Below are 72,089 nucleotides of genomic sequence, written 5' to 3'. Positions count from 1 at the left end.
ATTCTTCGTAAAAGCCCCCGTGTGCGTTGCACAAACTAGTTGTGACCTTGAGCTACCAAGTTGTGACCTTTATTGTCAAAATGGGAAGACTTTATAAGATGTTGTACGTTTTACTATAATGTCATGATTTTCGAATATCCTCGATTTGATTGTCTAAAACGACCAAGCCACTCTCACTATCACGATGACGCTCCTTCATCTCATCTATTTTATTCCTCAATAATGCTAAGTCTATAACCTTCTCTTATAACCCTTGACTTGGAAACTTGTTATTGGTTAGTTTGTAAATAAGCAGACGAGACCTATACAAGTAGGTGGGTCCCATTTTATGAGCTGACCAATGACAAGCTATCACGTTGGAGGCTATAAGAGAAGGTTGTAAGATTATATTGTGGACCTAGTATTACTCTTTATTCCTTTCACAAACTAGCTATAAGGTTAGAGGTGTAATTTACAAATTTAAATTGTCTCAAGACAAACAGTCAATATATAATTGCCAACACGTGGCAGACCACACTTGTTTGTCGTTTAGTGTTTTTAAAGAGCTTCACAGTACCCATGAATAATTTAGCTGGGCCTTGGCCTGCGGTGGAACGTGAATACAGATGGTGAGTCAGAGTCTCTATCACTCCATGCCAAAACGTGAAACATACATCAATACTCCCGTACAGAGTTTTGATATTTCATGTCTCCAACTCCACAGCTACTATGGATCATACCAACTTTTAGATTTAAATTTTTTGGCCGTAGATTCAAAATTTAAATTTTGGACTCCCTATCGAATTTTGATTAGTGTTGATTAAATTTAAGTTACATTAAATTATCAAAATCAAGAATAAAAAATACTGTATAAACATTTTTTTTTTCTTTCAATAGAGATGATAATAATAACTTATGCACATCACTGAATAAAAACTGAGCAATAATTACAGAATTCAAATTATAGAAGAAGCCAAGGCAAGTGAATTTTTTTTAACATAACAATCAAAAGATTTCATTACAAAGTTGAGGGTGGAGAGAGTGCTTTATATCTTGGCCAGAAATTAGCAATGAAAGTATGACACGTATACATTGGCCTCTTCCACACCATTAAAATCTCACAATAATTTTTTTTTTTGAAAAAGCATGGCCACGGAACGTTTGGTCCTCTATGAATAATTTTTTAGTAATGTTATATATGCAAACTGATGTTACAATTTTATATATTTATCATATAATCTTTTTTAATTATTTAATTTATTTTTATTTTAAAGTCTCACAATCATCTATCACTTTATACTAGAGAGTTTGTATAAAAAATATATTCCACGATTTTTAAATCCTGAAACTTGGTCATATATTCTACTTTACCCTTTGTAACATTAGTGAAAGACTAATAAATATTTATGTTTAGATTATGGTTAATATATATATATTGTTGAGTTGTTCAATGCTCACATGTCCTGTAGTACGTATGATGCATTTGTCCCTCTGGTCCCCAATTTCAGCTTTTTGTCTCGAGCTTGACCTGGGAGAGAGGTGACTTGGTCTTCGTATAGAGCACGACGTGGCTTTGTATCAACAGTCAACACAACTAGCTGTCCTTATATAATATTGAGCTACCTGTGTACTCTTTCTACAAGCGAAGACTTGGTGAAATAAGAGTGACATTAAGGGAAGATTTTCGATGCATTTTCTGTATCTGCTGTTCGATACAGAACGAGAAGATGATAAATCACGTTTACCGAGCAGTAGCAGGTCCTATGCAGGCCAGGGCGTAGCCATAAATAATGCATAGTGGAATCAAAGTTAAAACAACAATACATTTTAAATTAACATAAGCATAAATTTTGTATTTATAAAATTCTCATTACTAGTACATTATAATTGTTATTATTGACGGATTTCATCTTTTGAAAGTATTGTATAATGACTTTTTTTTTTTGGATAAGGTAGTATGTATAAAGACCAAAAATGTATAAATACGAGGGGCATACCCCAAGAGGATTGATTGATAACTCTCATCACAAGCCCATGGGAAAACCCACAAAGTCACAAACAGCATACAGAGAGCACGCAGGCTCCCACACAGCAAGAAGATGCCATAAAAACACAAGCCCAAACTGGCATAAAAAGCACGCAGCTCACCACAACACAAAGCCACAAACCGGCACAAAAGAGCACGCAGCTCCTTACACTAAACTATCAAATCACATCAATACTATCATTCAACCATTGATCACTTATTCTATTTCGCAAGCGATTCATCACAAAATTCATTGTTGAAAATACTCTCTCTACACTAGCAGTGACAACGGGTAGAATCATCTAATTGTATTAACAAATAACTAATGGAACACTCTATCCTTCTTAGTTTTCAACCATCATTTTTGCCGATCTCCAATCCCTTTCAATCCATAAATTTGATAGTTAGAGTGCATATCCAAATGTGTAAACATCAAGTTGAGAGTCAAGTGTCATGAGTTCTAAGTAAGAAAAATCATCAGGATAAAGTTCTGGCAAGACTGTATCAATTTCTGTTATCAAAAGCAACAAACGATCACATTTGGACATAACATGCCAAACAAATAAGCAATTCAGTGTTTACCCATTGAGACGATTATTCAACTCTTCAAGCTGCATATCTAGGACATTATAAAGTAACTCATGCAGCAAGATGCACACGTTTGTGATACCTTGAGCCTTACTTTGATCGCCCTTGAATAAAAACTTTCATCCTCATGATTGCACAAAAAGAATAAACTTTGCTTAATAGTCTCCCATCCATTATCCCTCATCAATTGTAAGCTTGCTTACATGCTTCAACCAAATTCATAGCATTTACAATATCTTGATCTTTTTTTTGTAGTGCTTGAGAAAGTTCATTTGTAAAGCCAAATATACCTTTCATCAAAAATAACTAAACCAAAGTCAACTGATTCCATGATTTAAATATTTTTTTGGCATGAAATCTTTGCTCAGAGTAGACCCATCTTTTGCCACAATTTCAAGAACATCGATAATGGATAAAAACATCAAGATTATGCTCATTAACGTACCATAGTGCGAGCCCCAACTGTATCACTAGCACTTGAATAATAGCCTTTTGATTGAGACTTTTTCCCACTTGAAAGTTCACCATTAGAAAGAGCTTCAATAACTTTACAGGCTTGCTTATCTCTAAGAAGATCGCAACGCTTTAGAAGCATGACAATATTAACCAAATCGCCACGATATTAAAAAGATCATTAACATCATCATGGTTTTTTTTGTTAAAGCCACAAGAGCCAACTGGAGTTGATGGAAAACAATAATAATATAGCACATCCATTCTCTTTCAAAACCAAATGCCTTCAAACCATTAAATTCTGCTTGCTATTACTAGCTCCATCATAACCTTGTCCTCGCAGTCTAAAAAAAACTCAACCCATGCCTTGAAAAAATTATCTAGTGTTGCCTTGATGAGAGAGTTTGTGGTAGAGTAACGTGTTCACACACCTAGAAAACCACTCCACAACAAGTCCATTCTTGTTAACATAACGTAAGACAATACCATTGTTCATTCCTAGAGATATCACGAGATTCATCAATCATCATAGCGAATAATGAATCTGCTAAATCTCTAATGATAGCACTTACAATGTCATTTTGAATCTCAGGTGATTGTCAATTTGAGATTATCAAGACATTGTTCAAAAGCAACAACATTGTATCTTCATTATGATTAGCAAGAAATTGTAGAAGCTCGAGAAAATTCCCTTGGTTGTTTTGAATCATAGGATTCATCATGACCACGAAATGTAGCCTTGCCTTAGAAAACGAATACAGTCACTGTATCATTTAAACAGTTCGATACTCCCATTCCTGTTTAGAAGAATGTCGATCAAAATGTCTAAATATGTTGGTCTTGATTCAATAATGTTTCACACATTCTTCGAGCTTGGTTATGAGCACTATTAGAACCTCCACATGATATTCAATTTTCTTTCTTTTTCCAATTTGAAAACCCTTGACCACAAAGCGATCACCATCCCCTTTATCACCATCTTGGCTTAAAGGTAGCAATAAGACAAAACGTGCATTCTTTGGCTGTATTATATTCCAATCATTGTTCAAATTCACCAACCAAGAAACAACAAAACGTCTTGAAATCCACCAAAATACCTAAAGGAAACTCATGACCCTTATGTTGACAGGACCCCTTTCAAAATATATTCTTCGAATTTGATCTTGAATATTAGGATCATAATCTGAAATTCGGGTCTTAAGCTTGGATCTGTAGGAAGATCTCGCAAATCAACTCCACATTTTTACTTGAATCACCAATATTTTCCTTTTGTTCAAATGTAGATTATTGTTGACTTTCTTTTGAATTCTCATCCATACTATTTCAAAACAATAATATATTATTACTTTAGAGGAAAAATGCAACAAAATAAGCTACGTACTCAAAAAACCAAACAATAATAATAATCTATGTTACAAATATTATAAGATAAGTGAATTACAACTACTACAAAAATTTATAAAGCTAATAAGTTAAAGTATTCTAACATACTACATACACATCACAACTCACTAGTATATCTCTTTCTTTTTCTAATTTGTAAGTACTTTAACAAAAATTAAATTAAAGTAATAGAAATTGAAATTGAAATGATCTTAATTGCAATTTTTTTTTTAAATGTATCTTCATTATATACATGGTTAAAATTCAATGATATGTGTAAAAATCTATTCAAATAACCAAACACTTGTACATTAAATCATTTTTTTCATAACACTTGTAAACAATTAAAATTAACTCTCATTTGATCAAACGCTTTTTATAACAAATATAAAAATGGGTAAAATAATGTGTCCCAGAATGAGAACCATCTTCTCCATAAAAAAAACAATACAAAATTGCTATTGGCCACCTCCAAATCCATTTGAATCATAGGGTTTAGGGTTTAGGGTAAAACAATATGGTCCAAGAACTCGTCTTCTCCTATAAAAAAAACACAAGTTCGCTATAATGGTAAAACAATGTGGTCCCAAAGCCACTCCAAAATTCATTTGAATCAACACTTTTATATAATAAAGATAAAATTAGTAAACAATGTGGTCCCAAGAATCTCATCTTCTCCATATAAAAAACAAAACTGGCAATATGGATGGTAAAACAATGTGGTCCCAAGGCCAACTCCAAATTTTTAAAAACTATCTTCTTACTTCCTCTAACTTCAATATATCATTACAAATAAATAAAAATGGATGCAATTTGTGGTCCCAATACAATTTCATCTCTTCATAAATCCTAATCTATAATTTAATCTTAAACTTTAAAATAAATAATACAAATATAAAATGTATTACTTGAAAAATTGAAGAAAAAAGGGACTTGTTGCTTGATAGGAGAGAAAATTACACTTGTGTTGATAAAGCCATAAAGGAAAAGAATTGACTTTATAGTTTATTGAAGAGGAAGAAGACGTATGAGGAAGGAATGATGGGTTTACTTTTAGAGCAAGAACAAGGGTTTACTTTAGTTTCACAGCCCCCAAACAAAAAAGTGTAATTTATTAGGTATAAATATAAATGCAGCACTTTTTGGTATTTTAATTATATAGGGTTATTTGTAAAATATAGCAAATTTTTAAAAGTCCCTCCGCCCCTGGGTAGAATGATTATACCAAAGTATAAATTTATTTCTAAAGAAACTGGTACGTGCCGAATGCACCAAATTATTAACCTTACTAACCTAACTACTGCATTGTATAAGGGCACAGCAATGTCAATCCACAGGGAATGACTCGATTAATTTCTATATTGTAAAACAATAAAACAACAGAAATGCAAATTAAACTCAAACAGTAAACCTGATAAAGTAATGAAGGGGTTTGTAATCAAGGCAAACTAAGTAAAAAGAGAATAAAATATCAGGTTAAACAAACATTCTCGTTCATATCCACCTAAACATGCATTGACAAAGTAACCGGTAACACTGTTCTATCTCGTCTTATTGAACTACTGACCCTGGTAAACAACAACTCTGTTTACCCGAATTTCTCCTTAGTTTGTCACTACTGAAACAAGCTCTTCAGTAATACTAACCCTTGAACAACCTAGAACAGCCTCCTAAATTTAATTCAATGGCAGACGTTAAGAATTAGGAGAATAGATCATCTAAGCACAATCACGCAAGCTCGGATTATTTACTTAGTTATTGTATGCAAGACATAGACCGAAAACTTGTCCATAATCAACTATCATCATGCGTCCCGTTGAATAGAAAAAGGATGATTACGTATCTCAATTCCTAGTCCTAACAGGTAAATTCTGATTAAACCATTTAGCAGGCCAAAACTAAATTACTCAAACAAGAATCACAAGAACATTAAATCATCAAATAATAACATAAACATTCTTATAAAAACGATTGAGAACAACGTTCTGAAGTTAAGTTACACCAATGACATGAAATTAGCTTCAAATCCCCTTGAACTGAAGAAGAAATTAGCCGACATCTTACTAGAAACGCAAAAACTCCTCCAAATTAAAACTCTACTTCCTCCCCCATTTAACCTAAAACTTCTAATTAAATAACATTTGCTTTCCTCTTCTTCCCCAAAATCACGAATTTCTTTCCTAGACGTTTCTAAGATAACTTCCATATTTGATAAAATCTGATCAGAATATGATTCCAGAATTCGTCTCCAGCTTGCACCAGGATTCTCGCAATGTAAAAGATCTTTTCAGGGCTCTATCACTTCATGAACATTGTAGTCCAGGATGTGGTAGATGAATCTAGGCTTTTGAATCACCCGTTTTTGATATCTGACCTCCATTAGGCCCATTCGAAAATTCAATACTCAGCTAGGAATCCTTCTCGACTAGATTCCAGGTTCGTTTTGCAAAAACTACTGAGAACCCAAACGAACTCGATTCTCACCCATAATACCTTCCTGAAAAGCTTGATTCATCTACTTTAATTTCTCTGAAGAACACTTTTGCAATTGAGGAATCTAGCTCCCTGAAATGTAGCCTGGTCCAGAATAACGAAAAGTCTGGAAAATCTGGAATTTCCTAATCTTTTCTCAATTATTTCCTAAAGTCTATCCAAATTGCCAAACTTACAAAATAAGCTCTAATCAGCTCAACTAGGCTAAACTAACAAAAAAATATATGGAAGGAATAAAATATATAATTACACTCTTATCAATAACATTAATTAATATTTTTGTGCATATATCTTACCTTGTTTTTTTACAGCTTCTAAAGGAAACATTTGAGAATCATCCTGAAATTTTAAGGACAAAAATTGAACTCAATAGAGTTCAGGAGCAGCTGGAACATTATCAGAATTCTTACTTATTTTTTTACCAGCCTGTGAAGGAAAAATTTGAGAATCATCCTAAATTTTAAGGACAAAATTTAACTCAATAGTTTCAGGAGCAGCTAGACATTATCAGAATTTTCTGTTATTTGGGTGAAAAGGAAGTTTGTTGGAAGAGATTCCATATTTAAGAGCCAGTTACAATATTATATAGACCTTTTTCATTATCTAATCTGTTGGAAATAACACAGAATAACACATATCCTAAAGTAATCCCAAGATCATAGTCCCCATTGCAATCACATTTGTATATAACAACTACAATGAATTTACACACAAAATAACCTTCTTCCTTATTTCTGAGCAATAAATTAAATTTGGAAGAACACCACGAAGAGTATTTTTCTTTCCAATTTTAGAGAGAGAGCAGCATATTTTTTTCCTTTGTGATTTTGAGTAACAGTGAGTAACCCTTACTAAAAGGAAAAACTTCTTTTTATATGGAGCGGTTCGTGAGAACTCCCTTTGGCAGTTTCCATTTCTCACGCCCCTTCATCGGGTGTACTTATCCAATATCTCCCACTCACACATGATGGGACTATCTCTCTCTGTGCTTCTTTAAGGTTCATGACTTTATAAATATGTTGTGTGACCATGCATACTTCGAGAGCATGTAGTCATTATATGTTAGGATATAATAACTTCTCGCTTGTGAAACTCGATTGTATGTTTGTATGCAATACCTAGATTAATTCTGACATTTTTTCAACAATCTCATTTATAATAAATATCTTTATATTCATAATTATTTTTGGTCTTTACATACAAGTAAAACATAATTGGTCGACCAATGAATACACATGACTTATAGTGTGGATAATTCAAAACTTAATCTTCCCGCTTTCCTCTCGTCGATTCTTGTAACTTTCATCTACTTGCTTTTCTAGAATGTCCCATCAAATTGACATTTACTTAATCCTTTGGTAACCCTCTAAATAGCAATCATTTAAATGATGTTTTCAAGAAACACATATAGTAATAAAGGTATTGTATGAGATTTATCTTAAAAAATCTGGTCTCACACAATGTTAAAGTTGAGATTTTGACTTTCATTACCCCTTTGGTCAATGTTTTGCAACATGTGGTATGAATCACATGCTACAACATTTCCTCCTTTCCCGGATTGCATTTTCTTTTCTTGTAAATGCTGTACAGATTTCAGTTCAGACATACCTAATGTCTACCTTGAGTCACTTTTACCATACTTTTAATTCATACAAACCTAATCTGGCAATTAGACAGAAAAGTGATCATTTATCACTTATGGTCACATTTCATTATGACATTATTTTAATTCTATTTTTTTTAGGCGACGTTAAACATTTTAAGCTTGACTCTCTATTATCACCTAGATAATAGCTTAAATCTCTCATCTCCATCCTAACGAAGTAATGGAGGTGATTGCCTTGTGTGAGAAGGCCAATCTTTTAACTGTCCCGACATGCTTTTCAAAATGGACATATATAATATTTACATAACTATATGTTATTATGCTCCTTCATGTATGTTCCATAATAATTGAAATTGAGCATTGAGCATATTGTTATTTAATATTGATAACAAATGTGAACAATTTTTGGAAATCTCAAGTATGGACATTTAACACCTACGTAAGCCTAGAGATCTAACATGTCTATTGAAAATATCTCTTTGGTATAGGGTTTGTAAATGGATCCGCACCATTCATGCGTAGATATGTACTTCATGTTCACCTCCTTTTGTGCCACAATCTTGCACAATTATATTTGATATCTATGGTTTCATTTTACCATGATATTTTGGATCCTTAGTGTATGCTATTGCTGCTTGACTATCACAGTTTATTCTTACGGTTCAATAGCAACATAATTATTCCCAGATGATTCACGACCGTCTTAACCAAACAGCTTCTTCACTGCAGCTGAAAATGCTACAAACTCAGCCTCCATTGTAGATAAGGCCATGCTATTGTTTCTATCGCTCCAAGATATGCCCCACCATTTAGTAAGAAACATATCCGAAGTAATCTTTCAATCTAAATCTCCTCCCCAATCAGCATCGGTGTAGCCTCTCAAGTGTAAATCATTCCTTGATACTAATGATAATCAACTCTTCCTTTTAGATATCTTAAGATTCTCTCACTGCTTTCCAAGTGCTTGTCCTGGGTCAACTGATATCTACCTGTCAACCCAACGTCATAACATATGTCGGCTCTAGTGCATCATGGCGTACATGAACTTCCAACACACTTGTATAAGGAACATTCTCTTCATTTGTTTCCTTTTCTTGTGAAGTCATCGACACATTTTAACGACTTAAAGTCTCACATTTCGCGTAGGGTTGTTTATTGGGTTTACATCTTGCATATGAAATCGTTCACAGAATTTCCTTAATTTATGGTTCTTGTGAAAGAGATACTAATTTTTTTTGAGCGATCTCTTGAATCTTGACTCCAAAAATATATGCAGCTTCACCCATATCTTTCATCTGAAAATGAGATGATAACCATCCTCTTGATTTCATTGACAAATCCCCTTATCATTTCTAGCTATAAGTATATCCATCAACATAAATGATAATTAACAAATTTTAATTGTATCTCTTTGTATACATAGTGATCTTCATCTATCATTTTGAAATCATATGACATTATCGCATTATGAAATCGAATATACCACTGTCTCGAGGACTTTTAGGCCATAAATTGACTTTAAAAGTCACACACTTTGTGTTCTTGACCTTCTCTAATAAAACCTATTGTTGGTCCATATAATTTCTTCTTGTACTTCTCCATTGAGAAAAGCAGCCTTTACATCCATTTGATGCAATTCGATCCATGCTAGCACTATAGCGTAGAATAAGTAGAGATTTAAGGTAAACCGCACAACAGGTGAAAAAGTTTCTTCATAATCTATTCCTTTTTTGTTATTTATACCCCTTCGCCACTAGTAGCTTTGTATCTTTCAATACTGCCATCAGCTTTACGCTTGGATTTTGAGAACCATTTGTTCCCAATGGCTTTGCGTCCTTTTGGTAAATCACCAATTCCCATACTTGGTTTAATTTCATAGACTCCAATTCTTCTTCCACTGCTTTCATCCATTTTTCCTTCCATAAAGGCCAATTGATAGCCTCATTTACATCCTTTGGCTCTTCGTCATCTTGTGGAGTACTAGAAAAATTTCCCCCTAATCTCAAATCGTCGACGTGGAACTTGTTTCCTGTTTGATTGACGTATTAGAGATTGATTGGTGTTACTCCCACTTGGACCAGCTATCATAGTTGGATCGCCAATAGGGATGATGGAGGGACTGAAACTGTTCATCAACTTCCATATTGCTCCCACTGGATGTGGTATACCAACTATTTGTGGTATTAGAATTGCCCTTGGTCTTGTTTCATAGTGATGAAACAAGTCTTTACCTATCTCGCCCTTCTTAGGAAAATTGGTTTCTAAGAATGTGACATCTCGTGATTCAAACTCATGATGCTACCACTTTCTTGTTCTCCTATGAAGACGTATCCCTTTGAATGTTCTGAGTATCTTATGAAGATACATTTCTTCCCCTTGGACCTAATTTTCATATTTATGGGAGGATAATGACACATAGACAGCACATCCCATGGCTTTAGGAGACTCAAATCGGGTTTCCAATTTGTCTATAATTCATTGTGTAGTAGTAATAGATTTGGATGTTACTCGATTGAGGATATATGTGGCATCAATAGGCATCACCCCAAAAGGTGATGTGCAGTTTGCTTGTGCCATCAAGACCTCACCATCTCAGTAGGTTTATGTTTTCTTCGTTCTGCACACCGTTTTGTTACGAAGTTCTGGAATAGTTAATTGATGTTCGTATTCCCCATTTCATCACAAAAATTTCTGAACTGATCAGTAAATATCCATGTCCTCGATCGGTTCGTACAACTTTTATCCTTTTATCTAATGGATTCTTACTAAGTTTTTAACTTCTGAAAGCCTTCTAAAGTCTTTTTTGAAAATAATAACCATACCATAAATCGAGTGAATCATCTATAATGTGATGAAATAAACAGCCCCATGTCTAGCCCTCACATTCATTGGACCACATATGTCCAGAATGATAGTTCAATGGAACTTCAGCTCTTATCACTTTCCAAATGGTTTTCTTGCTGTTTTTTCCAGCTAGGCAATGTTCACACTAGTCAAGTCTACTTTGTTAAGGATCCTAACAATCCTTCTCTTACTAGTATATTCATTTTTTGTTGGCCATATGGCCAGCCGTGCATGTCCATATATTTCACATCATCATTATTAAAGATTGCAACTAAAGGAAAAACAAACATTACTATAATTATAAGCAACGTCAAGTACTATAAAACCATCCGAAATATAACCACAACCATAGTAGTTGTGTCCAAAATATGGACCACCGTACTGAAAGTTAAATTAAAACCAAGTTAACAAGTTCTAACATAAAAATCAAATTTCGACGAATACGGGTGCTATAACACGTCATGTAGGTATCAGGATTCGACCTCCCAACGCATGATCATTTGCATGTGCCGATCCCTTTAACTTCCACTTTTAAATTGTTACCTACATATATCCATTTGTTTCCTGTGGCATTCGTTGAAATTCCACGACAAACACTCCTGTCTTTTCGCTTGTGGTCGTGTTGCTGGCTTGAATCTACAGTCCACAGAGGATGAGATTCAATTAGAAAAACAGAACTGGAAACATTTATATAACTTACTTGTGCAAACAAGTAATTTACCTTCTTCAGCTCGCTACAATCGCAAGCAAAATGTCCCTTGTTACCACAGTTATAACATTTCACCTTCGCCATATTTCTCTTCTTGGTAGGATGCTTTCCTTTTTCGTGTTTAAAAAACTTTCTCTTCTTCCCTAGAGCCTTATCAGTATTTCTTTTTCTTTGGGTTCCACCTTGGAATTTACTTTTAAATCCCTTCCCACCATGTGAACTGGAACCAGCCATATACACATCAGTATTTGCCTTACTCGCATTAAGGCGATCTTCTTCAAGTTCCAAATGGCATATGACATCTTCTAAATTTATGATGCCCTCATTGTGGGTAAGGTGTATTTTCATATGTTCCCAATTTTGAGGCAATGATCTTATAACAGCTTGAACCTGTTGTTCATCAGTTAGGACATGACCTGCATCTATCAACTCACTTATCATGTTTGACAAATGCCGTAAATGTACTCTCATATTATGTTCAGGCTTCTTTTTATATGTGTCAAACTTGATAGTGAGTGACCGGAGTTTGGTAATGGACATACCACCAAACTTTGTAGCAAAGGTAGACCACATGTCCTTTGCTAACTTGTAATCCCAGTACTTTTTCATGAGATCATTGTCCATGCTGCTCAACAAAGTAATGCGAGCAGTGGAATTCTTCTTCTTCCATATGTCATAAGCTGCACGGTCTCGTCTATGTTGAGCCGTGACTCCTTCTTCAGGCTCTTCTATGGTTGTAGTAAGAGCTTCAAGAACCTCTTGTTCTTCCAAAACATATTGGATTTTCATGCTCCATATCTCATAATTGTCGCCGTTAAAATTTCTCCTTTATTAACTTCGGTGACAATGTTCTTAGATGCAGATGCCATTTCTAAAAAAAATTATACATTGGATAATGCATGTTATTCAATGCTCAGAACATACATATATATTTAATTAATTATATCAATAATAATTGTATATTAGATTTGGAATCAAAAGTTAACAATGTCAACAATCATCATCCAAAATTCCAATTTCTAATTATCATAGATATAATTAATTGCAATTCTAAAATTATATTTAGACACAATCATATAAATATAATTCAACATAAATTCACATAAAATTTTAAAAAAANATCAAAGTTAAAACAACAATACAATTTTAAATTAACATAAGCATAAATTTTGTATTTATAAAATTCTCATTAACTAGTACATTTATAATTGTTATTGACGGGATTTCATCTTTTGAAAGTATTGTATAATGACTTTTTTTTTTTGGATAAGGTAAGTATGTATAAAAGACCAAAAAATGTATAAATACGAGGGGCATACCCCAAGAGGATGATTGATAACTCTCAGTCAAAAGCCCATGGGAAAACCCACAAAGTCACAAACAGCATAAAGAGAGCACGCAGGCTCCCCACAAAGCAAGAAGATGCCATAAAAAACAAAGCCACAAACTGGCATAAAAGAGCACGCAGGCTCACCACAAACACAAAGCCACAAACCGGCACAAAAGAGCACGCAGGCTCCTTACAACTAAACTATCAAATACATCAATACTATCATTCAACCATTGATCACTTATTCTATTTCGCAAGCGATTCATCACAAAATTCATTGTTGAAAATACTCTCTCTACACTAGCAGTGACAACGGGTAGAATCAATGCTAATTTTATTAACAAATAAACTAATGGAAACACTCTATCCTTCTTAGTTTCAACCATCATTTTTGCCGGATCTCCAATCCCTTTCAATCCAATAAATTTGATATTAGAGTGCATATCCAAAATGTAAACATCAAGTTGAGAGTCAAGTGTCATGAGTTCTAAGTAAGAAAAATCATCAGGATAAAGTTCGGCAAGACGTATCAATTTCTGTTTATCAAAAGCAACAAACGATTCATTTGGACATAAACATGCCAAACAAATAAGCAATTCAGTGTTTACCTCATTGAGACGATTATTCAACTCTTCAAGCTGCATATCTAGGACATTATAAAGTAACTCAATGCAGCAAGATGCACGTTTGTGATACCTTGAGCCTTACGTTGTGATCGCCCTTGAATAAAAAACTTGTCATCCATATTAGGAACATCAATATCATGATTGGCACAAAAAGAATAAACTTTGCTTAATAAAGTCTCCCATCCATTATCCCTCATCAATTGTAAAGCTTGCTTACATGCTTCAACCAAATTCATAGCATTTACAATATCTTGATCTTTTTTTTGTAGTGCTTGAGAAAGTTCATTTGTAAAGCCAAATATACCTTTCATCAAAAATAAACTAAACACAAAGTCAAATGATTCCATGAATTTAAATATGTTTTTTTGCATGAAATCTTTGCTCAGAGTATGACCCATCTTTTGCCACAATTTCAAGAACATCGATAATGGATAAAAACATCAAGATTATGCTCATTAACGTACCATAGTGCGAGCCCCAACGTGTATCACTAGCACGTTGAATAATAGCCTTTTGATTGAGACTTTTTCCACTTGAAAGTTCACCATTAGAAAGAGCTTCAATAACTTTACAGGCTTGCTTATCTCTAAGAAGATCGCAACGCTTTGACGAAGCACTGACAATATTAACCAAAATCGCCACGATATTAAAAAGATCATTAACATCATCATGGTTTTTTTGTTAAAGCCACAAGAGCCAACTGGAGTTGATGGGCAAAACAATGAATATAATAAGCACATCCATTCTCTTTCAAAACCAATGTCTTCAAACCATTAAATTCTGCTTGCATATTACTAGCTCCATCATAACCTTGTCCTCGCAGTCTAAAAAAACTCAACCCATGCCTTGAAAAGAAATTATCTAGTGTTGCCTTGAGTGAGAGAGTTGTGGTACTAGTAACGTGTTCAACACCTAGAAAACACTCCACAACAAGTCCATTCTTGTTAACATAACGTAAGACAATAGCCATTTGTTCATTCCTAGAGATATCACGAGATTCATCAATCATCATAGCGAATAATGAATCTGCTAAATCTCTAATGATAGCACTTACAATGTCATTTTGAATCTCAGGTGATGTCAATTTGAGATTATCAAGAGCATTGTTCAAAGCAACAACATTGTAATCTTCATTATGATTAGCAAGAAATTGTAGAAGCTCGAGAAAATTCCCTTGGTTGTTTGAATCATAGGATTCATCATGACCACGAAATGTAAGTCCTTGCCTTAGAAGAAAACGAATACAGTCAACTGTAGCATTTAAACGAGTTCGATACTCCATTCATGCTTGAGAAGAATGTCGATCAAAAATGTCTAAATATGTTGGTCTTGATTCAATAATGTTTCACACATTCTTCGAGCTTGGTTATGAGCACTATTAGAACCTCCAACATGAATATTCAATTTTTCTTTCTTTTTCCAATTTGAAAACCCTTGACCAACAAAGCGATCACCATCCCCTTTATCACCATCTGGCTTAAAAAGGTAGCAATAAAGACAAAACGTAGCATCTTTGGCTGTATTATATTCCAATCATTGTTCAAATTCACCAGACCAAGAAACAACAAAACGTCTTGAAAATCCACCAAAATACCTAGAAGGAAACTCATGACCCTTAGGTTGACAAGGACCCCTTTCAAAATATATTCTTCGAATTTGATCTTGAATATTAGGATCATAATCTGAAATTCGGGGTCTTAAGCTTGGATCTGTAGGAAGATCTCGCAAATCAACATCCACATTTTTACTTGAATCACCAATATTTTCCTTTTGTTCAAATGATGAGATTATTGTTGACTTTCTTTTGAAATATCTCTCCATACTATTTCAAAACAATAATATATTATTACTTGATAGAGAAAAATACAACAAAATAAGCTACGTACTCAATAAAACCAAACAATAATAATAATCTATGTATACAATAATAATTATTAAGATAAGTGGAATTACAACTACTACAAAAATTTATAAAGCTAATAAGTTAAAGTATTCTAACAATACATACACATCACAACTCACTAGTATATCTCTTTCTTTTTCTAATTTGTAAGTACTTTAACAAAAATTAAATTAAAGTAATAGAAATTGAATTGAAATAGATCTTAATGCAATATTTTTTTTAAATATATCTTACATTATATACAGTGGCTAAAATTCAATTGATATGTGTAAAAAATCTATTCAAATAACCAAACACTTGTACAATTAAATCCATTTTTTCATAACACTTGTAAAACAATTAAAATTAACTCTCATTTGAATCAAACGCTTTTTTATAACAAATATAAAAATGGGTAAAATAATGTGGTCCCAAGAATGAAGAACCCATCTTCTCCATAAAAAAAACAATACAAAATTGCTATNGTAATCTTCATTATGATTAGCAAGAAATTGTAGAAGCTCGAGAAAATTCCCTTGGTTGCTTGAATCATAGGATTCATCATGACCACGAAATGCAAATCCTTGCCTTAGAAGAAAACGAATACAGTAAACTGTAGCATTTAAACGAGTTCGATACTCTGTTCGTGCTTGAGAAGAATGTCGATAAAAAAATGTTTGAATATGTTGGTCTTGATTCAATAATGTTTCACACATTCTTCGAGCTTGGTTATAAGCACTATTAGAACCTTCAACATGAATATTCAATTTTTCTTTCTTTTTCTAATTTGAAAACCCTTGACTAACAAAGCGATCACCACCCCCTTTATCACCATCTGGCTTAAAAAGATAGCAACAAAGACAAAACGCAGCATTTTTGGTTATACTATATTCCAACCATTGTTCAAATTCACTAAACCAAGAAACAACAAAACGTCTTGAAAATCCACCAAAATACCTAGAAGGAAACTCATCGCCCTTAGGTTGACAAGGACCCATTTCCAAATATATTCTTTGAATTTGATCTTAAATATTAGGATCATAATCTGAAATTCGAGGTCTTAAGCCTGGATCTGTAGGAAGATCTCGCAAATCAACATCCACATTTTTACTTGAATCACCAATATTTTCCTCTTGTTCAAATGATAAGATCATTGTTGACTTTATTTTGAAATACCTCTCCATACTATTTCAAAACAATAATACATTATTACTTGATAGAGAAAAATGCAATAAAATAAGCTATGTACTCAGTAAAACCTAATAATAACAATAATCTATGTATACAATAATAATTATTAAGATAAGTGAAATTACAACTACTATAAAAATTGATAAAGCTAATAAGTTAACGTATTCTAACAATTCATACACATCACAACTCACAAGTATATCTCTTTCTTTTTCTAATTTGTAAGTACTTTAACAAAAATTAAATTAAAGTAATAGAAATGAATTGAAATAGATCTTAATGCAATAATTTTTTTAAATATATCTTACATTATATACATTGGCTAAAATTCAATTGATATATGTAAAAAATCTATTGAAGAAAAAAGGGACTTGTTGGCTTGATAGGAGGAGAAAATTACGTTTGTGTGGATAAAGCCTTAAAGGAAAAGAATTGACTTTATAGGTTATTGAAGAGGAAGAAGACGTTTGAGGGAGGGAGAATGATGGGTTACTTTTAGCAGGAGAAGGAAGGGTTTGCTTGTAGTTTCACAGCCCCTAAAACAAAAAAGTGTAATTTATTGGGTATAAATATATAATGCAACTCTTTGGTATTTTAATTTTATATAGGGGTTAATTTGTAAAAACATAGCAAAAAATTTTAAAAGTCAAGGATGGTCAACTGACCCTCCTTGATACCCCCTACCCGAGTAAAACCCATTATTGAACAAACAAACCTATTATAAATTGATTAATTACAAGTTATCATATTGTGATTATGAAAAAAAATGTATGAAATTGGATTGTAAATATAATATTGCTCTCAAACTCTATAATTTAGGATAATAATCCTCATTATAGTAATATCTTGCATACTTAACGTTAAAACAATTGGTCAATCCGTAAATGTAGTGGCATGTCTTCTTCCTCATATTGATATCTTCTGTTCACTAGACCTTGCACTCACGTCACGCAATGAAAATCATATCTTCAAACTTAACAACTGGGAGGAATGACTGGTTATTGCTTTTCTGTCATCTCTATCAACTTGACTTTCTTCTCCAATAATTATTCCCCAAGTCCTCGTAACCGTTTCTCACGCTTCTCACTCACCATCACCAACCACTCTTCTTCACATCATTTTTCTGCTTCTCAGCAACAGTGAACTTATATGGTCAAATGCACAAATAGATTAGAAATTTCAAATTCTATCTGATCTGAAAATTCAAGAAAATCGTTTTATTCATTTTGGTGAGACACTTAATTAATAAAAAAGAAGTAGATTAACGTTAAAAAAAAGTTAAACTATACAGTACAAAACATCAAAACAGTCACGAAAACTGAAAAGGCCTTTAACTGTTTGAAAACTCGTTTATGTTACCATTCAAAAAACAAAAAGCACCGTTAGGTACAGGTGCACCTCACGCAAATTTATTTATATTTCAAGAGTCATCGTCACTTATGTTGACTTTGACAGAGTGTTTATCATAACGTTAAAACATGATTCACATCAAACCGTGTCTCATTAAAAAATTTAATTCCGATTAAAATAATACTAAACCACCAATCATCTTTTCCAACCTTAACGTAACAGTTTATAATTTATCAGTTTATAACGGGTCTTACATAGATCCCACTAATTAATTAAGAACTCACTAATTACGAGTTGTCACATGAAGGTTGTGAGAGAAAACTTGTGAGAAAGAGTTATTGCTGTGATATTACTCTTAAGTTTATGGATTAATATTATTTTATATGAATATCCAACCTTTTTTACAGCTAATAATTACATTACATTATCTTATCTTTTATATATATATATATAGTTATGAATTATTATTTATTTATTTTTGATAATCAGGATATTCGGACAAGCTTGTATACACTTCAACTAATTCTTGTGATCTATTAAATACCATACAAACCCAAAAGATTAAATAAATCACTATGTTATTATGGTAGGTGACTTTAAGATTTGAAAAATTTAAGAAAAATAGCAAACCTTTTTAATCGCAGACTCGATCTGTGAAGGTAGATTTGAAAAATTTAAGAAAAATAGCAAACCTTTTTAATCGCAGACTCGATCTGTGAAGGTTAAGTAATAAATTGCTGTTTATGATCAAGTATAACAACATTCATATAAATACAAAATGATCCACCAAATTTTGCCTAATAATCGAAACAAATAATAATATTCAAACATATAAATCTTATCCACACTTCTAAACTTTAAATATATTGGACCATACACTCAATACTTTACCAAAAATCTCGTAATTTAATCCAAGAAATCCTTCTTAGGCATAAAGCTGTGGTCGTTGACAATTTTGAACAAATGTCAACCATCGATCAGGGGCGGCTCTCATATCAGCCCTCCGATCTCTTCTTCCAAATAAAAACGCGTCCCTCTGTCTTCTCGCGCGCGTTTTCCTTCTACCTTCCTCGCATTTACTTCGAAGCCAATAATTTATTTATTTATTCAATTATTCATTTTCTGTATATTTAGATACACATATAAATCAACACATAAACCCTTACGCTTCACCAACTGATCCTTGAATTTTTAGGGAAGAGAGAAACGAAAACAGGGTAGAAATGGCTGATATGACTCAGGTTAACGGCGGAGGTCAAACATCAGATTTCCCGGCCGTCCAGACGCACGGCGGTCAATTCATACAGTACAATATATTCGGGAACTTGTTTGAAATCACGGCCAAGTATCGCCCTCCGATCACGCCAATTGGTCGTGGCGCATACGGCATCGTTTGGTACTTAATTCAATTTATTTTTTATTTTTATTTTTGTATGAGATGTTCTTAAAGCGTTCCGGTTTTCTAATTTAAAATTTAATTTATTTTAATTTTGAAGCTCGGTGCTGAATTCGGAGACGAATGAAATGATTGCGATGAAGAAAATAGCGAACGCGTTTGATAACCACATGGATGCAAAGCGTACGCTTCGTGAGATTAAGCTTTTACGTCATTTGAATCATGAAAACGTGAGTAATTTTTTTCGATTCTGTTGAACTGATTGTCGTTTAATTTGTTTGTTTAATTTAGTGTAATTACTTGTATAATCTCATCATCATTTACAGTTTATGAGAAAGTTGTTAGGAGATCTTAAGAAACTGAAATTTAGTTACGTACATGGAATTTTTCTTTTCCAAAAAGCCTTCAACTGCTCTTTCTTTTTTCTTTCTTTAATTTCTTTTATTCTAAAAAGTGAAACAATTACTCACTGTAAATATAAAAAGCTTGAATATTTCAAAGAACTTTTGGCTTTATTTGAAGTACTAAAGTATTTTTTATTTTCTTCTAAGCGTCCTGAGAGTAAGGATGCAAAATAATTTGATTGGTGAATTTTATTTCTTTTAAGAGTAATTATTACAGTTATAGGACTAATAATAATTTGAATTTCTTAGTTTGAATAATCTTAACGACCCATCTAACTTGATTTTTGATCTTTTTGGAGATGACTGAGAAAAAAATTTTTTTAGCTGATTTATATGGGTAGAAAAACCTCATTCTTTTTCTTGAATCTTATTTGATTTTGCCTATATTTCTGGTTAGAAAAAAAAAAAAAAAATTTATCTGGGGAGTAGTAGCTAAAAGCTATTAAAGGTAATTAGGATTCCTAATATTTATCTTGAAGTTGTTTTGGTACTTCTATAAAGCTGAAACTTAGTGCTAGAATGTTGAATTATATACTATTTGATAAGTTATGTAAATGCATCTTGAAGCTAATTTGATAATTTGTGTTCGATTCTAACTTGTAGAACTTTATGCGTCTAATTTTAAACAGGTCATAGCAATAAGAGATGTGGTTCCTCCACCTGTACGGAGAGAATTCTCTGACGTCTATATTGCCACAGAACTCATGGATACTGACCTTCACCAAATAACTCGCTCCAATCAAGCTTTATCTGAGGAGCATTGTCAGGTGTGTTAATTCGTTCTTTTGAGTTTTTGAAGCCTACAAATTGCTCAATTGTCTGATTTATGAGATTGACATTTCCTTTTTATCTATACTTTACAGTACTTCTTGTATCAGATTCTTCGAGGACTTAAGTATATACACTCAGCTAATGTCATCCATCGCGATTTGAAGCCCAGCAATCTTTTGCTGAATGCAAATTGTGATTTGAAAATTTGTGATTTTGGTCTTGCTCGGCCAACTTCGGAGAGTGAGTTTATGACAGAATATGTTGTCACAAGATGGTACAGAGCTCCCGAGCTATTGCTAAACTCTTCAGATTACACTGCCGCAATTGATGTATGGTCTGTGGGTTGTATATTTATGGAGCTTATGAACAGAAAACCTCTGTTTCCAGGCAAAGATCATGTGCATCAGATGCGCTTGTTAACAGAGGTAACTTGAAATTAAGCAATGGGAGCTAGCTTTTTAAGAATTAAGCAAGCAGATTTAGTGATTTCTAATTTGGAATGTCTTTATGTTAAGGCTTTTAAAATTTAAAGTTAGAATAATAACCTACTTGTTTATAAATTTTTATTTATTCTTGGTGCAAATTGATGACATAATATTAGAACCAGTACAAGAGATTTTTAGGATTCTCAAGTTGCCAAGTTTACCTCTTAAAGTTTTGAAGTTGGAGGCTAATAGGGAGATTGACATTCGTAAAACCCTTTGTTATTTTGGCTTCTCGTCTTCATATTCTGGCCTTGTATTCAACTACTGAAGTTGATTCAATATTATATGACTGGATGCATGATAATAATTGTGATGTAAATTCCAAAATTTTGCAATGTCTAATATAGGATTTAATTTTGAATTTATAGGATTAAATTTTGAATTTATGTCCTGAATGCTTTTCACTAGCAGAATGCTTATGCATGATTTTATGCTTTATAGCTTCTTGGCACACCAATGGAGTCTGATCTGGGGTTTGTCAGAAATGAGGATGCTAAAAGATATATCCAGCAACTTCAACAACATCCTCACCAGCCATTAGCCCAAATTTTTCCACATGTTCATCCATTGGCTATGGATCTTGTAGATAGAATGTTGACATTTGATCCTGCAAAAAGAATTACTGGTAAGTCTATGTTCTAAATCAGCTATTTTGAAGCTTTTGTGGACATGATCAGGATTATTCAACCATGAATGTCTTATTTCCTGTAATTGCCATAAAATTAAAAGCTTCACTGTATTATGGATTTTAATATGATTAAAACTTATTTCTAGACCAAATTAGGCAATGAAGGGAACTCTTTATGTAGATATATAGTGTCCTTTTTTTGACATGCTCTTTCTATAGCTATAGATTATCTTGTGCACAATGAATATGAACATGTTTGTAGAATTTATTGTCATGTAATGAATCCAAAATAACACAGAAGTGTTAAGACTTCGTGGGTCATTGTTTAGTGGATTGCCATAAGAAACTTCCTTTATGTTTTTCAACATTAGTCTTCTTGTAAAGAGATAAAGATTGGACAAAATATTAGGTTGGCTCTCTCCAAGGTTTCATCTGTGAACTTTCATTGGACTTACATTTATATAAGTTGAACTAGAATTAATGTCCAATTTATCATTGACGTCCATATCCTTTGTTTCACTCTAATGCAAATTTGTGTTGGTGCAGTTGAAGAAGCATTAGCCCATCCTTATCTTGCAAGATTACATGACATAGCAGACGAACCTGTCTGCCCAGAACCATTTTCCTTTGATTTTGAGCAACAATCCTTGGGGGAAGAGCAAATGAAGGATCTGGTCTATAAGGAAGCCTTAGCACTCAATCCAGAGTATGCTTAATAAGAAAATAGCTTTTATGCTCAGTTTTAATACGTTTAATTGCTTTGTAACTATCCGTTTGATTGCCGTTTGGCGAAAAGATGACTTTAAACAAGAGATCAGAAAACCATATCCAACAACAGTATGTTGGCTTGTAGAGATAAACCGTTTCTGGTTCCAGGGCTGGCCAGCTGTTTTATAAATCATGAGGTCAGTCCCCTTGACAGCTCCCTTAGCTGCCCTTTACCTTAATCTATTACAGAGGGTTGTTTTTTTTTTTTTTTGTTAAATCTCCTCTACTATGTATTTTCAGCTCTGTATTTGTAATTTGAATTTTTCTTCATGTACTGTAGATTGAATTAAACCCAGTGTAACTCTGTTGTAAAATCATCAATAAGATTTAATTGAATTTTTTTTTACTGAATTAAATTTCCAGCTGCTTATGTATTCAGAACCTTATGATTTAGCACTCTGGGAGGCCAATTAATTTTAACAAAATTCGGTAAACTATTTGTATAAATTAAAAAAAAAAAAAAAAAAAGTGAACAAGAGGCCAGTACCAAGAAATGCAAATAGATGAATTTTACTTGAACCCATCTCCTGTGGCACAAAATGTGTTTTCGCATTTAAATTATTTCCAATGTCTGCCCTCCCTGTAAGTAGCTCATTGCTCTACCGCCTCTACATTCTTAGTTAAAACAGTACGTTTTATCAGAAAAAATCAATCCCATCAAAATACTATTCTACCACTTATTGATTTGCAACTTGAATTGAAAAAAATAATGTTCACTTAAAGGAACTCTAATTTATCATGTCTAGGCTTCGCTTAGTTTCTACAACTTGCTTTAGATAATGGTAAAACCAAAACAATCAGTTTTCTGATTTCCATCTAGCTCTGTTTTTAGTAATTTCATTTCTTTATTTTCAGCAACTTTCGTTCACAGAGAGCCAGAACGGCTATCCTCTCCAGTGTCAACATTTCGATATTTGTACAACCTTGAGCAAACTGAATAATAACCAAAGTTTAGCAACCCAATTAAAAATAAACTCCAATACACAAAATCTAACCTCCCAGTATTTATATTATCTAGTAACCAAGGTGTGGCCCTCCGGACTACATCTATCAAAGCAGTGCTCAAATAGTAACTAGCTCCGATAACCAAAGCAATCATTGCAGTTGCTGTGCTTTTCATCGATGCAGGAAATTCTTGATAATACAATCTAACTTGTCCTGGAAAATGAAATGCTTCTCCAATGCCAATCAATATTAGTTGCGGAAATAGCCAATAGGCCATCATTGGCACCATGGAACCATTTGGTTGGTCTTCAAGGTTGTGAGTATGAACTATTTTAAGCCTCTTGGACTCAACTAGTGCTGCTACAACCATGGCAATCACGTTGAACACGTGGCCTAGTCCTGTTTGTTGAAGTGGAGTTGGTGATTGTCGAGTCAGCTAAGGAAGAAGCAAACGATCAATTAAAGTGAGAAAAATTGATGTTGATATAAAGACTATGACTACAAAAGATCCAGCTGGGATTTTGAAATGTGAACTTAAATGACTGTCCATGGTTAGAGCTTGTAGAATTTCCATGCTAAGTTGAATTCCTATTGGGGTGCTTAAGAATATGACGGATGACCATAGTGGGAATATTTTTATTAGAGTTTTGAAATCTTCTACTTGTTGAACTGTGCATAGCCTCCATGGCTTTGCTATTGAGCCATCTGCTCCAATATCTCCTTCAGTTTTTATTGCTGCGCGGTTCAGAATCCTGAAATACAATAAATGTTATATAACATTGGATATATCACGTAATCTGTATATTAATAATAATTATGTTTTTTATAATATAATTATTATTAATATACATAAGTAGTTAGTTTGTACCTGAAGTTAATTATGGTTAGGTGTTACAATTAAGATATTGGTCCTTCCATTTTGGCCTTGGTAATAATCCTCACGTCTGGACGAGAGTTCTGCTTTTCTTTTTCTTACAGAAGCAACAACAACACGAAGTAAACTCATAAATGGGCTCCCTTGTGGCTTGTCACACCAATAGAGACATTTACCCAACAAGAAAATAACAAGTCCAACTAAATTAGCAGCAACAGAAATCCCAAATCCCAATTTCCAACTAATATTATCCTCCATATACACAATAGCTGTGGCACCAATTACAGAGGAAACGTATATAGCAAAGAAAGTACCAGTTGAAGAAAGTCACACGATGTTGAGGTTTATCAAATTGGTTGGCTCCCATTGTAGCTATTTGTTGGTGCATGGCAAGAGAGAAATTTAAGACCTGTAATGAAGGGGAAGGTGACCCAACCTCCACGTCTGCCATGACTATAGACAACTGAATCCATAGCTTGTTTCTCAACCCAAATATTAAGATCGTTTAATTATAAGTTACTATCATGTATATATAGAATTTTTTCGTTGTGCTTGTCAATTGTCATCGCACTAATCCACTAAACTTGTTTATTTTCTTTTAAAAAGGGTGGCATTAATCAAAAGAAGAAAAGCAAGAAAGAACCCAAGTTAAAATGTTACAACGCTACAAAAATGGGACGCATGGCTCATGGCATTTAAAATGGTGGCACTGAAAAGGTGTGTGTGTGGCTGTTGCAAAGTTGGGGAATGGTTTTGACAGAACTTAGTTCCAAGTGCACAATTTTTTTTTATTGGTAACCCGGGTGTTTGGGCCAGCTTGCATGCACCTCAACTAATCTTCAGGATCCATTGAACACCATACAAACCAAAAGGACCAGGTAAACTACAATGTTATTATGGGCCACTCAAAGGACAAAGTAAGTCACTTTGTGATAGGTGGTCGTCAGGTTTGAACTCAAAGAATAGAGCAAACTTTCTTGATTGTCAGGTCAACCCCTTGAGGTTTCAAGTGCATAATACCTATAACGAATTCTAGTTCATCGAGTTAAGCTCGCTATAATGAATGTAAGTTTGTAAAATGAAGTTGTTACTCTTGTTTTTATGATTTTAACCCTCAATCACTATATAAGTATAGTTTTAAATGAGGCAAGTGTGACAGTTAAAAGGATAAAATAGTATCCGTTTCCACAGGAAAAATTAACGATCCAGATTTTCTCCATTTTGAAAAATATGATTAACTTTATTCCACTTGGTAAAAGGCTAGGCAATGCCAAAAATTTAACCACCCCACCATTATATAACTCCAAAACGCCTCCCATTGTCCATAAAAATATGCCAACAAGTGCGGAAGAGGAGACTGAGGTCATTCTGATTTCGATAGCCTTTTAAAGTCAATACATATAGTTGAATTGAAGTAATTTGGCTGAATTCTTCCACTAATGGGGATATCCATGGCAACAATTCGACTACTCCTTATCACTATATGACCAGAGTCTATCCATTAATAATATATTTACAATCTATTCAAAATATCATAACTCTATTTAATAGGATTTGATCTTTTAGATACGACTTAAGAGTGATACTATATATATACACATCAGTGGTGGACTCAGGATTCTTGCTAGGGGGGCTTCTACGGTTCCGTCATTGTTTGTCAAATAACTAGTGAAAACTTAAAAAAAATCATCAAACCTTAAGCAAAAGAAATAATACAATATCAATAATCTGAAAGAAAATAATGCAATAACACAATATTTTACTACTTGAATAAATCTATGAGAAACAAAACCTTGAGCAAATTATATTGAAAATAACATCAAATTCACGAGGAAATATAAGAAAATTTTTACGTGGAAAAATCTCTTCAATTAAAGAGAGCAAAAGACCACGAGAATCTAACGATCCACTTAAATTCAATATAATTAAAAGAGTTTACAACAATCACAATCCGCAAAAATGTTCTGCACAAATTTCTTATTTCTCCTTTTTTTTTTTTTTTTTGTTGGCTTTCAGATATTATAATATAAATTTTCATGACTTTGATTAGGCCTAACCTAAGCTAAAGTCAATCAAAACTTAAATTAAGTCAATGTTGCCTTGACTTTTAATATGAATTAATAAAAAAAAGGGAAAATTTTCTTAGTATAAACATAGATAATAACTCAAACTTCTTAAATAATTTTGAGCAGTTAGACCGTGACGTTTGAAATATAGAAAATTGATAGGTGAAAGATGAAGAATAATACTTAGTAAAATATAGTTAAGGTTTAATTTGGGGAAATATGAACATTCTTAAACACAAAACACAAAATAAACTCACAAGATCCATATATTTTTCCATCAAATTAGAATACAAAACCTTCAAAAAATAAGCATGATTTAACTCTAAAATAAACTAAAATGAAATGAACAATACACATACCTAAACTGATAAAACAGAAAACGAAGCTAATTGAGACACCTTGATTAGTGAAAGCTTCAACAATTTCAGTCTTTAAAAGTTTTAAGAACGAATAACATAGAGAAAGTGAAAGAGAGAATGAGAGAGTAAAGAATTTAAGAATAAAATCATAAAAAATAGGTGGACGCAGACAAGAAGTGGAGAGAGTTTTAAACTTTTAATATGATGTAGGCGTTTTTTATGGCCTATATAAACAATTTTTTTTTTTTTTTTTTTCAAATGTGAGGATAGGGCTGGGCGTATAAAAATATGTAGTAGCCCAATTCCGTACGTGTTCTGTAATTTGAAGTAAAACCTACCCATAGATTTCTGGTGGTGGTGGTGGTGGTGGCCCTCTAGGGATAAAGCGTCTTATTCTTACATCTTTTCCATGGATATTGGACTGAACTATCTCTGTCTCTCCAAGAATCCTTTTAATATATTGAGGTGAAGTTACCACCACGCGAGCAAACAATTCACTCATATATATATTCTCAATACAGTCTCCTCCATATCTCCTGCATTAAATCAAACCCAAACCCCCATTGTTAATAATCATAACATAACCCACATCACTAATTTTAATTAATCATTGAGACATGGAAATTACCTGGTGAAAAACTCTTCAAGTTCTTGATGTGTAATGGGATGACCCTTAGAGAAAGTTACAAAAAGAGTTTTATTATCAAAATTGTGACTGCCATTATTAGCTTGTTGATCTTGCCTAGGTTGGCTTTCATTAACCACCGAGTGTGAATGATTTCCATTATCTTCCCATAATTGATCAAACACCATCTGGGGCAAATAATTTGACCCAGTATTATCTTGCACTCGAACAATTTCACCATTCGGGATTGCCCCATTAACCCCATTACCTGAACTTCTTGTTCCTGGAGTTATGTCATCAAAAATCCTCTTGCACACGTTCCACTTAAACACCTTCATGTGTCTTTCTGCATGCACTTTGTTTGCATAAACAACTCCAAAAGAGAGAGTCTTCCCAGCAAGACTACAAATCTGTGGAAGCAATTTCTCATCATCAACCGAAAAAGACTCTCTCTTTAAAAAATCCAGGCACGCTTCAGACTCCTGTGATAATTCAAGAAATAATGGAGGAGGCAAGTCTAGTGAATTTTTGACAAAGTTAACGTAACCAATACGTTCAAGCCAATTCCAGAAGGCCACAATTTCGGAGCCGATTTTAGGAGACAAATGCAAGTCGAACACTAAACAAGCATACGCTAGGCGGTCAATATTGTGAAAAATTTTAAGTTCTTCTTGAAGATTGCGAGCCATTCTTGATGTTTGATTTGATTGGAAGAGCGGGAAAGAAATCAAGAGAGTAGAGATAAAATCAAGAGAGTGATTTCAATGGTATTTTAATTTTGGAGAGTAAGTGGTGGGTATTTATAGAGTTAGGTTAAATAAGTCCGAATGAAGCAAGGACTTTAATTTCTTGTTGGTGTTTATTGTTTTCCTGATTGAGACTGGAATATTGTGAAAGAGATCAAATTTTCCTAATTTGTATTTGTATTAAACACTTCTTCATTTTTTAATGAATAATCCATCTTTTTCCTATTTATTGATTTTATAAATTTTAAAATTATAATCCTAAATTTAAAGGAGAGATTTTTTTTTTCTTTTTTATAAAACATATTACAATACAACCAACCAATGAAAAGATGCCACATTTACTCTGTCATTGGTTTGTTGCATTTCATCTTATATGCAAGATTTTTTTTTCTTTTTAGAGTTACAAATTGAGTTGCCCAAGTATTCATTGTACTGGCAATATTAGTCTCAATCTCCACCCTTGAATCACCTCCATATCCTATATCCTATATTTATGGAATTATCATGAGCCGAAATAAAAATGAATAAAGATTGACTCACAACTCAATTTTACAAACTTTTTCTAACAACCTCGACGTGGTAGCTCGCAAATGGGCAAGCGAGACCCATTTGCAAGCTGCCACATCAAGATTGTGAGATTGGATTGTAAGTATAATAGTATTCAATAAAAATATGGTTTAATCTTTGATATGTCTTAAACATATACTAGATATTTTTTGGATTTTTGGGTAGTTGGCATTTAAAATAAGATTTTTTTTTTCAATTTTTGCTAATTTATTGGATTAACCAGTGTTCTGAAAACTGGACCAGACAGCCCGGTCAGACCGGTTCGATCGGCAACCGGCGACAAATCCGGTCCGGTATATATAAAAAACCGCTATTTGAAGTTAAACCGGATTGGATTGCGGTTGGACCGTCGGAATAGTGCCAAATCGAGGTCCAATCACCGTCGGATTCCGGCATCTTTCGACGGAGAAAACGCCCTCATTCGACGGACGACATCTCCATGACCAAACCCATCCATTTTCAGTTGCCATCGTCCAGCCTTCGTCGATCGCCGTCCACCTAAAGTTTACGACTTTAAGCGATGTCAGATTTCTTTCGCTGATTCCGGCGAGTTCTGACGCCGATGAAACTCCGTTGCACCACCATCAGAGTCGCCGGCACCTACAGATCAAAAGCCCCAAGATTCCAGCTTCGATTGGCCGTCGATCGTCGCTGCCGCCACAATCACCAGAATCTTCGCGTGACATGGGTGTTTTAGATAGATTTCAAACCTTAAGGGAGTATTATAGGGGTGTTTTTGATGAATTTCAAACCTTTAGGGACTAAAAATAATTTTATAAATTACGGTCCAACTGATCGATCCAACCGAAAATCGGACCCTTGAACGAGTCATTGTCTGGTCCGATTTTCAGAACATTGGGATTAACGACTATTCGATCAATTTATTTGCAATAAAAAATGGTGATCAAATTCATCAATTGGATTAAACATATATAATTACATTAATGTTTGATCATCTAGAAAAATCTAAAAACATTGATCAATTACTTTAAGTAACATTAAAATTAAACATTGGTATGTAAAATCTCATACAGAATCTTAGACACTGTCATTAACATTTAAATGCAACTCTTATTACGAACAAATCTACACTTTTGTCTCCTCTGTGCGACCATGCAATTATTTAATCCTATACTAATACATACAAGTTTGTACATACGTTTCTTGTTATGTATTCTTTTTTAATTTGACTTGAGTTATATCCATACTCGTCAATCAAACACTTCCAACAGACATTCAATTCTTGATAAACTAGATATACTCTACATTTCGCAGCAATGTTTTAATAACCAACCTGGAGTGAAACCCGACAAAGTTGTCAGGTCCTAGGTTGACCGGTTTAACCGATCGGTCAAACCAGGTGACAATTTTTAAAATCTAGCAAATACACACCTAAACATTTGTTAAGTCCCTACAGGTTTGGAATTTAGCAAACACACCCCAAATACAAATTGACAGTAGATTGGTTGGCGACGACGACACACCAAATGCAATCCTAATCATCTCTTGAACCCATTCCCCAGAAAATCTACCCAATATCTGACTGAAATCGGTTCGATTTCTGCCAGATCTCACCAACACCAATGTTGACCTTCTAGGCCAGATCTCACTGATGCTGATGTCGACAACCCTCCCCATCACCACAAAAATACTCCCCTTAGCCTCCTGACCAAAACCCACCTCACCCTACCCTTGTTAGCCTCGTCGATCACCGACAAAAGCTGGCTATTGCTACCGCCTATTTTTTTTTGATTTCTGATCGATTCACTTATCAAAAATCAACTTTGTCACCACCATTGCACTCACCAACACCTTCTCTTCAATAGCCCTAACATCCTGACCTTTAATTGTTCGCCGATCATCATCCTAATTTCTAGGGTTTTTAGTGAATAGTAAAACGGATAATCAAGTTCAAACATTGTTTGGACTTGATTGGCATTTACACCACGTAAATCCTCCAAGAAATTTGGAGAAGATAATCGAAGAAGTTAAATATGAAGTTTTTCCCTATCCAAGCCAAGGTGGAGATTCGTAGAAAAAGTGGCTTAAATAGTGCAAAGGTGAGTTCACATGGTTTTGGTCTATAGCTTATAAATACCATGAACATTTTTGTCTCGCATTCACACATGTTCAAAGACTTGAAATTGAATTTTATTGAGACATTTAATGCCACCGAATTGGAAGCAAAATTTAGCTTCATGTCTCTCAAATAAAGTCAACATTCCCAAGCTAAGATGGCGGCTACAAGTCTTTGTAAATCCCTTATTTGGTCCTGTAAATTTTGACGTGAAATGACTTCCCTCCACTATAAATATGGGTGCATTTTCAGGGGAAGGTCAACACACACACATTCTCAAGCAATACAATCACTAGAGACGAAGAGATTGAGTTAGAGAGATTAGAGTGTGTGAGAGATATTGGGTGTATTTGGGATTTGAGATTGAGAGTTTCACCAAATGTTGTATACTCGATTTTATTAGTGAAATTCTTCTTCTATCTTCGCCTGTGGATGTAGGCTAAATGAAAATCCATGAAGAGGTGGCGGAAAAATGATGGAAAGCATGTGAACAAGACATGCAAGGTAAGATATGGATTATAGGATTCAAAACTTTAAATAAAGCATAAATTAACATTATTGTTGTAAGAATTATAAGCAGAGGAAGTAAAATAGAGACGAGAGAGTTTGAACTGATTGGCTTACTTTTTGTTTGTATTTCATTTCATTGTATTTATAACAGATTACATATAACAAACTACAGAAAATTAAGGAGTTCAAAATACATTTTACAGCTAACTTTATCCTATTGTTTGAATCAAAACAGAATGAGGAAAGTCTGGAGATGGATTGTTTGCTGCACCACTTCTGATCTGATCCGACCCCTTGATTCTCTTAACTGCTCTTCAGCTGCAGCACAATTGCTTGAGTGATCTGAGTTCCTTGATTCTCTCAACTGATCATCAAATGCTCTAATACCCCCCGACAAACTCATGGGAAGTTGGCAAATCATGAGTTTGGTCCTTAAAAATTGGAATTGAGTTGCTGTTTGGCCCTTTGTAAACATGTCGGTTATTTGATCTTTGGTGGAGATATGCTTCACCAAAATATCTTTGTTAACCATTTTTTCTCTAATGAAATGATAGTCAATTTCCACGTGTTTTGTCCGAGCATGAAAGACGGGATTTGAAGCTAAGGCCAATGCTCCTATGCTGTCACACCAGATAATTGGAGGTGATGAAAGATATAACTTGAACTCTTTTATCAACATTCGGATCCAATAAGCTTCAGCTATAGCCAAAGCCATGCTTCGGTATTCCGCTTCTGTGCTTGAACGCGAGACAACTCCTTGTTTCTTGGCACACCAGGATATTAAATTTTTCCCAAGAAAAATACTAAATCCACTTGTGCTTCTTCTGTCATCTGGGTTACCAGCCCAATCCGAGTCACAATAAACATGAATGTCAATTGTTGAAGGTGAATAAAAAAGTCCATAGTCCACTGTTCCTTTTAAATATCGAAGCACCCTTTTTGCCGCTATCCAATGTGAGTCTCTCGGGTTATGCATAAATTGGCACAACTGATTTACTACATATGAAATATCATGATGTGTAATGGTGCAATATTGGAGAGCTCCCACTACATGCCTATATTCCGTTGGATCTGATAGAAGTGTGCCAACATTAGAAGATAATTTCATACCTGAAGTAGTTGGACAAGCTAGTGGCTTTGCTCCTTGCATTTTGATGCTTTCAAGAAGGTCGGATATATATTTAGCTTGCCGAAGATGAAGACCTTCATTGCTACATTTTGCTTCAACGCCAAGGAAATAATTTAGCTGTCAAAGATCTCTAATATGGAAATTTTCCTTCAAGCTATCAATGAAAGATATAATAGCCGAACTGCTTGATCCAGTTATGATAATGTCATCTACGTAGACCAACACAAAAAGTTTGTATGTATTAGTACAAAGAGTAAACAATGAATAATCAACTTTTGATTCCTCAAATCCAAGTTCTAGCAATTGTTCAGAGAGCCTTCGAAACCAAGCTCTTGGGGCTTGTTTAAGGCCATAAAGAGATTTATGTAGTCGACACATGAAATTTGGTTGGTTCTCATCAATGAAGCATTGAGGTTGTTCCATATACACTTCTTCATCAAGAATGTCATGTAAGAATGCATTGGACACATCCAATTATTTGATAGGTCAATTAAATTGAACAACAATAGATAAAACCAATCTAATCGTAGTCAGTTTAACTACTGGAGAGAAGGTATCAAAATAATCAATTCCAGATTTTTGATCAAATCCCTTTGCCACAAGCCTTGCTTTGCAGCGCTCGATGCTACCATCTGGGTGTCTTTTAATTTTGAATACCCATTTATTTCTGACTATATGTTTGTTGTGTGACCTTGGACAAAGAGACCATGTCCCATTTTCCATCAAAGCATCAAATTCACGTCCCATAGCTTGTCTCCACTCTGGTTTTGCTACTGCTTGTGTATAGCAAGGTGGCTTAGATTAAATTAAAATACTAGTTAAACAACGAAAAGGATGATGAGTGGAATAAAACATTTTGAATCCAGGAAATTCTTTTGGTTTCGAATTTCCTGTTTTGGACCGAGTGATGATGATATTTTCTGGTGGGTCTTGAGGTGTTGTTTGAGCTGGTTGAGGGTCAGGAATGGTCTGCTCATGTGAAGAGAGTGGTTCTGTATGTAGGTTGATTAGGTTCTCAAACATTAGAATTGGCGGGGACTCATTATCAGGTAATAAGGTTTCAGATTGAATTTCGGGTGTTGCATTGTTTTCACAAGCAGTGTTGGAGGTGTTCAATCTTGGGATATCATGAAGTGTAATTGAACATGAGATAGGAAACAAACCTGTCGACATCTTGCTTTCATGGTCTGGTGAAGTGCAGCCTTTATCCCTTGCTGGAAATGAGTTCTCATCAAACACTACATGCCTGGAAATATATATTTTTCCTGAGTCCAGATCTAAGCATCTATACCCCTTGTGTTGAGCGGCATACCTAAGAAAAATACATTTTTTGCTTCTAAATGAAAGCTTGCTGTTCTCATATGGTCTTAGATATAGGTAGCATGCACATCCAAATGTTCTTAGTGAAGTATAGGAGGGCATGGTTTTATGGAGCAGGAAGTAAGGAGATAGATTTTTGAGGACTTTTGTCGGAAGCCGATTTATGAGAAAAACTGCTGTAAGAAAGGCATCAGTCCAATATTTATTTGGTAGTTGTACTTTAGCTAATAATGTTAAACCAGTTTCTTGAATGTGTTGATGTTTTCTTTCGGTAATTCCATTTTGCTGGGAAGTGTAGGGGCACGTTAATCTATGGTATATCCCATGTTTTGTTAAAAAAGATTTGAAATCATTGGAAATATATTCTCCTCCATTTTCAGATTGTAGTTGTTGAATTTTAGAAGAGAACAAATTTTCCACAAGAGCTTTATATTGCTGAAAAATGATAAAGACTTCAGATTTAAAACACATGGGATACATCCATGTAAACCGACTAAAATCATTGACAAAAATAACATAATAGCGATAACCACTAGTTGAAGTTATTGGAGATACCCATACATCGGTATGAATGAGTTGTAAAGGCTTGGTAGAGACTCGGGTAGAATCAACAAAAGGCAATTTAGTGGCTTTTCCTAGTTGACAAGAATTGCAAAAATCTAACATATTTAAGGACTCAGAGAGAGGCAAATACTTGCGCAAACAATCTAAGGTGGACTTGGTAGAGTGCCCTAGGCAATTATACCAATGTTCCAAGGATGTTGTTATTCCTAATTTTGCGGTGAAACAACGCATTTTATTTGAGGAGCTCTTGTGACCAGCAAAAGGATAAAGTCCGTTTTCAACCAGTCCTTAAAGCAGGATGCGATCCGTCTTGTCGTCCTTCACACAAAAATTAGTTCCAGTTAGCACAAAATAATAGTCATTATCTAAGCATAACTGATTAATGGATAAAAGATTGGCTGAGGCGCTGGGCAATGAAGAATATCGTTGAGTTTGAAAGAACTATGAGTAAATTTTAGAGTTGTATTTCCAGTATTTTTAATAACCAAGCCTGAGCCATTGCCAACTTGGACAGTATCAACACCCTCGTAGGAAGCTTGGTTCGTTAAATTTGCTCCATTGGCGGTGATATGAGCATTGGTGCCACTATCCGCATACCAGACATTTTGGTCATAGGAATTATTGGCTTCGACAACCATGGCAGCAAAATCAGCAAGTGGCAAGCGTCCCTGAAAAGAGAAGTCAAAGCGATGATAGCAATCAAGGGCAACATGTCCTTTCTTACCACAAATTTGACAAGTTAGCCTGTCATAAGCTTGTTGATTGGGACGAGTTGTAGGAGAATCCTGATGACCCTTGTGCGGAAGTAGTGGCTTTGGAGTTGTGCTTTGCTATTTTGGCTTCCTTGGGAAGAAGGGTGCTTTTCCTTTTGGTTTGCTGCAAATGCATAGTGTTGATCAGGTGCCGAGTTGTGTTGTGCTTCAATGAAAGTTTCAAAGCTGAGGAGTTCAACTTAGAAGTCATCGAAGGAAAGAGTTTTGTCTCGGCATGCAAAGTTGAACGTAGTGATGAACAGAGTAAATGCTGGCTGAAGTCCTCCTAAGAGAAAGCTAATCAGATCTTGATCATCGGTAGTCTTCCCTGCAGCTGCAAGTTGATCAACGAGATTCTTGGCTTCCTCCATAAATTCACTACAAGACCGATTGCCTTGCGTAATGGTCTGAAGTTGTCTTCTTAAAAGAGCAATCCTTGACCGAGAAGGAGATGAGAATCTAGTGTGAAGGGCATCCCATACTTGTTTGGAAGTCTGCATTCCATAAACAGTAGAGATTAGCTTCTCAGTAATAGAAGCTAATAGCCAACTTAGAACACATGTGTCTTTCTTTAACCACACTATGTAAGCTGGGTTAGTGGTGCCATCGGAAAGAGTTTTGGAGGGAGGAGGAACAATGCCATCCACAAGATCAACAAGATCATGACTCTTGAGAAAGACCATAAATTGGACATTCAATGGCAAATAGTTGGAACCAACCAATTTTTGGGACACGGGTTAAGCATTGGCTTGGATAGTGGGTTGAGGAAGTGGGGTATTGGTATTTGAGTTGGAAGCCATTGTGGTGAATGCGGAAGCTATATTAGGATCAGGCGTGTGCCTTTGTACCCTCTGATACCATGTAAGAATTATAAGCAGAGGAAGTAAAATAGAGACGAGAGAGTTTGAACTGATTGGCTTACTTTTTGTTTGTATTTCATTTCATTGTATTTATAATAGATTACATATAACAAACTACAGAAAATTAAGGAGTTCAAAATAAATTTTACAGCTAACTTTATCCTATTGTTTGAATCAAAATAGAATAAGGAAAGTCTGGAGATGGATCGTTTGCTGCACCACTTCTGATCTGATCTGATCTTTTCTCCCTTGATTCTCTTAACTGCTCTTTAGTTGTAGCACAATTGCTTGAGTGATCTAAGTTCCTTGATTCTCTCAACTGATCATCAAATGCTCTAACATTTGTTAGGGCCAAAAATCGTCTTGAGCTTGACGAGGCCCAATAGCGAAATAAACATGTCACGGCCTAAGGCCTCAACCCAATCCCGATTGGGTCTACGCTTAAAATCACCTTGTGAACTACCCACTCTATGAGTTGGGCTATCCTATAAGTTAAGCTAAACTGGGTTTTAGCCAATTAGCCTACAACAGTCCATAAATAGGAAATCAGAATCCCATTCCATTTCCTCTTCTACTAAGATTCGAAATCTTACTCAAACTATTAAACTTAACCTGATGAAGTAGAGAAATCATATTTCTTTCCTAATAGGGATTATCTCCCAAAATAGGACTTAGTGTCCTACTAGGATTCCAACCCCTTGGGTTCACTTTATAAACAAAGGTTTGCCCTCTCATAAAAGAGGAATCTCCAATATTCAATCTACATTACTGAAAACCATCTATTTGCTCCTAAAGTTCTTGCTCTCAAGAATATGACCCCCCCACCATAGTCCTAGCCTCTGACAAGACTCCTGGTAATCATTCCTCCCCTTAATTCTTATTAAATCATCTCTTTCAGCGTTGCTGACTTGAGCGTCAGAGTGCCTACAGCAAACACCACCCCGGTGTTTTTCGTAAGCTTCACGCTTGCCCTTTCATGTGTGCAGGTCCAACGGATTGTTAGTGACCTCAACCTTACGGGATCATACCCTATTTTCATGACGGTAGATTTTTTGCATCTACAGTTTGACGCCTACTGTGGGGCCCTGATAATCATCTGTCAACAATGACTTGCAACATGAGAGGAGACACAGAACTCCCTCTGACTGACATCGTTAATCAGAAAGTTTCATCACAATAAGAAAAGTTTTTCTTTACTATTCTTCATTTGTTTTATCTATTCACATGTCATATCTATCTATTCAACATATCGTAATTTATTTTATGCAAATTTATTCCGCATGTAATACGATACCTTGAAACATCAAAACACATCTCCCATGTTCATAATTTGTTTTATGCATTAGTTGGAATATTGCTTAGTTTTTATATATGTTTAATTTCTTTTTGGAAGCTATTCCGTGTTCTAAAAACTCTCACATCTCTTGGGCATGTTTTAGAGTATTTAAGAATTTTTTCCAAAAAACCGATTTTTAACCCAAAAAAAACAAAAAAACAAAAAAAAAAAAAATATATACACAAAATATGACCTGACGCCAAAAAGAAATTAAAAAAAAGGGGAGGCAATGGTGATTTCAAACTTCCAAGACTAAAGCACCTTTTTATGCTATTTAAAGCACCTTTGTTCCAAAAACGCCAAGTGGCAAAACTTTGGAAAAGTAATCTCTTTTTCCTACCTCCTCCATAGAGTCTATACTCCATGTGTTGTTCTCACATACTATGGTACTCTTTGATTAAAAAGAGCCAAATAGATAAGTTTAATTTGAAAGTCTTTTGCTTGCCAAATTGACAGTAAATGGCTTCACTCGGCTTGGTCTACCGAGTGGGCATCAAGTAAGAGACACACATCTACCGAATACTCAACAGCTGATGGAAGCAATACCTTTAACTGATTCGGCTCAGCTTTGTCCTGCAAAACCAACAGACAAAAGGAGCATCATCATCATGCGGATCCAAGATTCCAAGAGACGTTATCCACAAGACACCTTCAAAGGCCGCATCCTCTAGGATGAACCGAGGGGATCTCTAGGACCTCTCATTCAATCATCCATACACACTTAGACTGAATCAGTTTCAGTGACCCTCTCTTTCCCTTCTGCTCGCACCAGCTACACTTATGTTCCCATTGTAGAACCTTGGCCCTTACTTAACATTCATTTAGTAACCTGAAAAACTCTCTTCTCAAAAGCAAACAAAGCCTGCTTAAGTGATGCCACCCCACTCTCGCCTAATCTCCTTACCCCACTGTATTCCAAAACTCCAAACTTGAACCATCGCCCCTATCTAACCTGACTCAACTCTGAACCAATTGAACAAATATCTAATTCAACATGCTTTAGGCATTGCAACAAGACAAGTCACCAAACATGTCATTCGATAAGTGCCCTCATTACACTCAATCACCTTCATTTGACTTAATGCTCAACACATGCATCCCATGCATTCTTCTTCATTCGGTCATGAGTTGGTTTGGCTTATTATTCCCCCCTTTTGTTTATTCTTTCTCCATTTGGTTTATTGCTTGACACCTGCACCGCATGCATCCATTTGACTCATTACTTCTCCATTTAGCATGCTCTTGATTTGGTCTTGCACTTGCATGCCATAAATCACTTCTCCATTCGGCTCAATCACCTACAAACGAACATTGACCAGCAGAGCCTGCTTTCAAGCATTTTACTCCATTCGGCCCTTTGTTTCTCTGTTTGGTTGTTTCCCTACCACATGCACCCCATGCATTTTTATTACATTTGGCTTGGTGATTCTTCGTTCGGTTTGTTGCTCAAAACATGCATGTCACTTCTCCAGGTAAAATTATTCTTCCCTTGGTCTTGCATCACTTCTCCATACGGCTTGTTACTTGATACATGCATGACCTTTTCCATTTAAAGTTTTATCTTTCCTTTGGTCTTGTACATGCACACCATTACTTCTCTTATTCAATTTATTATGGATAACTATACACCATGCGGGATATCATACGAAATTATTTTAAATAGTCTACTGTGATCACCTTCAATCAGCCTAGACTGATTTATTGATTTACACCTTCAATCGGCCTAGACCGATTTATATATTTACACCTTCACTCGGCCCGGACCAATTTATATATTTACACCTTCAATCGGCTCAGACCGATTTATATATTTACACCTTCAATCGGCCCGGACCGTCATAAGAGCTTGAAAGTATACATTTTATTAGTGATTCAATTGGATTATTTGTGGAAAAAGGTGTTTAATTGTTGGAATTTGAATTTATTATTTCATAAATATGTTTTACGGGATCACGGGTGTATTTTGAGTATTTTTAGGTTCAAACCGATATTTGAAGGAAAAAGAATGATGTCGATGGAATTCGTGACAAGTAGGAACAAACGGTGCAAGAATCGGAGTTGAAACGAGAAAGTTGTGACTAGTCGGAAACTACAACGTAAAATCTAGAAATCCTTTAGATGAGCATGCTTCGATGTTTTGATAAACTGAGCTGTGGTAATCTGAAATTGACGATTCTGGTGGCGTTGGAGCTTATTCAAAGAGCTACAAAGTTTATGTTGATGACTTACCAAATTTGAAGTTCACGGACTCTGGGGACAGAAAGAACGATCGCCGCAGCGATCATTCTCATCGCCGCAGCGATGGGTCTGGGCCTATTTGGGTTATTGCATTCTCTAATCCGAATTTGGTGGGTTAAGGATTTTAATTATTTTCCTAAGAACCTGAAAACCCTAGACTATAAATAAGGATTTTAATTGTTTTAAAGGGGATTTGAAGAAGGAAAAGGACGGCCACTACTTTGGAGATCGGATTCTTGCGATTCTCGTTCACAAATTGAGAAGTGTTACTATTTTCCGTTCTGAACTCATGTTATTCAATATAATGATTGTTATTACTGTATTTATGAACTAATTCTCTTTCTAGGGCTAAAGATGTAGCCCAATTTAGAATATGTGTTGACTTTATTGTTGTTAATCTTATTGAGCATTAATTCTAAGTTTTATTATTGTGTGTAATGCTTTCAATTCTTAGGATCCGAGAGTGAGATGATATCATGGGTTGGGTTGAGATCGAGAGATGAAACCTAATTTGTCTAAGGTAATAAAACCATAGATTGAACGAACGCTAGAGATAGGTTACCGCGATCTGTGAGGCTCCGGGAAATTCCATAGATCTTAAGATCTCTTAGCTCCTAAATCCATTTTAGAGATAACTTGGGTTGTTGCTTAAGGTTAATTTGCTAATTGCTCGAGAGAGAGTTAGTGGAATATTAGGGGTTTGGCTTTTAGAATAGGCTTAATTAGGTAACAAAAAATATCAATACATAGGATAAATTGGTGCGGAATCTATGCCCTAGATTTAGTCATATTGATTTTTATCAAGTGTTTATAAGTTCTACTTTTATTCAGTACTTAATTTTTGTTGTTAGTTTATTTACTTTTTCATTAAATTCATTCTTAAACTTCCAGTTTAATCAAATAGCAATAGAATATAATAGTTTGGTACTTGGTAGGTAGTTCCCTTGGGATTCGACACTCGTTACTCGAGTTTAATTTGCACGATTTCGTACACTTGCGAATAGCTGTTAAGTTTTTGGCGCCGTTGTCGGGGAACTATTTTGTTTTACCAATATCAATACGAAATATTTGTAATTTGATTTTTTTTTTTTTTTTTTTTTTGTCTACTGAAATTTTTACTTGTGTTTGCTTGTGGTTGTTTTTTTCGCTAGATCTGGAGAGTTTATGTTCGAAGGTAGGGGTGATCTTAATCACTAGATTTTGAGATCGAACGAACCGTAGACAGTTGAGAAAGAAAAGAGGCAAAGAATCTGAACAGCAATGGCTAACACAGGAGTTGTCAATCCTAATATGCACAAATCAAGAGAATGAGAATGAGGATAATTTAGGAGGAAATGCAATGGGTGGGCAGCAGAGCAGTGTTCAGAGAGCATTGAAGGACTATTCTAGTCCTACTATGATGGGTGTTATTCAGCTCAGGAGACCACCCGTTCAAGCGAACAATTTCGAGATTAAGCAGCAATTATTGGAATGATTCAGCAGTCCATCCAATTTGCTGGGTTATCGAATGAGATCCCAACCTGCATATCGCAAATTTCCGAGTTGTGCGACACATTCAAGCATAATGGGGTTCGAGGATGCAATCAGACTAAGGCTTTTCCCATTCTCTCTACGGGATAAGCTAAGGCTTGGTTGATTTCATTGCTATCTGAGAGCATCAAGCATGGAATGAGTTGGCTCAAGCGTTCCTCACTAAGTATTTTCCACCTACCAAGTTGGCCAAACTGAGGAGTGAGATTACCAATTTTACCAACAAGATTCAGAGTCATTGTATGAAGCATGGGAAAGGTTTAAGGATTTCTACGGAGGTGCCCACATCATGGTATACCAATCGTCACAAGTGCAAACGTTTACCAAGGTTTGCTACCAACCATTCAAGCTATGATTGATGCTGCAAGTGGGGGAGCCTTGAACACAAAACACCAGAAGAAGCATACAATGATCGAGGTGATGTCAAACAACAACTATATGAGGACTCCAGAAAGAAATCAACAAGGAGATCAGCGGGAGTGCACAAAGTTGACAGTTACACCGATTGGCTGCTCAACTTTCAAACATCCAGAAGCAATTAGGTAATGTGCTAAAAATAAATGCAATTGAATCCTCTTCTCTAACATGTGACCTTGTGCAGGAAATCATCATCCAAGGATTGTCAAGAAGGGAACCCGTTTGCTCAGCCTGAACAAGCCAATACGTCGATAATTTCCAAAGGGGGCAAGAGAATCCATATCCAACACATACAATCCAACATGGAGGAAACACCCGAACTTCTCGTGGACAACAACAACGAGCATAAACAACCTCATTTTTCAGATCAAGAGCCAACATTAACTTAGAGATGTGCTCACCAAGTTCATTGAAGAGACAAACAAGCGGTTTGAGAAGACTGACGTCCTGGTTCAAAATCAATCTGCATCTATAAGGAACCTGGAGACTCAAATTGGGCAGATTCACAACATTTTAGCGGGAAGAGGTCAAGGGGTTTTTCCGAGTGATACAGAGAAAAATTCCAAGGAACAAACAATGCAATCACCCGAGGAGTGGAAGAAGTTTGGAAAATTCGGAGGGTGAAAAACAGAGGTAGAACAAAACCTGAAGGATGAGAAAAAGGACGCTTGCCGCGGCGAAGATGATGGTGGCCGCGGCGAGCTTGAAAATGCAGAGGATTCCGTTAGGAAAAAGGACAATCGCCGCGACAATGAATATGGTCGCCGCGGCGACCATGAAAATACACCGATTTCGTCAGAGATATCTTACGATCGCCGCGGCGATGAATCTAGGCCGTGGCGACCGTATACATGCACAGAATAATCCTTCAAGCCAGACACCTTGCCGTATCCAACGGTTGAAGAATCCGAAGCTCGACAAGCAATCGATAGTTCATTGACATGTTCCGCAGTCTACATATTAATATTTCTTTTGTTGATAGCTTGAACAGATGCGAAGTATACGAATTTTGAAGGAGATCCTCACGCACAGAGAAAATTCGAGGAACACGAGAAAGTCATTGACAGAGGAATGCAGTGCGCTGATTCAAAAGAAACTACCACCTAAACTACGAGATCTAGGGAGTTTTACTACCCTTGTATTATTGGTAGTTGCTATTTTGATAAAGTGCTATGCGATTTAGGGGCTAGTATTAACTTAATGTCGTTTTCCATTTACAGGAAGCTGGATTGGGAGAAGTGAAGCCAACCACCGTGTCTCTCCAACTAGCTGATCGATCGATCACATATTAGGAGGGTGGTAAAAGACATCCTGATTAAGGTAGATAAACTAATTTTCCAGTTGATTTTATAGTGTTAGACATGGAGGAAGATCGGAAATGCCTTTAATCAGGACGACCTTTCTAGCAACGAGTAGAGCATTGATAGATGTTCATCAAGGGAAACAATCTTAAGGGTAGAAGATGAGCAAGTAGAGTTAATGTTTTTGATGCTAAGAAGCGTCCATCCGACTTAGACACATGCTTTGAGATTAGTGTCCTTGATAACATAGTGAATAAAAAATTGAAGAAAACTACCTAGTTCACCCCTAGAGAAGTGTTTAGTCAACTCTAGGACTATGGAGATTGACTTTGAGATGGTAGATGAACAACGATTAAAGCCTATGGGAATGGTGAAATTAAGGATAGAGGGCTGGATTCTCCTAGATGATCGGATTGAAGAAAATGAAAAGTCAAGCTTACGACTTTAACCAAGCGCTTTTGGGAGGCAACCCAAGCTTTTTAGTTTTATGTTTTTTTTCTTTCATTGATTAGTGTGCTATTTTTGCAGGTGCTAAGTTTCAAGTATGTTTATTTATTTATTTATTTATTTTATTTATTTTTCTTTTGTTCCCCTCTGTTTGTGTAAATAATTAGATGTTGTGGTTGTTTCTCTAAATTCATAAATTTAACATGTGACATGTGTTTCCGATAAAGTGCACCGCAAGTCTCTTTGTTTTGACAGAATAAAAGACAACAATGGAATGAAACGAGTTGGTAATTGAATTGTCATGCGTATTCGACTTCACGATTGAAAAGGGGGTAACGTTTCTTTTCTCATTTTCCTACGCTTAACATTGGGGACAATGTTGATTTTATGGTTGGGGGTAGGAATTTAAGAAACTTAAATTGAGCAGAATTTGTTTTTGTATGGATTTAGAGAGCGTTTAATTTCTTTCATTCTAGGTTGTGAGTTTTATTTTTGTCTCTTGGATGAAGTCATGTCTATGATAAGAATGTGATTGCAATAACATAGAACTAATGGAGGAAATTAATTTTTACCTTTGCTTACGGATGGTGTGATATAATGAATGGAGTGAGACCCTAGTGAACTGTGGATTGAAGTGGTTCAGTCACCTACTTAGAGACGTGTTATGTATGAAGTTTTCATGAATTTTATGTGATTTCAACAAACTCTAGAACCATTTGATATCACTCAAGGCGAAATCCTAGAATTCACATCACTTAGGAAATGATTTAGGCTGTTTGGACGATTGAGCCTTTCAAGCCAACCTGTTTTTGTCATCGCTAGTTAGCCTTTGAGCCTTTTTAAACACAATTTTGCTTGTTCTTTCGTTCTTTGAACTTAATGTTTACCCTATCCTGATTTGAGCCTAAAACACAATCCTACCCGTTTTATCATTAAGAGACTTTATTATTCTTCAAGCTTATTACGAGTTTTGTAAGAAAGTGTGGTTGTCACAACCCTGCGTGCGAAGAAATTGATTGGGGGTTGCGAAGTGTTTGTAAAATCAGTGGGGATGTGCATCTGTGCATGTTTCAGCCTTCTTATTGTTATTATAGTAAAAAAAAAAAAAAAAAAAAAAAAAAAACATTCTGACTAGCTTAAGGGTATTTCGGCTGGAAACCAGAACCTGCCTTAAAAACTGCTAGCAGTACTTGGCAACATCTGGTATAACAACGCCACGTACACCTTAGAGCATCTCCCTCGCCGCATTTATGGTATCAAAAAAAAAAAAAAAAAAAAAAAAAGAAGAAAGATACAAGTTTGAGGGGTGAAATTAGTGGACCACTGGTTGGTGGTTGAGAAGAAGTGGAGTTCTGATTTGATTTTAGAGTTGCATGAGGAAAATTGAGTCTCTTACTTTGTTTTTCATATCATTCCTTGGACCCATACCTTGGCTTAAAGTTAAACCTTTATAAAGACCTATGGATCCCAGGTGATGTGAAATTCTACATTAGTGGAGAGTGGTTTGAAAAATGAGCCTATAGAGTTTGATTCCATGATTCACATATAAATCATAACCCGAATACTGAGATCAAAATTTTGTCATGAATGTTGTGCATAACACCATCCGAGTTTGTAGACTGAGGTTTGTTGGTTGTATGGATGTTCTAGGGTCGATAACGAAATGAAATTGATGTTTGCATTGTCTGTGAGTTTTAGGTGATTTTTAATTAATCTATTTATTTGTGTATATGCAATTTTTGAGACGTCTTTATGAATTGATCCAAGACTTTTGTTAGTGTGTTCTTGTTATGTTTATGTTTTTGTTATTTTGGAGTTTAGGAAAGTTTAGTGTGGATGTGTGGGTATCGTCACTGGAAACCCTCACAAGACTACAACTCGTCAACTAGGGCCGCCTAGGGGTTTAAAGGCTTGTTGCATACGCTAAATGCAATCGTGTCAATCTACGAAAGTGGTTTAGGATAGTTTAGATATAGGTTTTAATTGGTTATTTTATTTTCAAGCTTAGAGACTTATTTTATCGCTTAGTTTGCTAGGATAGCAAAAAGATGGTTGGGGTTGTGATAAGAGCTTGAAAGTATACATTTTATTAGTGATTCAATTGGATTATTTGTGGAAAAAGGTGTTTAATTTTTGGAATTTGAATTATTATTTCATAAATACGTCTATGGGATCACGGGTGTATTTTGAGGTATTTTTGGTTCAAACCGATATTGAAGGAAAAAGAATGATGTCGATGGAATTCGTGACAAGTAGGACAAACGGTGCAAGAATCGGAGTTGAACGAGAAAGTTGTGACTGTCGAACTACAACGTAAAATCTGGAAATCCTTTAAGATGAGCATGCTTCGATGTTTTGATCATAACTTGAGCTGTGGAATCTGAAATTGACGATTCTGGTGGCGTGGAAAGTTATTCAAAGAGCTACAAAGTTTATGTTGATGACTTTACCAAATTCTGAAGTTCACAGACTCGGGAACAGAAAGAACGATCGCCGCAGCGATCATTTCTCATCGCCGCAGCGATGGGTCTCGGGCCTATTGGGGATTGCATTCTCCTAATCCGAATTTGAGTGGGTTAAGGATTTTAATTCTTTTCCTAAGTAACCTGAAAACCCTAGACTATAAATAAGGATTTTAATTAGTTTTAAAGGGGATTTGAAGAAGGAAAAAGGACGGCCACTACTTTGGAGATCGGAATTCTTGCGATTCTCGTTCACAAATTAGAGAGTGTTTCTATTTCCGTTCTTGAACTCATGTTATTCATATAATGGTTGTTTTCATTACTGTATTTATGAACTAATTCTTTCTAGGGCTAAAGATGTAGCCCAATTTATGAATAGTGTTGACTTTATTGTTGTTAATTCTTATTGAGCATATATTCTAAGTTTTATTATTGTGTGTAATGCTTTCAATTCTTAAGGATCCGAGAGTTGAATGATATCATGGGTTGGGTTGAGATCGAGAGATGAAACTAATTTGCTAAGGAAATAAAACCATGATTGAGGGAACGCTGAGATAGGTTACCGCGATCTGTGAGGCTCGGGAAATTCCATAGATCTTAATGATCTCTTAGCTCCTAAATCCATTTTAGAGATAACTTGAGTTGTTGCTTAAGGGTAATTTGCTAATTGCTCGAGAGAGAGTTAGTGGAATATTAGGGGATTTGGCTTATAATAGGCTATTGGTTAACAACAAATATCAATACATAGGATTAAATTGGTGCGAAATCTATGCCCTAGGTTTAGTCATATTGATTTTTACTTCAAAGTGTTTATAAGTTCTACTTTTATTCAGTACTTAATTTTTAGTTGTTAGTTTATTTACTTTTTCATTAAATTCATTCTTAAACTTCAGTTTAATCAAATAGCAATAAAATATAATAGTTTGGTACTTGGTAGGTAGTTCCCTTGGGATTCGACACTCGTTTACTCGAGTTTTACTACTTGCATGATTTCGTATACTTGCGAATAGCCTGTCAGACCGATTTATATATTTACACTTTCAATCGGCCCATACCGATTTATTGATTTACATCTTCAATCGGCCCAGACCGATTTTTTGATTTACACCTTCAATTGGCCCAGACAGAATTATAAATTTACACTTTCAATCGGCCCAAACCGATTTATAGTTTACACTTTCAATTGGCCAAGACCGATTTATAGTTTACACTTTCAATTGGGCCAGACCGATTTATTGATTTACACGTTCAATCGGTCCAGACCGATTTATTGATTTACACCTTCAATCAGCCCAGACCGATTTATAAATTCACACTTTCAATCGGCCCAGACCGATTTATGGTTTACACCTTCAATCGGCCTAGACTGATTTATAGATTCACACCTTCAATCGGCCTAGACCGATTTATTGATTCACACCTTCAATCGATCCAGACCGATTTAGAGTTTACACTTTCAATTGGCCTAGATAGATTTATAGTTTACACCTTCAATCGGCCCAGACCAATTTATTGATTTACACCTTCAATCGATCCAGACCAATTTATTGATTTACACCTTAAATCGGCCTAGACCGATTTATAATTCACACTTTTAATCGGCCCAGACCGATTTATAGTTTACACCTTCAATCGGCCCTGACCGATTTATTGATTCACACCTTTGATCGGCCCACACTGATTTATAGATTTACACCTTTAATCGGCTTAGACCGATTGAAAGACTTGCACCTCAAATCGACAATCGTCGACCCAATCCACACAACGGTCCATCAGACCTAATGAGCTGCTATCACTAATCCTCTCAGTCTGCACTCATTCAATCAAATATACTTTCTAAGCTAAATACTCTTCAACTTAGAGAGTGGGGGGCTAACTGTTAGGGCCAAAAATCGTCTTGAGCCTGACGAGGCTCAATAACGAAATAAACATGTCACGGCCCAAGGCCTCAGCCTAATCCTGATTGGGCCTATGCTTAAAATCACCTTGTGAACTTCCCACTCTATGAGTTGGGTTATCCTATAAGTTAAGCTAAATTGGGTTTCAGCCCATTAGCATGCAACAATTCATAAACAGGAAATCAGAATCCCATTCCATTTCCTCTTCTACTAAGATTCCAAATCTTACTTAAACTATTAAACTTAACCTGATAAAGTCAAGAAATCATATTTCTTTCCTGATAGGGATTATCTCCTAAAATAAGTTAGTGTCCTACTAGGATTCCAACCCCTTGGGTTCACTATATAAACAAAGGTCTGCCCTCTCATAAAAGAGGAATCTCCAATATTCAATCTACACTACTGAAAACCATCTATTTGCTCCTAAAGTTCTTGCTCTCAAGAATCTGACGCCTCTACTGTAGTCCTAGCCTCTGACAAGACTCCTGGTAATCCTTCTTCTCCTTAATTCTTATTAAATCATCTCTTTCAACATTGTTGACTTGAGCGTTAGAGCGTCTACGGCAAACACCACCTGGTGTTTTCCCTAAGCTTCACGCTTATCCTTTCATGTGTGCTGGTCTAGTGGATTGACAGTGGCCTCAACCTTACGGAATCAGACCCTATTTTCATGATGGTGGATTTTTTGCATCTACAATTATACCTTCTCCTTAAAGCTTAGGTTTGATGAAACCAAGATTCAAAGCTATGGACCTTCCACACTTTAACACCACCTTGAGAGAAAAGAGGGTGGCCGAACCTAAGAGAGAGCTTGTGTTTTTCTTTTGAGTGAACAATGAAAAACTTGACCTAAAATGCAACCATTTGCATTTATATATACATGGGTCATTTTGTAATTCCTTCTATTCACTTGTATGCCCGAATAAAATCTTATTCTGAAAAGAGCCCAAACATTTATTAATTTGGCCTTTGAATAATCAATATTATTCAAGGGCCAATGTAAACTACACTAATTTACATTAACAACCCATAAGTGTACCCTTTTGCCCTTTAACTATTAAAAGGTTATTTTAGTTCATCTCATTTATCTTAACGCTTTAAAATATAATAATTAAATACAATTAAATATTGCTTGACTATTTTAACCTTTAAAATGTCATGAATAATTTTCTATGTAACAATTACCATAGAAACCCGTCATTACCCTTGGAAGGTGCTAGCCCTCTTCGGATAATCATTTATCTTTGTTATCCTTCTCTAACTTCTTAAGGCTATTGGTGTGACATATAGGTCCACTGTGGATTAGCTGTAAGTCGGTTTCGGATGAATCCAAAAACCTGTCTGAAGGCCCAACGGCCATAGTAAACATCTAGCAATGTGTCATAGTCCCTAAACCACAATGAAGAAATACTTCATCGAACCCTTTTCAGATCATATGTACCATGCAGGTAAAGTCCCTCCATTGATATATCCTAATCGAGTACGGATTCATGGAACGTCAAAATCCTAAACTCAATCTTCTACCGAATCGTCGATCAATATGTCCGAAACTTGTCATCACGAACTTACTTTCGTATGACTAATAATAGAATCTGGCCAGAGATTTTGATTTCTGACATTTATCAACGTTCGTCCAAGAACCCAACTCCGGATGGAGTCAGCGATACTCCTGATCCTATATTTCTGAGTCAATGGATCTCATCTTGACCATCGTTCACTTCCACATATGAACAATGCATGACCAAATAGGCTTTATCATACGAAACATGACTAGTCTTGTACTTATACACCGTATGAATCATATACATCTGTATCAGATCTGACCACAATGTCTCAGGTCAAAGCACTACATCGTGCACTGATATAACCAAACGATAAATCATTAACTACATGTTTTTCCAAGTGATTTGTCGTTATTCGATCACGTTCGAAAAACAGTTCACCAATCACAAATCCATACAAATGCCCCAGTGACATGACTATTATCGTCATTCGTATTTATATCAACTTTTGATATCTTTTGGAAGCATCTAGTATGCCTACCATGCAATATAGTTGCCCAAATTATATTGCTTCCATAAGGAATATTTTGATAAATTCATTTACCAATTAAATTAATAATCTGGATAATTTATATACATACTTTATTTTAAATGCATGACTGAATAAAAGAAGCAATTTATATATATGAATTGAAGAACTATTTCTTCTATTATTTATGATATATTGATACAAGACAAAATGCTCTGAAACCGACAACACGAAATGGTTTCTAGGGTATGCAGTAACATTTACTAACACTAAAAACTCGAACCACATAAATTATCGTGTGTTATTATTTTTCCCTATTTTTCTTGCTGTTAATTTAATCTGTGGGGTTGGGTCTGTCACAACAATATCCTTATCTTCTATGACATCATCCAACTCATGAAGGATTTCATTATTAGGACTGCTATTCTTTTGAGAAACGATAGTTTTAGCTTCCTTAGGCGAAACATCACTCGTCATTGAATTAACATTTACTTCCTGTAAGACACTTCCAGTTAATGACATTGTTGCATCTCTGACTCATGCTGCATTTCAACAATAGCTCTGCCATCATTTTGAACTATACTAACTTCTTCTGGCAAAATATCAATCTTCATTGAATCGACATTTACATCTTGAAAGACACTTCTAGTTAATGACATTGTTGCATCATCTGTGACAGACTTATCATCTAGCTCAAGCTGCATTTCACCAGTAGAACTCTCATTGTTTTGAGAAATACTAGCTTCCTCTGCAAAAGTATCACTGTTCTAATATGTTAACTTCTATATTTTCCATGCCTGACACCGACTGATTTGCTTCAACCGAAAACATAGATTCTTTGATCTGCAAACAAAATGTATGAGAATCGCAAGTATTTGTTGTTACTGAATTTATGGAATATATTGGATGACCATAGTGGGAATATTCTTATTAGAGTTTTGAAATCTTCTACTTGTTGAAGTGTCCATAGCCTCTATGGCTTTGCTATTGAGCCATCTGCTCCAATATCTCCTTTAGTTTTTATAGCTGCGCGGTTCAGAATCCTGCACCAAAAAAAAAAAAAGAAAAAAAAAAGTAATTATGTATCTCTTACTAAATACGATAAATATTATATAATACAAATGTATCACGTCATCTGTATATCAATAATAATTATATGTATCGCGTCATCACGTCATCACGTCATCTGTATGTTTTTTTGCTAATATTATATGTAAGTAAAAATAAAACTTAAAAATTATAAATTAGTTAACTTGTACCCGAAGTTATGGTTATGTATTACAATTAAGATATTGGTCCTTCCATTTTGGCCTTGGTAATAATCCTCCCATCTAGACGAGAGTATTGCTTTTCTTTTTGGCCGAACGACTTGCACTCACCCAAAGTTTGCCGTAATGACAATCTAGTACCCAAAAGGTTTGGAAACGACAATTACCCACTTTCCGTAAGGTTATGTTAGTGAAATCTGATAGATGACATGATATTATTGATATTCTTTCATACTTAAAGGGTAATTTTGACTTTTCATATTTTATAAAATTCCTAAATTTTATCTCTTTTTTTTTTTCCTCATCTCTTCTCCGCCTTTTCCCTTTCTTTTTTTTCTCTTTATCTCTTTTCATCTCATCCTTTCTCCGCCTTTTCTCTTTCTCTTATCTTGGCTTCTTGATTGCGTAGAACAAGATTTGTTGTTTATTTTGATTTTGATTTTTCAAATTAGAAATGAAGACAAAACAGAGAAGAGAAGAAAGAAGAAAGGTGAATAAGAAAAAAACACAGAAGGAGAAGAGAGGTGGCAAAAGCAGATATGTTTGCTATTAGAGTTATTGTGTAATTTTAATTAAAACTAATTATACAAATAGAATAATGAAAATTCATATTAAAAATAGATACAAGAATTTTAAACCGTAAGATTTTTCAGCTAAATGAAAATTTACTATTTTATCCTTCCTCTAACAGATTTCACTAACATAATCTAACAGAAAGTTGGTAATTATCATTTCCAAACCTTTTGGGTACCACATTGTCTTTACAGAAAACTTTGGTTGGGTGCAAGTTGTTCGGCCTTTCTTTTTCTTATAAAAGCAACAACAACACGAAGTAGACTCATAAATGGGCTCCCTTGTGGCTTGTCACGCAAATAGAGACATTTACCCAACAAGAAAATAACAAGTCCAACTAAATTAGCGGCAACACAAATCCCAAATCCCAATTTCCAACTAATATTATCCTCCATATACACAATAGCTGTGGCACTAATTACAGAGGAAACGTACATAGCTAAGAAGTACCTGAAAGGGTAGGTGGTTGAGGCCTCAAACTGTCAAGTGATGCTGTTAAGGCTAGAATTGTTATTCCCTGAAAGGGTAAGTGGTAAATGTAAAATTGTTAGAAATCTTAATGTTTTTGGGCAAGTTCAAGTGGGTGGGTGTAATTTACCAACAAAGAGAGACATGAAGATATGAGAATGACAGAGAATGAGCCCAAGAGAGAGTCAGCAATGATGGCTCCAATGACGGGAAATAGATTGAAACAACCATTGACGAAGTTGAAGATTTGAGCAGCGTCAATGCTATTGATGTGGAATTCTTGAATTAAATAAACAATCAAATTTAATAGCCATCCCGCACCGCCAAGTGTCAACCCAATCACACTCCCTGTATACTTAAAAACAACACAATACATGTATGTTAAAACATGTTCATATAAAATAAACAGAGAGTGAAATATAGATATTTGTTGGTGCATGGCAAGAGAGAAATTTAAGAGCTGTAATGAAGGGGAAGGTGACCCAACCTCCACGTCTGCCATTACTATAGACAACTGAATCCATAGTTTGTTTCTCAACCGTCGTTTTATGATAAGTTACCATCATGTATATGTAGAATATTTTCGTTGTCTAGTAACAAACCATTGATGTGCTTGTCAATTGTCATCGCACTAATCCACTAAACTTTTTTATTTTCTTTTAAAAGGGTTGGCATTAATCAAAAGAAGAAAAGCAAGAAAGAACCCAAGTTAAAATGTTACAACGCTACAAAAATGTGACGCATGGCTCATGGCATTTAAAATGGTGGCACTGAAAAGGTGTGTGTGTGGCTGTTGCAAAGTTGGGGAATGGTTTTGGCAGAACTTGCAAGTGCATAATTTTTTTTTTTTTGGTAACTCAGGTGTTTGGCCCAGCTTGCACGCACCTCAACTAATCTCTAGGGTACATTGAACACCATATAAGCTAAAATGATCAGGTAAACCATAATGTTATTGTGGGTCACCTAAAGGACCAAGTAAGTCACTTTGTGATAGGTGGTCGTAAGGTTTGAACCCAAAAACTCAAAGGATAAAGCAAACATTCTTAACTGTCAGGCCAACCGCTTGAGGTTCCAAGTGCATAATGCCTATAACGAATTCTAGTTTATCGAGTTAAGCTCGCTGTAACGAATGTAAGTTTGTAAAGTGAAGTTATTACTCTTGTTTTTATGATTTTAACCCTCAGTCACTATATAAGTATAGTTTTATTTGAGGCAAGTGTGGTAGTTAAAAGGATAAAATAGTATCCGTTTCCACAGGAAAAATTAACCATCCAGAATTTCTCCATTTTGAACAATATGATTAACTTTATTCCACTTGGTAAACGGCTAGGTAATGCCAAAAATTTAACCACCCCACCATTATATAACTCCAAAACACCTCCCATTATCCATAAAAATATGCACAACAAGTGCGGAAGAGGAGACCGAGGTCATTCTGATTTCAATAGCTTTTTAAAGTGAATACGGTTAAGGCCAAAAATTATCTTGGGCTTGACGAGACCCAATAACGAAATAAACATGTCATGGCCCAAGGCCTCAACCCAATCCCGATTGGACCTACGCTTAAAATCACCTTACGACCTACCCACTCTATGAGTTGGGCTATCCTATAAGTTAAGCTAAACTGAGTTTCAGCCCATTAGCCTGCAACAGTCTATAAATAGGAAATCATAATCCCATTCTATTTCCTCTTCTACTAAGATTTCAAATCTTACTCAAACTATTAAACTTGATCTGATAAGGTCAAGAAATCATATCTCTTTCATGATAGGGATTATCTCCCAAAATAGGACTTAGTGTCCTACTAAGATTCCAAATTGCTGGTAAAGTGCAGAAAGTGTGCAGACTTCAGCCTAGGTTGTTAGTACTTAAAGTTAGTTTGTTACTAGAGTTAAGATGTTAAGATGTATGGTTAGTCAATTACAACTCTGGTTAAACCAAGCACTATAAAAGTGCTTCTACAGTGTATTCTCTTTTAATAAAATAAGCAAGAAAATGCAGTTCCCAAAATCAGCTTCTTCTTCGTCTCTTTCTCTGTTTTCGTTTCTTTCTCTACTCTCTATTTGAAACTTCACACAAATCTTATTTAAACTATTAAACTTAATCTAATAAGGTCAAGAAATCATATTTCTTTCTTGATAGGGATTATCTCCCAAAAAAAGAGGACTCAATGTCTTACTAGGATTCTAACCCCTTGGGTTCACTATAAAACAGAGGCTTGCCCTCTCATTAGGGATGCAATCTCCCATAGTCAATCTATACTACTCAAAACCATCTATTTGCTCCTAAAGTTCTTGCTCCCAAGAACTCAACGCCTCCGCCGTAGTCCTAGCCTCTGACAAGACTCCTAGTAATTCTTCATCTCCTTAATCTTATCAAATAATCTCTTTTAGCCTCGCTGACTTGAGCGTCGGAGTGACTACGGCAAACACCACCCCGGTGTTTTCCAGAAGCTTCACGCTTGTCCTTTCATGTGTGTAGTCCAGCGGATTGTCAGTGGCCAAAACCTCACGAGATCAGACCCTATTTTCATGACGGTAGATTTTTTGCATCTACAGTTTGACGCCCATCGTGGGGCCCTGATAATCATCTGTCGACGACGACTCACAACATGGGAGGCAATACGAAACTCCTTTTGACTGACAATGTTAATCAGAAAATCTCATCACGATAAGAATGTTTTTTTCTTTTATTTTCTTCGTTTGTTTTATCTATTCACATGCCATATTATATCTATTCGGCATATCGTAATTTATTTTATATTATATCCATTCAGCGGGTAGTATAAGACCTTGAAACTCATATTATTGTTCTAAATTAATAATAGCTTCATATTATTGTTCTAAATTAATAATAGAATAATAATGTGTCAGAGTTTAAAGTGGTGTTCCTAAACCACTTGATTATTGACTTTGCTTCAACAATCTCTCTTCTCTAATCCTCTGTTCAGATAAGGCAATAGCTTCTGTCTCTAACCTCTCTGCACATGCCTTTTCACTTCAATCATCAAACCACCAGGTGGTCCGCCAGCATCATCAAAGCTTTGCAATGCATTACCCGCCACAAAACCAGTCAATTTGTTCATTCAAGAAGATGCCGCAATACGCCAGCATCTCCAGGACCTCCGCTCCATTAGAAGGTAACTCAAACTTGACCAGCCTTGATCCAATCCCAATTCAACTTCACGGAGACTTGCCACCACTTTGAAACCCAAAACCAGTCCATCTGTTCTCCTAAAATCGCCCTAACAGCTTCTCCAATCACATAGTAAAATCCTAAAAACACAGCAGTAATCCTCTCAAAACACCTAAAGTCATCTACTAAACACAAAGAGAAACTCCCCAAACAAAACCTACTTAAGTGACGCCACCCCACTCTCGCCTAATCTCCTTACCCCACCGTATTCCAAAACTCCAAACTCGAACCATCGCCCCTTCCCAACCAATACATATCAACCCAAACCACCTTCACATCACAATCTCCAGCACACCTATCACAAAAGCCCTCACGCTCCCCGCTATTTGCAAACTTTCCACTCCCCACTACAACTCAGCACCACTAAACAACACCAGTACTCCACTCAATGATATTTGGATTTGCACATTACAATATCAACGTGCCCATTCGAATCAGCCCAAAAGTGAATCACGTGCCCACTCAACTTCAACTGGTTCAGCTCCGACATAGAAGTAACACCCCTCTCTCCACTCGGTCTAGAAAGCATGGGTGGCAGCACTTGAAGGGGAAACGTATGTGTCATTGTCTCCTTTTAACTATCACTCTATTTGGTTAAATCTTTTTCTATTCAGCCCATTACTTAAATACATGTAGCCCATTTTTCCATTAAGCTCACACTTTATTCAGTCCATAACACATGCACATCATGCATACTAACTCTCAATTCGACTATTTGCTTAAAACATGCATGCCATGCATGTCACTGCTCTAGCTTCAATCGAATGTTTTCAACTACAAAGTCGGTCACGCCGACTGGGCCACATAGCCCTCAAAGGTTTCAATAACAAGTCGATCACACCGACTCAACTGCAAGCTCCATACAAGCTCCACTTGGAATACACCATCGGATCGGCCCTGCCTGATTCACGGATTTACACTATCGATCCACAAATTTACACCTTCGGATCGGGCTTACCCGATCCACTAATTTACATCTTCGGATCGGGCCTGCCCGATCCACTGGATCCACTGATTTACACCTTCGGATCAGCTCTGCCCAATCCACTAATTTACACCTTCGGATCGGCCCTGCTCGATCCACTGATTTACACCTTCGGATCGGCCTTGCCCGGTCCACAGATTTACACCTTCGGATCGGCGCTGCTCGATCCATGAATTTACACCTTCGGATCGGCACTACTCGATCCATGAATTTACACCTTCGGATTGACCCTGCTCAATCCACGAATCTACATCTTTGGATCGGCCTTGCTTGATCCACGGATCTACACCTTCGGATCGGCCTTGCTCGATCCATGGATTTACACTTTCAGATTCGACCCTGCTCGATCCACGGATTTACACCTTCAGATGGGCCGTGCCCAATCCACGGATCTACATCTTCGGATCGGCCCTGCCCGATCCTCAGATTTACACCTTCAGATCGACCCTGCTCGATCCACTGATTTACACCTTCAGATCGGTCGTGCCCGATCCATGGATCTACACCTTCGGATCGGCCATGCCCGATCCATAGATTTACACCTTCGGATCAAACTTGCTCGATCTACGGATTTACACCTTCGGATTGACCCTATTCAATCCATGGATTTACACCTTTGGATCTACCCTACCTGATCCACAGATTTACACCTTCGGATCGACCCTGCTTGATCCACAGATTTATACCTTCGGATTGACCCTTCTCAATCTACGGATTTACACCTTCGGATTGACCCTGCTCGATCCACAGATTTACACCTTCAGATTGACTCTGCTCAATCCACGGATCTAAATCTTTGGATCGGTCCTGCCCAATCCACGGATTTACACCTTCGGATCACTCCTGCTCGATCCACGGATTTACACCTTTGGATTGACCCCCGATCCACGGATTTGCACCTTCGGATCGCCCCTGCTCGATCCACGGATTTACATCTTCGGATTGACCCTGCTCAATCCATGGATCTACACCTTCGAAAATCGACCCTGCTCGATTCACAGATCTACACCTTCAGATTGACCCTGCTCGATCCACGGATTTACAACTTTGGATCGACTCTGCTCGATCCATGGATTTACACCTTCGGATCAACCCTGCCCGATCCGCAGATTTACAAATTTGGATCGACCCTGCTCGATCCATGGATTTACATCTTCGGATCGACCCTGCTCGATCTACGGATTTACACCTTCGGATCGACCCTGCTCGATCCACGGATTTACACCTTCAGATTGGCCCTGCTCAATCCACAGATCTACACCTTTGGATCGGCCTTGCCCGATCCACGGATCTACACCTTCGGATTGACCCTGCTGGATCCACGGATCTACACCTTCGGATTGACCCTACTGGATCCACGGATCTACACCTTCGGATCGGCCCTGCCCGATCCACAAATTTACACCTTCGGATTGACCCTGCTCGATTCACGGATTTATACCTTCGGATTGACCCTGCTCAATCCACGGATTGACACATTCGGATCGACTTTGCTTGATCCACCGATTTACACCTTGGGATTGACCCTGCTTAATCCACGGATCTACACCTTCGGATCGGCCCTGCCCGATCCACGGATCTACACCTTCGGATCGAGCCTACTCGATCCATGGATTTATACCATCGAATCGGCCCTGTCGATCCATGGATTTACACCTTCAGATCGACCCTGCTTGATCCACAGATTTACACCTTCGATCGGCCTTGCCCGGTCCATAAAGCTAAACATTCAGTCAGCCAGACCGGTTGAAGGGTTCTTACACCTCAAATCGACAAGTCATTGACCCAATCCACACAACGATCCATCCGACCTAACGAGCTACTATCACTAATCTGCTCAGTCTGCACTCATTCGATTAAATCTACTCTCTAAGGTAAATACTCTTTAACTTAGAGAGTGAGTGACTAACTGTTAGGGCCAAAAATCATCTTGGGCTTGACGAGGCCCAATAACGAAATAAACATGTCACGGCCCAAGGCCTCAACCCAATCCTGATTGGGCCTACGCTTAAAATCACCTTGCGACCTACCCACTCTATGAGTTGGGTTATCCTATAAGTTAAGCTAAATTGGGTTTCAGCCCATTAGCCTGCAACAGTCTATAAATAGGAAATCATAATCCCATTCTATTTCCTCTTCTACTAAGATTTCAAATCTTAATCAAACTATTAAACTTGATCTGATAAAGTTAAGAAATCATATCTCTTTCATGATAGGGATTATCTCCCAAAATATGACTAGTGTCCTACTAAGATTCCAAATCTTATTTAAACTATTAAACTTAATCTGATAAGGTCAAGAAATCATATTTCTTTCTTGATAGGGATTATCTCCCAAAAAAGAGGACTCAATGTCCTACTAGGATTTTAACCCCTTGGGTTCACTATAAAACAGAGGCTTGCCCTCTCATTAGGGATGCAATCTCCCATAGTCAATCTACACTACTCAAAACCATCTATTTGCTCCTAAAGTTCTTGCTCCTAAGAACCCGACTCCTCCGCCGTAGTCCTAGCCTCCGACAAAACTCCTGGTAATTCTTCATCTCCTTAATTCTTATCAAATAATCTCTTTTAGCCTCGCTGACTTGAGCGTCGGAGTGCCTATGGCAAACACCACCCCGGTGTTTTCTGGAAGCTTCATGCTTGTCCTTTCATGTGTGTTGGTCCAGCAGATTGTCAGTGGCCTCAACCTCACGGGATCAGACCCTATTTTCATGACGGTAGATTTTTTGCATCTACAAATACATATGGTTGAATTGAACTAATTTGGCTGAATTCTTCCACTAATGGGGATATCCATAGCAACAATTCGACTCCTCCTTATCACTATATGTCCAGAGTCTATCGATTAATACTACATATACAAATCTATTCAATCGCACATATAATAAATATCACAATTCTATTTAATAGGATTCAAAATTTTAGATAAGAGTGATACTATATATACACACATCAATTTGCATGGTGAGTCAAAAAGAATATTCTAAAGCTTTTTATATGTTGTCCATTACTTGTGTGGATAAGGCTTATGTTAAAAAGTATATCGTTTTGATCATAGAGATCAATTTCTAGTCGCATAGCTTAATAATCATAATAATTTTGTAAAGCTTCTGCATAAGTTCCTTGGGATTGAGTTGACATTTTTTATCATCGTCATTTGATTTAAAGAATTTTCCGTTTCGAAAACATACATGAGATTTTCATCTCACGTGATTCCTCCCTGATGTACATAATGAAAATAAAGCATAGAATAAAAAAAGATTGAAATATTCTCATTATGAACTGAGTGGGTCTGATGTTTTACAAAATATCTCTAGCCTGGAAAAGATCTTTTCTGAACATCACTCATGTTGGTACTAGTACTAGATAAAACTAAATAGAAACTTCAACAATTCTTTGTTCTCAATGCCCCTTGATTTCCAAGAATTAATCACTTCAACAGTCTTCGATAGTTATAATGGTATCCAAAGTACGAATGAGATGGATTTATCCCAATCATTCTTCTTAGTCCTGATCTAGACCATATAAAAGGTTTTTACATTGTTATTTATGATATGAAATTTTACATATAATTTTTATATTTTTTAAAAATACGATTATTTAAAAACTAAAACCATTGTTGTGAGTTGTGACGAAAAGAGAAGCACTAGTTCCAATTACATTATCTGATCACATTAAATTAATCATAAAAAATCCAAAGAGCACATTACTATTGTGTTGCTTAAGTAAAGAAACAGAAAAATGTGTTAACAAATCTATGAGAAGCAAAACCTTGAGCAAATTATGTTGAAAATAGCATCCAATTCATGAGGAAACACAAGAAAATTTTTACGTGGAAAAACCTCTTCAATTAAAGAGAGCAAAAGACCATAGAAATCTAACGATCTACTTAAATCCAACATAATTAAAAGAGTTTACAACAATCACAATCCACCAAATATGTTCTACACAAATATCTTATTTCTCCTCTTTTTTTGTTTGTTTATTTTTTGTTTATTTTTGGCTTTCAGTGATTATAATATGAATTTTCATAACTTTGATCAGACCTAGTCTAAGCTAAAGTCAATCAAAATGTAAATTAAGTTAACGTTGCCTTGACTTTTAATATGAATTAATAAAAAAAAAGGGAAATTTTCTTAGTATAAACATAGATAATAACTCAAACTTCTTAAATAATTTTGAGCAGCCAAATGGTGACATTTGAAATATAGAAAAGTGATGGGTGAAGGATGAAGAATAACATTCAGTAAAATATAGTTAAGGTTTAATTTGGGAAAACATAAACATTCTTAAACATAAACCACAAAACAAACTCACAAGATCCATGCCTTTTTCCATCAAATTAGAATAAAATACCTTAAAAAAATAAGCATGATTTTACCCTAAAATAAACTAAAATGAAATGAGTAATACATATACCTAAAACTGATAAAACAGAAAAAGAAGTTAATTGTGGTACCTTGATTAGTGAAGCTTAAAAAATTTCAGTCTTCAAAAGTTTTAAGAACGAATAACATAGAGAAAGTGAAAAAGAGAATGAGAGATTAAAGAATTTTAGGAATAAAATCATAAAAAATAGGTGGACGTAGAAAAAAGTGGAGAGAGTTTCAAAATTTTAATATGATATAGGCATGTAATATATATATTAATAACAAGCTTTTTTATGAGTCTAGATATATATATAATATTTCTCATTTTTTTTTTTTTTTAAATCTAAAAGTAGACCTGGATATATATATATTAATAGAATTTTTTTATGGGCCTATATAAATAATATATTTTTTTTTAAATGTGAGTGAGGGTAGGCCTGGGCTTATAAAAATATGTAGTAGCCAAATTGCGTACGTGTTCTGTAATTTGAAGTGAAACCTACCCTTAGATTGCTGCTGGTGGTGGGCCTCTAGGGATAAAACGTCTTATTCTTACATCTTTTCCATGGATATTGGACTGCACTATCTCTGTCTCTCCAAGAATCCTTTTAATATATTGAGGTAAAATCACTCATATATATATTCTCAATACAGTCTCCTCAATATCTCATGCATTAAATCAAACCCAAGCCCCCATTAGTAATAATCATAACATAACCCACATCACTAATTTTAATTAATCACTAAGACATGGAAATTACCTGGTGAAAAACTCTTCAAGTTCTTGATGCGTAATGGGATAGCCCTTAGGGGGCGTTTGGTTCAGAGAATGTTGGATTACTAGAAATATAGATTACCTTAAAGATTACTGGGAATCTTTAGGAAAATGTGTTTGGTTCATTGGTGGGCATGTTATATTAATATGTTTGATTGGGAGGAATAAATTGGTGGGTATGTTATTTAAATTACTGAATTGTCCTTTAATTAAATATTATTACTATATTATTTTTTAATATTATTATAATTTAGATTACTATAACCCCCCTACATTTAAAAACTTAGCAAAAACCCGCAAGCCGCAAGCAACCTAACGGCGCATGGAAGGTAAAAAATGGTCGTCGTGCGCCGATACGGAAATGGCCAGATCTGACCGTTGATGACTAGATCTAATCTGGCCGTTAATGACCACGTCTGTGGCTATCAACGACCATCGATCTGGCTGTTGACAGCGAGATTGATGACGGATCTAATCTGGCAGTCAATGGCCAGATTGACGGATCTGGCCTTTGACGACCGGATCTAGACATTTTCGGCCAGATATTTGGTTGGAAATGGCCATATCGGTGCACGACAACCATTTTTGGCCTTCCATGCGATGTTTCGGCGGCAGCCACGGTTGGCCACGACGGTGGTTATTAGCGGCAGGTGGCTGGGGGTGGTAGCTTGGGTGGGCTGTAATTTGTTTTGAATTTAAGGGTAATTTTGTCTAAAAAATTAATTAATTGGGGGTGAGTTAGTAAAAACCACATTCATGTAAATAAATTCAAAAACAAGGGCATTATTGTCCTAAAATTTTATTAATAAGGGATAGAATTATAACAAAAAAAGATAACTATGATAATCTTAGAATATCTAAGAAAATAGAGGTAATCAGATTATCTCAAATATTACCAATAGTAACCACTATTGGTATTTGAAGATTACCGGTATCTTATATTACTTGACAACCAAACATGATAATCAAGTAATATAAGATGACTTAACCTAAATGATCTCAAATACCCCCTAATCAAACGCCCCCTCAGAGAAAGTTACAAACAGAGTTTTATTATCAAAATTGTGACTGCCATTATTAGCTTGTTGATCTTGCCTAGGTTGGCTTTCATTAACCACCGAGTGTGAATGATTTCCATTATCTTCCCATAATTGATCAAACACCATCTGGGGCAAATAATTTGACCCATTATTATCTTGCACTCGAACAATTTCACCATTCGGGATTGCCCCATTAACCCCATTACCTGAACCTCTTGTTCCTGGAGTTATGTCATCAAAAATCCTCTTGCACACATTCCACTTAAACACCTTCATGTGTCTTTCTGCATGCACTTTGTTTGCATAAACGTCTCCAAAATAGAGAGTCTTCCCAGCAAGACTACAAATTTGTGGAAGCAATTTCTCATCATCAACCGAAAAAGACTCTCTCGTTAAAAAATCCAGGCACGCTTTAGACTCCTGTGATAATTCAAGAAATAATGGAGGAGGCAAGTTTAGTGAATTTTTGACAAAGTTAACGTAACCAATACGTTCAAGCCAATTCCAGAAGGCCACAATTTTGGAGCCGATTTCAGGAGACAAACGCAAGTTGAACACTAAACAAGCATACGCTAGGCGGTCAATATTGTGAAAAATTTTAAGCTCATCTTGAAGATTGCGAGCCATTCTTGATGTTTGATTTGATAGGAAGAGCGGGAAAGAAATCAAGAGAGCAGAGATAAAATCAAGACAGTGATTTCAATGGTATTTTAATTTTGAAGAGTAAGCGGTGGGTATTTATAGAGTTAGGTTAAATAAGTCCGAATAAAGCAAGGAATTTAATTTCTTGTTGGTGTTTATTGTTTTCCCGATTGAGACTGGAATATTGTGAAGAAGATCAAACTTTCCTAATTTGTATTTGTATTAAACACTTCTTTATTTTTTAATGAATAATCCATCTTTTTCGTATTTATTGATTTTATAAATTTTAAAATTATAATCCTAAATTTAAAGGAGACAATTTGTTTTTTTCTTTTTTATAAAACATATTACAATACAACCAGCCAATGAAAAGATGCCACATTTACTCTCTCGTTGGTTTGTTGCATTTCATCTTATATACAAGATTTTTTTTTTTTTCTTTTTAGAGTACAAATTGAGTTGCACAAGTATTCATTGTACTGGCAATATTAGTCTCAATCTCCACCCTTGAATCACTCCATATCCTATATCCTATAATTGTGGAATTATCATGAGCCGAAATAAAAATGGATAAAGATTGACTCACAACTCAATTTTATAAACTTTTTCTAACAACCTCGACGTGGTAGTTAGCAAATGGGTAAGCGGAACCCATTTGCGAGCTATCACATTAAGATTGTGAGATTGTATTATAAGTATAATATTATTCAATAAAAATATGGTTTAATCCTTGATATGTCTTAAACATATAGTAGATATTTTTCGGATTTTTGGGTAGTTGGCATTTAAAATAAGATATATATTTTTTTTTTTCAATTTTTGCTAAGTTATTGGATTAACTATTATTCCATCAATTTATTCGCAATAAAAAATGGTGATCAAATTCATCAATTGGATTAAACATATATAATTACAATAATGTTTGATCATCTAGAAAAATCTAAAAAGATTGATCCATTAGTTTAAGTAACATTAAAATTAAACATTGGTATGTAAAATCTCATACAGAATCTTAGACACTGTCATTAACATTCAAATGCAATTCTTATTACGAACAAATCTACACTTTCGTCTCCTCTGTACGACCATGTAATTATTTAATCCTATACTAATACATACATTTCTTATTATGTATCTTTTTTAATTTGACTTGAGTTATATCCATACTTGTCAATCAAACACTTCCAACAGACGTCAAATTCTTGATAAACTAGATCTACTTTACAATTCTCAGCAATGTTTTAATAACCAACCTAGAGTAAAACCCGACAAAGTTGTCGGGTCTCAGGTTGACCGATTTAACCGATTGGTCAAACCAGGTGACAATTTTTAAAATCTAGCAAGTACACACCTAAAAATTTGTTAAGTCCCTACAGGTTTGGAATTTAGCAAACACACCCCAAATACAAATCGGCAGTCGATTGGTTGGTGACGACGACCCACCAAATGTAATCCCAATCATCTCTTGAACCCATTCCCCATAAAATCTATCCAATATCTTACCGAAATTGGTTCGATTTCGGCCAGATCTCACCAACGCCAATGTCGACATTTCAGGTCAGATCTCACCGATGCTGATGTCAACAACCCTCCCCATTACCACGAAAATACTCCCCTTAGCCTCCTGACCAAAACCCACCTCACGCTACCCTTGTTAGCCTTACCGATCACCGACAAAAGCTGGCTATTGTCGCCGCCTATTTTTTTCGATTCACTCATCGAAAATCAACTTTGTCGCCACCATTGCACTTACCAACACTTTCTCTTCAAAAGCCTCAACATCCCGACCTTTAATTGTTCGCCGATCATCATCCCAATTTCTAGGGTTTTTAGTGAATAGTGAAATGGATAATCAAGTTCAAACATTGTTTGGACTTGATTGGCATTTACTCCATGTAAATCCTCCAAGAAATTTGGAGAAGATAATCGAAGAAGTTAAATATGAAGTTTTTCACTATTTAAGCCAGATTTGTAGAACAAGTGGCTTAAATAGTGCAAACGTGAGTTCACATGGTTTTTGTCCAAGCTCATAAATACCATGAACATTTTTGTCTCACATTCGCACATGTTCAAAGACTTTGAAATTGAATTTGTATGGAGACATTTAATGCCACCGAATTGGAAGCAAAATTTTAGCTTCATGTCTCTCAAATAAAGTCAACATTCTTAAGCTAAGATGGCGGCTACAAGTCTTTGCAAATCACTTATTTGGTCCCGTAAATTTTGACGTGAAATGACTTCCCTCTACTATAAATATGGGTGCATTTTCAGGGGAAGATCAACACACACACATTCTCAAGCAATACAAACACTAGAGACGAAGAGATTGAGTTAGAGAGATTAGAGTGTGAGAGATATTGGGTGTATTTGGGATTTGAGATTGAGAGTTTCACCAAATGTTATATACTCCATTTTATTAGTGAAATTCTTCTTTTATCTTCGCATGTGGATGTAGGCTAAATGAAAATCCATGAAGAGGTGGCGGAAAAATGATGGAAAGCATGTGAACAAGACATGCAAGCGAAGATATTGATTATAGGATTCAAAACTTTAAATAAAGCATAAATTAACATTATTGTTAAGGCCAAAAGTCATCTTGAGCCTGGCGAGGCCTATTAATGAAATAAACATGTCACAGCCCAAGGCCTCAGCCCAATCTCGATTGGGCCTACGCTTAAAATCACCTTGTGAACTACCCACTCTATGAGTTGGGCTATCCTATAAATTAAGCTAAACTGGGTTTCAGCCCATTAGCCTGCAACAGTCTATAAATAGGAAATCAGAATCCCATTCCATTTCCTCTTCTACTAAGATGTCAAATCTTACTCAAACTATTAAACTTAGCCTGATAAAGTCAAGAAATCATATTTCTTTCCTGAAAGAGATTATCTCCCAAAATAGGACTTAGTATCCTACTATGATTCCAAACCCTTGGGTTCACTATATAAACAAAGATCTGCCATCTCATACAAGAGGAATCTCTAATATTCAATCTATACTACTCAAAACCATCTATTTGCTCCTAAAGTTCTTGCTCTCTAGAATCTGACACCTCCACCGTAGTCCAAGCCTTTGACAAGACACTTGGTAATCCTTATTCTCCTTAATTCTTATTAAATCATCTCTTTCAGCCTTCCTGACTTGAGCGTTGGAGTGCCTACGGCAAACACCACCTCGGTGTTTTCTGTAAGCTTCACGCTTATCCTTTCATGTGTGTAGGTCTAGTGGTTTGTCAGTGGCCTCAACCTCACGGGATCAGACCCTATTTTCATGATGGTAGATTTTTTGCATCTACAGCTTGGCGTCCACCGTGGGGCCCTGATAATCATCTGTCAACAATGACTAGTAACATGAGAGGAGACACAGAACTCCCTCCGACTAACATCGTTAATCAGAAAGTTTCATCACGATAAGAAAATTCTTTCTTTACTGTTCTTCATTTGTTTTATCTATTCACATGTCATATCTATCTATTTAGCATATCGTCATTTATTTTATGCAAATTTATTCAGCATGTAATACGATACCTTGAAACATCAAAACACATCTCCTATGTTCATAATTTGTTTTATGCATTAGTTGGAATATTGCTCACTTTTTATGTATATTTAATTTCTTTTTGGAAGTTATTCCGTGTTCTAAAAACTCTCACATCTCTTGGGCATGTTTTAGAGTATTTAAGAATTTTCTCCAAAAAACCGATTTTTAACCCAAAAAAAAATACTCACATCTCTTGGGCATGTTTTAGAGTATTTAAGAATTTTCTCCAAAAAACCGATTTTTAACCCAAAAAAAAATATTAAAGACAAAAAAAATATATATATATACACAAAATATGACCTGACGCCAAAAAGAAATTAAAAAAAGGGGAGGCAATGGTGATTTCAAACTTCAAGACTAAAGAACCTTTCTATCCTATTTAAAGCACCTTGTTCCAAAAACTCCAAGTGGCAAAACTTTGGAAAAGTAATCTCTTTTTCCTACCTCCTCCATAGAGTCTATACTCCATGTGTTGTTCTCACATACTATGGTACTCTTTGATGAAAAAGAGCCGAATAGATAAGTTCAATTTGAAAGTCTTTTGCTTGCCAAATTGACAGTAAACGGCTCCACTCGGCTTGGTCTACCGAGTGGGCATCAAGTAAGAGACGCATCTACCGAATACTCAACAGCTGATGGAAGCAATACCTTTAACTGATTTGGCTTAGCTTTGTCCTGCAAAAGCAACATACACAAGGAGCATAATCATCATGCGGATCCAAGATTCCAAGAGACGTTATCCACAAGACACCTTCAAAGGTTGCATCCTCTAGGATGAACTGAAGGGATATCTGGGACCTCTCATTCAATCATCCATACACACTTAGACTGAATTAGTTTCAGTGACCCTCTCTTTCCCTTCTGCTCGCACCAGCTGCACTTACGTTCCCATTGTAGATCCCTAGCCCTTGCTTAACATCCATTTCGTAACTTGAAAAACTCTCTTCTCAAAAGCAAACAAAGCCTGCTTAAGTGACACCACCCCACTCTCGCCTAATCTCCTTACCCCACTGTATTCCAAAACTCCAAACTCGAACCATCACCCCTATCCAGCCCTGACTCAACTCTGAACCAATTGAACAAATATCTCATTCAACATGCTTTAGGCACTGCAATAGGACAAGTCACTAAACACGTCATTCAATAAGTGCCCTTATTACACTCAATCACCTCCATTTGACTTAATACTCAACACATGTATCCCACGCATTCTTCTCCATTCCGCCATGAGTTGGTTTGGCTTTTTACTCCCCCCTCTTGTTTATTCTTTCTCCATTTGGTTTATTGCTTGACACCTACACTGCATGCATCCATTTGATTCATTACTTCTCCATTTAGCATGCTCTTGATTTGGTCTTGCACATGCATGCCATAAATCACTTCTCCATTCGACTTAACCACCTACAAACGAACATCGACCAGTAGAGCCTGCTTTCATGCATTTTACTCCATTTGGCCCTTTGTTTCTCTGTTTGGTTGTTTCCCTAACACATGCACCCTATGCATTTTTATTACATTTGGCTTGGTGATTCTCCGTTTGGTTTGTTGCTCAAAACATGCATGTCATGCATGTCACTTCTCCAGGTAAAATTATTCTTCCCTTGGTCTTGTATCACTTCTCCATACGGCTTGTTACTTGATACATGCATGACCTTTTCCATTTAAAGTTTTTTTCTTTCCTTTGGTCTTGCACATGCACGCCATTACTTCTGTTATTCAATTTATTGTGGATAACTGTACACCATGCGGGATACCATATGAACTTGTTTCAAATCGTCTACTGTGATCACCTTCAATCGGCTCAGACCCATTTATTGATTTACACCTTCAATCGGCCTAGATTGATTTATATATTTACACCTTCACTCGGCCCGGACTGATTTATATATTTACACCTTCAATCGGCCCAGATCGATTTATATATTTACACCTTTAATCGGCCTAAACCGATTTATTGATTTACACCTTCAATCAGCCCAGACCGATTTATAAATTGACACTTTCAATCGGCCTAGACCAATTTATAGTTTACACTTTCAATTAGCCCAGACTGATATATAGTTTACACTTTTAATCGGCCCAAACCAATTTATTGATTTACACCTTCAATCAGACCATACCGATTTATAAATTCTCACTTTCAATCGGCCTAGACCGATTTATTGATTCACACCTTCAATTGGCCTAGACCGATTTATAAATTCACACTTTCAATCGGCCTAGACCGATTTAGAGTTTACGATTTCAATCGGCTCAAGTCGATTTACTGATTTACACCTTCAATCGTTCCAGACCGATTTATTGATTTACACTTTCAATCAGCCTATACCGATTTATAATTTACACTTTTAATTGGCCCAGACCGATTTATAGTTTACACCTTCAATCGGCCCATACTGATTTATAGATTTACACCTTCAATCGGCCCAAACTGATTTATTGATTCACACCTTGGATCAACCCAAACCGATTTATAGATTTACATATTTAATCAGCCTAGACCGATTGAAGGGCTTGCACCTCAAATCGACAAGTCATCGACCTAATCCGCACAATGGTCCATCAGACCTAACGAGTTGCCATCACTAATCCACTCAGTCTGCACTCATTTGATTAAATTTACTCTCTAAGCTAAATACTCTTCAACTCAGAGAGTGGGGGGCTAGGGCCAAAAATCGTCTTGAGCCTGATGAGGCCCAATAGTGAAATAAACATGTCACGGCCCAAGGCCTCGGCCCAATCCCGATTGGGACTACGATTAAAATCACCTTGTGAACTACCCACTCTATGAGTTGGGCTATCCTATAAGTTAAGCTAAACTGGGTTTCAGCCCATTAACTTGCAATAGTCCATAAACAGGAAATCAGAATCCCATTCCATTTTCTCTTCTACTAAGATTCTAAATCTTACTCAAACTATTAAACTTAACTTGATAAAGTCAATAAATCATATTTCTTTGCTGATAGGGATTATCTTCCAAAATAGGACTTAGTGTCCTACTAGAATTCCAACCCTTTGGGTTCACTATATAAACAAAGGTTTGCCCTCTCATAAAAGAGGAATCTCCAATATTCAATCTACACTACTCAAAACCATCTATTTACTCCTAAAGTTCTTGCTCTCAAGAATCTGACGCCTCCACCGTAGTCCTAGCCTCTGACAAGACTCCTGGTAATCCTTCTTCTTCTTAATTCTTATTAAATCATCTTTTTCAACCTTGCTGACTTGAGTGTCGGAGTGCCTACGGCAAACACCACTCCAGTGTTTTCCGTAAGCTTCATGCTTATCCTTTCATGTGTGCAGGTCTAGTGGATTGTCAGTGGCCTCAACCTCACGGGATCAGACCCTATTTTCATGACGGTAGATTTTTTGCATCTACAATTATACCATTTCCTTAAAGCTTAGGTTTGATGAAGCCAAGATTCAAAATTATGGACCTTCCAAACTTTAACACCACCTTGAGAGAAAAGAGGGTGGCCGAACCTAAGAGAGAGCTTGTGTTTTTCTTTGAGTGAACAATGAACAACTTGACCTAAAATGCAACCATTTGCATTTATATATACATGGGTCATTTTGTAATTCCTTCTATTCACTTGTATGCCCTAATAAAATCTTATTCTTAAAAGAGCCCAAGTATTTATTAATTTGGCCTTTGAATAATCAACATTATTGAAGGCCCATGTAAACAACACTAATTTACATTAACAACCCATAAGTTTACCCTTTTGCCCTTTAACTATTAAAATGTTATTTTAGTTCATCTCATTTATCTTAACGCTTTAAGACATAATAATTAAATACAATTAATTATTTCTTGACCATTTTAACCTTTAAAATATCACGAATAATTTTCTATGTAACAATTACCATAGAAATTTTGTCATTACCCTCGGAAGGTGCTAGCCCTCTTCGGATAATCATTTCTCTCTGTTATCCTTCTCTAACTTCTCAAGACGATTGGTGTAACCATATAGGTCTACTGTGGATAAGCCGTAAGCCAGTTTCAGATGAATCCAAAAACTTGTCCGGAGGCCCAATGACTATGGTAAACATTTAGCAATATGCCATAGTCCATAAACCATGATGAAGAAATACTTCTTTGAACCCTTTTCAGATCATATGTACCATGCAGGTAAAGTCCCTCCATTGATATATCCTGATCGAGTACGGATTCATGGAACGTCAAAATCCTAAACTCAATCTTCTACCGAATCGTCGATCATTATGTCTAAAACTTGTCATCACGAACTTACTTTCGTATGACTAATAATTGACTCTGGCCAAAGATTTTGATTTCCGACATTTATCAACGTTCGTCCAGGAACCCGGATCCGGATGGAATCAGCATTACTCATGATCCTATATTTATGAGTCAATAGATCCCATCTTGACTATCGTTCGTTTTCACATATGAACAATGCATGACCAAATAGGCTTTATCATACGAAACATAACTAGTCTCATACTTATACACCATATGAACCACATGCATCTATATCATATCCGACCACAATGTCTCAGGTCAAAGGACTACATCGTGCACTGATATAACCAAACGATAAATCATTGACTACATGCTTTTTCAAGAGATTTGTCGTTATTCGGTCACATTCGAAAAATAGTTCACCAACCGCAAATCCATACTAATGCCCCACTGACATGACTATCATCGTCATCCGTACTTATATGACTCTTGATATCTTTTGGAAGCATCTAGTATGTCTACTATGCAATATAGTTGCCCAAATTATATTGCTTCCGTAACGAACATTTTGATAAATTCATTTACCGATTAAATGAATCATTTGGACAATTCATATATATACTTTATTTTAAATGCATGACTGAATAAAGGAAGAAATTTATATATATGAACTGAAGAACTCTTTCTTCTATTATTTATAATATATTGATACAAGACAAAATACCTGAAACCGACAACACGAATGGTTTCTAGGGCATACACTAACATTTACTAACACTAAAAAGTCGAACCACATAAATTATCGTGTGTTATTATTTTTCCCTGTTTTTCTCGCTGTTAATTTTATCCGTGGGGTTGGGTCTATCACAACAATATCCTTATCTTCTATGACATCATCCAACTCATGAAGGATTTCATTATTAGGACTGCTATTTTTTTGAGAAACGATAGTTTCAGCTTCCTTAGGCGAAACATCACTCGTCATTGAATTAACATTTACTTCCTGTAAGACACTTCCAGTTAATGACATTGTTGCATCTCTAACTCATGCTGCATCTCAA

The 72,089-nt window shown here is 35.8% G+C and overlaps 4 protein-coding genes and 1 non-coding gene across 5 annotated transcripts; 1 reads left to right on the top strand and 4 right to left on the bottom strand.

Moving 5' to 3' along the window:
* Positions 1-11,868: 11,868 nt before the first annotated feature.
* On the bottom strand, positions 11,869-15,319 carry LOC116110025. The gene is made up of 6 exons (XM_031396268.1): positions 14,739-15,319; positions 14,502-14,653; positions 14,108-14,341; positions 13,774-14,057; positions 12,294-12,837; positions 11,869-12,008 (listed from the first exon to the last, which is right to left on the bottom strand). Exons 1-6 carry the CDS (start codon positions 15,317-15,319, stop codon positions 11,869-11,871), a joined length of 1,935 nt encoding a protein of 644 aa, XP_031252128.1.
* Positions 15,320-19,683: 4,364 nt separating this feature from the next.
* LOC116109979 (mitogen-activated protein kinase 3) lies at positions 19,684-23,268 on the top strand. The gene is made up of 6 exons (XM_031396222.1): positions 19,684-19,856; positions 19,957-20,086; positions 20,890-21,027; positions 21,124-21,456; positions 21,958-22,141; positions 22,691-23,268. Exons 1-6 carry the CDS (start codon positions 19,684-19,686, stop codon positions 22,858-22,860), a joined length of 1,128 nt encoding a protein of 375 aa, XP_031252082.1. The 3' UTR covers positions 22,861-23,268.
* Positions 23,269-23,738: 470 nt separating this feature from the next.
* Positions 23,739-25,208, bottom strand: LOC116110024 (protein NRT1/ PTR FAMILY 2.6-like). The gene is given in 3 exon segments (XM_031396267.1): positions 23,739-24,609; positions 24,748-25,034; positions 25,036-25,208. Coding segments are annotated over 3 exon segments (1,266 nt in total). The 5' UTR covers positions 25,183-25,208; the 3' UTR covers positions 23,739-23,777.
* Positions 25,209-27,490: 2,282 nt separating this feature from the next.
* LOC116110023 lies at positions 27,491-28,470 on the bottom strand. Its single transcript, XM_031396266.1, has 2 exons — positions 27,785-28,470; positions 27,491-27,692 (listed from the first exon to the last, which is right to left on the bottom strand). Exons 1-2 carry the CDS (start codon positions 28,468-28,470, stop codon positions 27,491-27,493), a joined length of 888 nt encoding a protein of 295 aa, XP_031252126.1.
* Positions 28,471-41,601: 13,131 nt separating this feature from the next.
* LOC116110036 lies at positions 41,602-41,706 on the bottom strand. The gene has a single exon (XR_004124827.1). It is a non-coding gene; the product is annotated as a small nucleolar RNA R71 (small nucleolar RNA).
* Between the last annotated feature and the right edge of the window lie 30,383 nt (positions 41,707-72,089).

Source organism: Pistacia vera, unplaced genomic scaffold (genome assembly GCF_008641045.1).
Source record: "Pistacia vera cultivar Batoury unplaced genomic scaffold, PisVer_v2 Contig592, whole genome shotgun sequence".
Taxonomy (NCBI): domain Eukaryota; kingdom Viridiplantae; phylum Streptophyta; class Magnoliopsida; order Sapindales; family Anacardiaceae; genus Pistacia; species Pistacia vera.
Note: the sequence above shows the minus strand (reverse complement) of the source record. Positions and strands in the feature narration are given on the sequence as shown.

Excerpts from the sequence above, each read along its gene's own strand:
- LOC116110025 (XM_031396268.1), bottom strand. The coding sequence starts at position 15,319 with ATGGAGTATCGAACTCGTTTAAATGCTACAGTTGACTGTATTCGTTTT. Across the intron at positions 14,342-14,501 it reads ACGTTGGGGCTCGCACTATG|GTATATTTGGCTTTACAAAT; the intron begins GTACGTTAATGA and ends TTTTGATGAAAG. Across the intron at positions 14,058-14,107 it reads ATCACAACGTAAGGCTCAAG|ATATGCAGCTTGAAGAGTTG; the intron begins GTATCACAAACG and ends ATAATGTCCTAG.
- LOC116109979 (XM_031396222.1), top strand. The coding sequence starts at position 19,684 with ATGGCTGATATGACTCAGGTTAACGGCGGAGGTCAAACATCAGATTTC. Across the intron at positions 20,087-20,889 it reads GTCATTTGAATCATGAAAAC|GTCATAGCAATAAGAGATGT; the intron begins GTGAGTAATTTT and ends AATTTTAAACAG. Across the intron at positions 22,142-22,690 it reads TCCTGCAAAAAGAATTACTG|TTGAAGAAGCATTAGCCCAT; the intron begins GTAAGTCTATGT and ends GTGTTGGTGCAG.
- LOC116110023 (XM_031396266.1), bottom strand. The coding sequence starts at position 28,470 with ATGGCTCGCAATCTTCAAGAAGAACTTAAAATTTTTCACAATATTGAC. Across the intron at positions 27,693-27,784 it reads CTTGAAGAGTTTTTCACCAG|GAGATATGGAGGAGACTGTA; the intron begins GTAATTTCCATG and ends GATTTAATGCAG.